At 36.9% G+C, this 68,970-nt stretch overlaps 2 protein-coding genes and 1 pseudogene across 3 annotated transcripts; 2 read left to right on the top strand and 1 right to left on the bottom strand.

The window, feature by feature from the left end:
- Positions 1 to 13,776: 13,776 nt before the first annotated feature.
- On the bottom strand, positions 13,777 to 16,997 carry LOC101714362 (transcriptional protein SWT1 pseudogene; annotated as a pseudogene).
- A 12,936-nt stretch (positions 16,998 to 29,933) lies between these two features.
- Positions 29,934 to 36,548, top strand: LOC101719344 (olfactory receptor 4F3/4F16/4F29). Of its 2 annotated transcripts, XM_087197280.1 has the most exons (2): positions 29,934 to 29,943; positions 35,620 to 36,548. In XM_087197280.1, exons 1-2 carry the CDS (start codon positions 29,934 to 29,936, stop codon positions 36,546 to 36,548), a joined length of 939 nt encoding a protein of 312 aa, XP_087053406.1. The 2 variants fall into 2 exon arrangements, with proteins under 2 accessions (XP_087053406.1, XP_004865077.1); XM_004865020.2 differs by lacking the exon at positions 29,934 to 29,943 and having other exon boundaries at positions 35,443 to 36,548.
- Positions 36,549 to 54,506: 17,958 nt separating this feature from the next.
- On the top strand, positions 54,507 to 55,502 carry LOC101714027 (olfactory receptor 4F3/4F16/4F29-like). Its single transcript, XM_004865131.2, has one exon. It carries the CDS (start codon positions 54,531 to 54,533, stop codon positions 55,500 to 55,502), a length of 972 nt encoding a protein of 323 aa, XP_004865188.2. The 5' UTR covers positions 54,507 to 54,530.
- Positions 55,503 to 68,970: the final 13,468 nt, after the last annotated feature.

Below are 68,970 nucleotides of genomic sequence, written 5' to 3'. Positions count from 1 at the left end.
GTGCAGAAGCTTTTTAATAAGAAGAGATCCCACTTGTTGATTATTTCCCTCATAAGACTGTTTTCATTGTGTCCCATAGATTCTGATATGTTGTATTGGCATTGTCATTTAATTGTAGGAACTGATGATTTCTTCTTTAATTTCCCCTGTGACTCATTGGTTATTCAGAAGCATGTTGTTCAATTTCCATGTGCTTTCAAAATTCTTCCAGTTTCTTTTGCCGTTTGCCTCCAAATTCATTGCAGTATGGTTTGATAATATACAGGGGATAACTTCAATTCCTTTGCACTTACTTAAACATGTTCTATGAGTGAGTATGTGGTCTATTTTGGAGAACGGCCCATGTATAGCTGAAAAAGAATGTGTATTCTGATATTGTGGGGTTGAACACTCTGTTAACATCTGTTAAGTTCATCTGTTCAAGAGTTTGATTGAAATCTAGTATTTCATTGTTTATTTTTTGTCTAGTTGATCTATCTGTTTGTGACAGTGGGGTATTGAGGTTCTCCACTACTACTATATTAGTGTTTGTATGATTTTTCATGTCCATTGCTATTTGTTTTACATAGTTTGGCACACTAGTGTTTGGTGTATATACATTAATGATTGTCATCTCTTCCTCTTGGATTGTTCACTTTACAAGGATGTCATGTCCTTCTTTGTCTCTCTTAATCAGAACCAAGATAGTGTATGTTAAGGTGCAAATTCCTAATGAGCTCCCAGCTCAGAGGAAGGGGCTTCCGGGCCACTGTTCCACCATCCCAGCCCAGAGGTAGGGGCTTCTGGGCTGCTGTTCCACCACTGGTAGCCCAGAGTAAGAGGCTTCTGGGCCACCTTTCCACTGCTCCCAGCCCAGAGGAAGGGGCTTCTGGGCCATGTTCCACGGCTCCCAGCCCAAAGGAAGGGGCTTCCAGACTGCTGTTCTACCACTGCCAGCCAAGAGGAAGGGGCTTCCGGGCCACTATTCCACCATCCCAGGCCAGAGGTAGGGGCTCCCAGGTTGCCTTTCCATCACTGCCAGCCCAGAGGAAGGGGCTTCCAGGATGCTGTTCCTGTGCTCCTAGTTCAGAAATAGGGGCTTCTGGGCTGCTGTTCCACCACTCCCAGAGCAGAAGAGGTGAGCCCTGCCAACAGCACCCACCCTGCCCCGCCCCATCAAAATGAGAAGTCATGTAAACAAGTCTCAAAACTAGACTTCCAGATTGCCTAGAGCAATCCCAAAGGGAAATGAGATGGAACACTCTGATACTGAACCACCAGGACCACCTGAACTGGCAACAAAAGAGGATCTGGAAAAAATGAAATCAGAAATAATTTCTCACATAACAGCAGAGATTGTGTTCATAGTGCAAGACAAGATTAATAAATCTAGAGAGGAGCTGAGGAACATGATGAAATCCCAACATAGGAAACAAATGGAATCCATACAACAGATGCAAACAGATCTCCAGGAGATTAAAAACTCCCTTGAAAGTCTACACAGCAGAATGAGCCAATGTGAGGACAGAATTTCAGATATAGAAGATAAGATTGCAATTAGTGACCAGGAAAAGAAAAATTGCTTCAAAATTATAAGGGAACATGAGAAATCAATCCAGCAGCTGCTAGATGATGCAAAGAAGAATAACATAAGACTGACTGGCATCAATGAAGAAAGATGGCAGAGTGTAGATGACATAAAAAAATGTTCACAGAAGTAATGGCTGAAGACTTCCTAAGCAGGGGAAAAGAGCTTGACATACAGATAAGTGAGGCATATAAGACTCCAAATAGCCTTGATCAAAAAAAAATGCACACATGGGCATATAATTGTTAAGATTCCAGAAACACAACAGAAGAACAAAGTTCTCCAAGCAGTCAGAGAAAAGAAACAAATCAAAAACAAAGGAAATTCCATCAGAATCACAGCAGAATTCTCAAGGCAAACCCTCAAGGCAAGAAGAGCTTGGAATGACATATTCCCAGCCCTAAAGGAAAAAAGTCTCCAACCCAGATTGATACACACTGCAAAAGTATCTTTCAAAACTGATGGAGAAATAAGATACTTTCATGACAAAAAGCACCTTAGGAACTTCATGAATTCCAAACCAGCACTCCAAAAAATTTTAGATAATAACCTAGCAACAGACAATGAGGATCACAACCCCAGGAAGCACAGCAGAATGAATCCCTTGGGCACAACAACAAATTAAATGTAAAGGGGGAGAATCCAACAAAAAGAAAATGTCATGACAATGATAAGTCAATATGTATTAGTTATAACCATCAATGTTAATGGTCTCAATTAAGCAATCAAAAGAAATAGACTGGCAGAGTGGGTCAAGAAGCAAGATCCAACAATATTCTGCATAGAAGAAATACACAATTCAAAATGAAACTCATAGACTGAAAGTTAAAGGGTAGAAAACAATACTCCATGCGACAGGAACCAGAAAGAAAGCAAGAGTAGCTATCCTCTTTGCAGATCAAGTGGATTTCAAACAAACACTGATTAAGAGAGACAAAGAAGGACAATGAATCCTTGTAAAGGGAACAATCCAACAGGAAGAGATGACAGTCATAAATATCTATGCACCAAACACTAGTGCACCCAACTATATAAAACAAATACTAATGGACATTAAAAGTCATATATGTACCAATACAATAGTAGTAGGGGACCTCAATATCCCCTTGTCACAAATAGATAGATCAATTAGACAACAAATAAGTAATGAAATACTCAAACTCAATTGAACTCTTGAAAAAATGAACTTAACTGTTGTTTACAGAGCATTCCACCCCACAAAATCACAATACACCTTCCTTTCAGCTGCACACTGGTCATTCTCCAAAACAGACTACATACTCACTCATAGAACATGTTTAAGTAAGTGCAAAACAATTGAAATCCCCTGTATATTATCAGGCTATAGTACAATGAAATTGGAGATCGTAGCAAAAGAAACCACAAGAATTTCATAAACACATGGAAATTGAACAACACACTACTGAATAACCAATGGGTCACAGAGAAAATTAAAGAAGAAATCAGACAGTTCCTCAATTATATGACAATGACAGTCCAACATATCAGAATCTATGGGACACAATGAAAGCAGTCTTAGAGGGAAATTCTTAGCAGTAAATACACATATTAGGAAAACAGAGTGAGCCCAATTAAACAACGTGATGCTGCTAGAAAAAGGAAGAGCGGGAAAAATCCAAAGCTCATACAAGGGAGGAAGTTACAAAGATCAGAGCAGAAATCAATTCAATGGAGATGAAGAGAATGATACAAAAAATTAATGAAGCCAAGAGTTGGTTCTTCAGAAGAATAAACAAAATTGACAAAGCCTTAGACAATCTTATCAGAAAAAGGAAAGAAAAGGCCCAAATCCATGCAATTAGGAATGAAAAGGGTGAAATTACAACAGACGCGGCAGAAATCCAGAGGATCATCAATATCTACTTCAAGAACCTATACGCCAATAAGATGGAAAATACAGAAGAAATGGACAGATTCCTAGATACATATGAATTACCAAAGTTGAACAAAGAAGACCTAAAAATTCTAAACAAGTCAATATCAACCAATGAAATTGAAAATGTAATTAGAAACTTACCAACTAAGAAAAGCCCAGGTCCTAATGGCTTCACTGCTGAATTCTACAAGACACTTAGAGAGGAACTGCTGCCACTACTGTTTAAACTATTCATTGAAATTGAAAGGGAAGCTATACTCCAAAATTCATTCCTAGAAGCAAGCATCATCTTGATCTCCAAAGCAGAGAAAGACCCAACTGAAAAAGAGAACTATAGGCCAATCTCACTAATGAACACAGATGCAAATATCCTTAATAAGATACTGGCAAATAGAATGCAGAAGATCATCAAGAAGATCATACACCCTAAGTGGGATTCATCCCAGGGATACAGGGATGGTTAAACACATGCAAATCAATCAGTGTAATACATCATATCAATAGAGCCAAGGACAAAAACCATATGATTATCTCCATAGATGCAGAAAAAGCATTTGAAAAAAATCCAACATGCAATTTGATAAAAACCTTACAAAAAATTGGAATAGATAGTATCTACCTCAATCTGATTAAAGCCATCTATGAAAAACCAACAGCCAATATCATTCTAAATAGTCAAAAACTGAAATCCTTCACACTAAATTCAGGAACAAGAAAAAGATGTCCACTATCACCACTCCTGTTCAATATAGTCTTGGAAATATTAGCCACAACAATCAGACAAGAGAAAGAAATAAAAGGAATAAAGACAGGAAACAAAGTCAAATTGTCATTATTTGCAGATGACATGATACTGTATATAGAAGACCCAAAGAATGCCACCAAAAGTCTTCTAGACCTAACCAAATTCAATAGAGTAGCTGGCTACAAGGTCAACAAATAAAAATCAATAGCTTTCCTCTACATAAACAACAGACTTACTGAGACAGAAATAGGGCAAACAATTCCTTTCATAGTAGCATCCAAAAAACTGAAATACAAAAGAAGTCAATGACCTTTTCTCTGAAAACTATAGCACTCTGAAAAGAGAGATTGAAGATGATATCAGAAAATGGAATGACATCCCCTGCTCCTAGGTAGGAAGGATCAATAAAGTGAAAATGGCCATACTTCCAAAACTGCTATATAGATTCAATGCAATCCCAATTGAAATCCCAGGAGCATACTTCATGGAACTTGAGACAAAAATCCAAAAATTCATTTGGAAGAAGAAGGACCCGGAATAGGAAAAGCAATTCTAGGTAACAGAGACATGGCAGGGGGTATCACAATCTCCAAATTGAAATTATACTACAAAGCTACTGTGATAAAAACAGCATGGTACTGGTGAAGAAACAGACCTGAGAACCAGTGGAACAGATTAGAAGATGCAGAGACAACTCCATACCCACTCAGCCATCTCACCTTTGTTGAAGGTGTCAAACACCTTCACTGGAGGAAAGATAGCCTCTTTAATAAATGGTGCTGTTAAAACTGGGTTTCAACTTTTCAAAAATTAAAACTAGACCTATATCTCTCACCATGCATTAAACTAAAATTGAAATGGATTAAATATCTGAACATTAAAATAGAAATGTTCAATGTGCTGGAACAGAGGTCAGGTAGAACTCTTGAAGACATTGGTGTAGGAAAAGATTTTCTGAACAAAACCTCCATTGCTCATGAACTAACATCATCAACAAGTGGGGTCTCTTCTTATTAAAAGGCTTCTGCACAGCAAGAGAAACCACCAGCAGTGTGAAGAGGCAGCTCACAATGTGGGAAAAAATCTTTACCTGCTGTTCCTGAGACAAAGGTCTACTATCTAGAATCTATAAAGAACTTAAAAAGATCAGACCTCCCAAATTTAAAGACCCAAACTGAAAATGGGCATCTGAAATGAACAGACATTTTTCAGACAAAGAAGTAGAAATAGCAAATAAACATATGAAAAAATGTTCAACATCACTGGTCATTCCAGAGAGGAAAATGAAAAAAATGCTGAGATTCCACTTCACTCCAGAAAGAACGGCTGCTATCATGAAATCAACCAATAACAAATGCTGGCGGTGCTGTGGGGATAGAGGAACCCTGCTCCACTGCTGGTGGGAGTGCAGACTGGTGCAAGCACTGTGGAAATCAGTATGGAGATACCTCAAAGAACTAGGACTGGAAGTCCCATTTGACCCCACTATTCCACTGCTGGGTATCTTCCCCAAAGAATTAAAAGAATCATACCACAGTGATATATGTGCACCCATATTCATAGCAGTACAATTTGTAATAGCTAAATGTTGAAGCAGCCCAAATACCCGTCAACCAGATATTGGATAAAGAAAATGTGTTTTTTAAAAAATTAAATGGAGTACTACTCAGACATAAAAAATGGAGAAATTAGAGACATTTATAGCTAAATGGATGCACATTGAGGCGATACTCTTAACTGAAAGAAATAGGACACAAGTGTAAATACCAAATAGTTTCTCTAGTGTGATAATTTGAAAGTGTAAATAAGGACTAAAAGGTATGATAATATGAAATAAGAAGAAAATGGGCAAAAGTGAAGGGGAAATAGGAAGGTTAGGTGAAAAGAAGGAAGGGAATGGAATTAATATGAGAAAATGAAAAAATGGAAACAAAGTCTTTGTAAACAGGGAGGGATGGAGGGGTTGAAATGAGGGCAGGGGAAGGGGGAAAAATAAGAACCAAGAGAGACGATGTAAAGGTGCAAATTTCCAATGATGAATGTCAGTATATTGTATACGTAAAATGTACCAGTGATTAAAATGAATAATTGATAACGTGAAATAGGAAGAAAAGGTCCAAAGGGGTAGGGGAAGTGGGAGTGGTAGCAGAAAGGAAAGAAGGGAGAGGAAAAATTATGAGAAATGTAAAAAATGGAAACAGTCTGTGTAAATAGGGAAGGTTGGAGGGGAGCAAAAACATAAGAGTGTCCAGCCTTGTTTTATTTTTAAATTAAAAAAATTTTTGAGTCAGTGTCTTGTTGCATTTTTGTACTGCCCCAGATGGGCTTGTACTTATGATGTTTCTTCCTCAGCCTCTCAGGGTTCAAGTATTATGGGAGTGAGCCACCATTACCAGCTTATTTTTTAAAAAGGATTATGCTACTCGTAAATAGTAAAAAATGACTGCTTAAGTAGTGTATTCCTTGTTCTCAGTGGGTTCCTGATAAGTAGGAGAAAGTATCCTTTGAATACAGTATTATTCAAGTGAGGATTATACAGTGTTTAGGTAACTGATCTGTCCTCCATGAGCTCCAGGATGACCTGTAGCCCTCAGCCTAATGGCAGAGAAAGACTCTTAGAAAGACTGCGAGAACAATGTTGAAGGCTAAAATTCATATTTTTACAAAACTTTATCCTATCTCTTGTATAAATTTTCCACCTCTGCTAAAATGTTAGATTAGATTCTTTTAAACTTGAAGATAGTTTGGCACTCCTTCTATGTAGTTCTTGCAATTATATATTAAAAATTTAATCTCAGGGTGTTCTATGATAATATAATGTAAAGGAAAAATTCCATGTACAACTTGTCATTTTTCCTTTAGAAAACTAATTTTCTTGTGGTCTCTTTGGTAACATATATTAAAAAAAGAAACCTGGTTTCTTTCTTTCTTTCTTTCTTTCTTTCTTTCTTTCTTTCTTTCTTTCTTTCTTTCTTTCTTTCTTTCTTTCTTCCTGTACTTCTTTCTTGTGATACGGTCTTGCTATGTTGTTCAGGCTGGCCTTGAACTTACTATGAAGCCCACACTGGTGTCAAACTCATGGCAATTCTCCTTCAGCTTCCCAAGTGCTGGGATTATAGGGGTGTGCCACCAGGCCTGGCAGAAACCTGGTTTTCCTTACTTCTTTGCTAGCTTGGTGATGCCATCAGTTCTGGGCAATACCTAGTTTCAGGAAATCCTGTCTTTTAAAAATTTTCTTAATTTTTAAAACAATTTTTGTGATGCTGGGGATCAATCAATCTCATCATCTCACACATGCCTAGCCATAATCTACCACTGAATGAAACTCTCAACTCTCTCTTTGTTCTTTTTAATATTTCATACATATTTATATGTGTCCTTTCCACTCCCTTTTCCTTGTAATTTCCTTAGTTCCCACTCTTTTCCCTTATCTTCTCATTGGTCTGTGGGCATTAAGACTCCCCAGAAGCCATGAGGGAGATGTTCTATAATGCAAATCTGATAAAGTGAATGCTCTGTGATCACCTACTATACAGAGCTGGAATTTATTTTTCTTCTCCATATTTCTCACATAGGAGTGATGAAATCTTACTGTTTGTATTAGGTTGTATATATTGCTATCGTATACTGGTGAACCATATAAACCCTTGAGCACCAAAACCCAGAATCTCTGACATGATGCGAGATCTTTAAGAATTGATGTTTCTGGTACACATAGCACAGCGTGTCCCACAGTAAGTTTGGATCACTGGTTGCCACTCTGGAAGAAAAACATAGGACATTTGCTTAACTGCCTATGATAGGATGCAGTATCAGTGTGGGGATTGGAGTGAGGGGGTTGCTGATCTAGGAAGAGACTAAGAATGCTGAAAACTGAAGAATTTATGAAAATCATTTTCTGAGCTGAGCTAAACTGGCATGATATGTACTCTAATACCATTGATAATAATTTTTAATCCCAAGTCTATGGTTTTTGAGACAAACTTTAAAATCTCTCAATCTCTCTCTCTCTCTCTCTCTCTCTCTCTCTCTCTCTCTCATACTGGAGACTGAACTTAAGGCCTTACTTGTGCTAGGCAAGCACTATCCTCCTGAGCTGTATCTTCAGCCCCTCATTAATTTTTTTACAGACAAAGTTGTAAAATATATATTGGGTGATAACAAAATTTGATGGAGTCCCATCTATTTCTCTTTTTTCTTTTTGCTTAAATTCTTTTATTGGTACATTCTAGGTATGCAATACGTTTACCTTTATCATCGGGCACTTGTACCTGTACATGATGTATCTTGGTTCTTATTTTTTCCCCATTCTTTGTGCTCCCTTCCCTATTTACAAAGACTTTGTTTCCATTTTTTCCTTTTCTCATAATTTTTCCTTTCCCTTCTTTCCTTTCCCCTTCCCCTCTCACTTCCATCTATTTCAATATACATGCTGTGTAAATGGTTTTCAGAGGGATTTTGCCTATTTTTGAAGAATTTCATTTTTATTGCACTTTTCTGTTTACAGAAAAAGTATTAAAGAAAAGTGGAAGATTATGTAGAAATATTTGATCATATCTGAGGAATATTTTTATCAATGTCATTGGCAAAAATGTTTTTGTACATCTCAATTTAGGGACTAATGAAATCAGAAATATGAGTATTTTTTTTAAAGATGGGTGAGAGGTCTGTCTGTCTACCTACAGTTAAGACCAAACAAAAAATTTTAAAGCAAATATAGATTTGTCAATGTTATGATCCAGTAAACAGTGTTATCAGTTGCTAAACTATTCTTAAAGAAAGTGGGATACTCTTCATTCCTATAGATTGAGACTTCTACTTTTCTGTTATTGTTTTAATTGATTGATTATGTCAACTTGAATAATCAACACCTAACTAAATTGGCTCAAGGTAGTTCTGGATGTGGAAGACCCACCCTCATGATGATTGTGACCAGAATGCTATAAAAGGGAAACAAAGAAGGAAGACTTGCTTCTGTCTTCTTTGGAGGAGCTCCAGTCTTCACTTGCACATTGGACATCATCTCCTGGCTTGCAGTGCAGACTCTTTAGCCTTCCAGTGGAGATTGTTCAGCTTTCTGGCACAGACTCTTCAGCCTTCAGGTGCAGATTCTTTGGCCTCCTGATACAGACTCCCATAGGACACTACATGGAGCTCAGGCCTTCAACTGGATCTTCCAGATCTTCAGTGTGCAAATAGCCCTTTCTCATTCTTCCACACCTGACTCTGCGTGTGGCCATAATAAGGCAATCTGTAAATTCTTATACATTTGTGTATCTCATATTATATTTGTTTGTCTAATAAACACTGACTGACATAGTTATAAACACTACATATCATTTCAAATGATTTTCAAAGTTGTTTATTGTATAAATTATAAGACTAATTATGCAAAAATTTAGGATATTGTAAAAAATGAAATGTAGTTTATGAAAATTACTTTGTAATTTAATAGTCTTAAGATAAAGAACTCAAAAATTAATTTCTTACTGTAGAAAAAGAAAATAAATCTTAGGTATTTATTTTCTAACAAATTCAAACATTGCAAATTAATAAGTATCATATCAGAGTGACAAAATTTAAGATATGCTTAGAAAATTATGAACGATGTGAAATTAAAAAAGCATGACAGTAGCAGCACCACCCCCTGGGACTCCTTGGGTCTGTGAGGAGCCAAGCTGCACAGGCTGCCAGCAGCAATGCCCCCGGGTATCCAGCCACTGCCCCCACCCCAGCTCCTCTGGTGGCCGGGCCCCACCAGCACCTGGATCCACAGCACAGGGAGTCATAAATGGCATTGTTCTGAGCTCCAGAAGATAGAGCAGAAGTGAACAACAGAGAGAGGGCCATTCTGAGGCTCCTTGATGAAAATTGAAGGTCATTGGAAAAGTGAAGAAAATCTCTGTAATAAAGGCACATCAGACCACCATATTTGGTAAGTTGGAGGGATCACCACCTCCCATCAGAACCTGGACTATCTTCAGGGGAAGGGCAGCTAGAACCTGTAGTAGAACCTTGCAGAGGTCAGCCCTGCAGGAAGTCAGGGAGCTCAACTTGGGCCTTGCAGCCAGAAATCAGCTTGAATCTCAGGGGACTCCTGCTGGCTTGCTGAGACTAATTGACTTAGATCTGGACATTGCTGCCCACTTTTTCTATTGTGACAGCAGAGACATGTCCTGAATGAGGCCCTCTGTTTTTATTTTTAATTTTTTAAAGTTATTTTTTCTCTTATTTTTAATTTTAATTTTTTATTATTTTAAATTAATTTTTTCTTTTTTCTTCTTTTCCTTTTTTCTTCTCTCTCTCACTCTTTCTCTCTCTCCCACCTTGTTCTTCATCTTTCTCCATTTTTGTTTCTATTCCTGTCCTATTTCAGATTTCTTTTTCTTCTTTTTCTTTTCTTCTCTCTTTTTCCTTCTCTTGATTGTTGGTAGTTTCATAGACAAGGGAATATAGTCTCTAGCTTTCCTAATGCTGTTAGTTTCTTCTGTTCTTGTCTTTTTTTTCATTTTGTATTTTCCTTTTGACTTCAACAGTTTTCCCAAGTTTGGGTGATCTTCCTGTGACCTCTGGCCTCACATCTAACCTTTCCTTGTCCTTGTACCTAACTATCCCTCTCTCTCCAACTCCTTCTAAGTCCTCATCCTGAAGGGCTAAGTTGCTATATTGAAGAGTTTATTCATTATGGACATATTTTGGGCTGGTCCTTGATTTTGATTTAATTCACATGGTTAAAGGTGATAGATTAATAGCTACCACAAATTGTCATTTTCTAAGCTGTGATTGATGCTATTGTTGTTGTTGATTGTATCATTTAGTCTAAGGTGTTATGATTAATCTAATCAGTTGTCCTTCCTTGCATACTGAGAACAAGATTGCCTAAGAGTCATTAGAGACTCAAAACCTAAAGACCAGCTATATCTGGAAGACACCTCTGAGAAGCAATCATTCCATGAGTTCTAAATACAAGCAACAAAGATACTTACAATAAGCAATATTGAAGTATCAACCCAGGAATTAAACCAAAATGAGCACCACCAACAAAAATATAAATGAGAAGACACCTAAGTAAGGTGCAAACCCAGACTTCCAGCTCACCAAAGGCCAATTTGGGGGGAAACAAGGTGGAAAAATCTAATAATCAACCAGTGGGACACCCTAAATGATAGCAAAGGAAGTATCAAAACAGATGAATGAGGCTCTAGAGAAATTCAAAACAAATAATTTTCCAAATAACTCCAGAGATGATGAGCAGAATGAAAGAGATGATTAGACACTGTAGAACAGAAACAGAAAAAAATAGATGAGCTCAGTACCTGATGGAAGCCGTGAATGCCCAGCATAGGAAAGAAATGGAATCCACAACTGCTCAAAATAGGAAGGAAATGGAACTTGAAAGAGATTCAAACTGATACCCAGGAGATTAAAAACTGTATTTAAAATATTCACAGCAGAATGAGCCAATGTGACAATAGAATATCAGATATAGAAGACAGGATTGCATTTAGTGATCATGATAAGAGAGATTTCTTAAAAATAGTAAGGGATCATGAGAAATCAATCCAGCAGCTCCTAGATGATAAAGGCTTAGACAACCTTATCAAACAAAGGAAAGAAAAGGCTCACATTCATGCATTTAGGAAAGAAAAAGATGAAGTCACACCAGAACCAGCAGAAATCTAGAGGATCAATACCTACTTCGAGAACCTATACTCTAATAAAATGGAAAACACAGAAGAAATGGAAAGATACCCACATATATATGAATTACCAAATTTGAACCAAGACTAAACTAAAATAGAGGTGGATTACAGATCTAAATATTAAAACAGAAACACTAAACTTGCTAGAAGATAAGTTCGGTAGAACTCTTGAAGACGTTGGCATAGGAAAGGACTTTATGGACAAATCCTCAGTAGCACAGGAACTAGCAGAAAAAATCAACAACTGGGATCTCATCTTATTAAAAATTTTCTGCAGTGCAAGAGAAACCACCAACAGAGCTAAGAGACAACCTACAATGTGGGAAAAAATTGTTCCCACCTGTTCCTCAGACAAAGGTCTACTTTCTAGAATATATAATGAACTAAAAAAATCAGACCCCCAAATATAAAGACCCAATTCAAAAACTGAATTGAAACTGAAAATGAACAGACATTTCTCAGGCAAAGAAGTAAAAGCAGCAAATAAACATATGAAAAAATGTTCCGCATCACTGGTCATTTCAGAGATGCAGATGAAAACAACACTGAGATTCTACCTAAACCCAGGAAGAATGGTTGCTATCAATAAATCAACTGATAACAAATGCTGGCAGAGTTGTGGGAGAAAGGAACCCTTCTCCCTCGTTGGTGGGAGTGCAGACTGGTGCAACCACTGTGGAAATCAGTATGGAGATACCTCAAAGAACTAGGACTAGAGGTCCCATTTGACCCAGCTATTCCTTTGCTGCGTATCTCCCCAACAGAATTAAAAGAATCATACCGGTGATATATGCTCACCTATGTTTATAACAGCACAGTTTGTAATGGCTAAAGCTTGGAAACAGCCCAATTGCCCATCAACTAGAGACTGGATAAGGAAGTGTTTTTTTTTTTTTAAATAAAATGGAGTACTACTCAGCCAAAAAGAATGAGAAACTAGAGACATTTATAGCTAAGTGGATGAACATTGAGGCCATGCTCTTTTTAAAAATGAAAATAAATTTATTGCTTTTAAAAAACAAATTAACATTTATAACAAAGCCAAATTTGATTTTATCTAAATGTTAACAAAAGCCTAATACATTTCAGTAAACAAGAATTTCCAACTTACTGTATAAGTAAGAAGTCAAATAAACACTTGTCTTTAGTTAGTGGCAAACATCAGTCACTGCCATCTAATTCCAAAAATCCAGGCTGCTTTGCATGTAAGGGCAATTCAGCACACCAGTCACCCTTCTCTTCCCTACTAGAAATGCACTGAAAAGTTACAAGCTCAGAGGAGAGGCTGTACAGGAAGCAGGAGCTGAAGTCAAAATTCTATTACCCTGAGGGAAGTGGGGAAGGTAGTGTTATTATTTCTACCATGTCTACATAAAAAAACTGATCTTTAAAAAACAACTCCAGACAAGATTTCATTTATGGAATGTGGTGAACATGATCAGGTCCCCATTTTTAGTGTTTGACAGTATCTGGTCTCATGCTTATACTCAGTACTGGGAGAGATGCAAATACTATACCTTGGGCCTTCCCCAGTCACAGTGGCTTCTGCCCTATGTGGATTAGAAAGATGGCTCTCTTATCCCTAGAGATACTGGCTTGGAATTAGGACAAATGTAGGCAGGTACTGTCCACTCCAGGAAAGCTGAGTGCACAGTTTATTCTATAATGCATACATTAAGCTTTTTAGAGCTTTAGCAAGACTGTCAGTAACAAGTCACTTTTTTGTACCTAGGAAATATTTCTTAAACTTCTCCTGGGTTTGGTTCAAAAAAGTGACTAGGTCAAAAATCACTCTGTTACTCATGAAGACAAATGCCTCTAAAGTTACAAAGAGGAATGCAATTTCCCTCTAAAGTTACAGCACTTAGGTCCTATAGTTGAACATGTCTTCACACCATACCCTGTTTTTGGCCCCCATGTACACAGATGCATTGCACTGCTGCATGGCACACTCCATTTCAACTAGTTGGTGGCATCCGATGTTTAACTTTTCCTGATACTCAGTCTGAGAAACACAATCATAGAGTTCCTGGGCAGTAAATGTGACATGTTTATTTACCTCATACTTGATTAGAAAGTTATAGAGGGTCTCAACATCTTAATAATTACTGTTAGGGGCCAAAATCCTCTGAATTCCTTCAAGAATATGTTTCACAGCTGCCATTAACTTTTGAAGATATATAAATGCTTCTTCAAATGATGCTATTTTTGAATCAGTGAGAGCTGAATTTGAATTCAATCTTTGAAACACATCCATGCTGTTCTGCTATATTGTAATCCAAACATTCTTTAGGACAGACCAGATTTCTTGATGCCTGTTGGACTGGGAAAGACGAGAACATGAGAAAACAGTGATTTCTTGGCTATGAGACTTCATCAAAGGAGTGTCTTCCTCCATTTTACTCATCGTGTTTTCTGAAGAATTTGGTTTAAGTTTTGTCTTGACCTCTGCAAATGTCTGTAGTAGTCTGCTTATATGAGCAAAGGCCTGTGGAAGAATACCATCATAATTCTACCTTATACTGAAAGCATATAACAAGCTTTTAGAATCTTGAAGCAAGAATTTCACAGTTGTAAAGTACACTGCATTATTAGCTTTACAAAGATTTTCATACAGGCTCTCAACAGTTAAAAGTAAGTTCTTTTCCATAACGAATCCAAATACAGGCAACCAATGTTTTCTAAAGCACTGTAGTAAATGTATTAGATAGAGTCCATGGTGGTTTCAAGTGCAGCATCTCCATCCAAAGGTTCCCAAGAGCAATTTTCATTTCTGTTTCTAATATTGAAGATAAAGCTGTTCCAAGAGATCTTTCAAGATCAGATAGAATGTGTTCAAGTACAATGGACAGTCCAGAATTGGCAGATTTCTCCTCAGAGGCCTCTTCTACAGGTTTTGCTTCTGCTTTCAATTGTTGCTTAGATGTACAAGGCTGATGACACACATCTGTGTTCAGAAATAAGGTTAATAACTCTGCATTTAATTCTTCTTTATTGAGTGACTTCACAACACTTATGAAGCCTTTGCTTCTTAAATGTTTGTCATCCGAGCAGAGAATTACAAGAGAACTGGGGAATAATTCCTGGTACTGAAGGCAGCCTTTTAATACTTAATCATCATTCTCCTCACTCAATCCATAAAGCTTTTGAGAAGCAAGTTGTATTGATTGACCCCATAGCTTTCTGTCTTGGCTTTTAAGTCTGTCATCGATGAAATGAACTGCAGTTATAGCTTTGTGCTGGGCATGTTTTAGTAATTTTCCTGCCTTCATTCAATCTAACTTTTGCACAACAACAAAAGGAATTATTAATACAAGTCTGTCAAAGCCTGATATTTCTGTTGTCTTCAAAATTCTAACAAATTTAACTCTGTCTCAAAATGTAAAGGAAGGACTGGGGATGTTGGTCAGTGCCCATTGGGTTAAGTCCCCCCAACCACAAAATAAAAAGAATTGGGGCCCAGGTTGTAGCTCAGGGGTAAAGTGCTTGGCTAGCATGCATGGGTTCAATCACCAGCATGACAAAATCAAATAAAATAAGTGGTTTTCTTTTGTATTTTTGTTTGAATTAATGTAATAATCCTACAAATGTTGATGAGGGTGAGGGGAAAGGAACACTTCTACATTGTGGGTGGGAATGTAAACTAGCACACCCCTATGGAAATCAGTGTGGAGATTCCTCAAAAGACTAACAATAGAAATTCCATTTGACCCAGCTATTCCCCTTCTAGGTATCTTCCCCAAAGAGTTACAAGTCATCATATTACAGGGTTACATGCATACCCATGTTTATAGCAGCACAATTCATAATAGCTAAATCTTGGAAACAGCTTATATGCCCATCAACAGATGAATAGCTAAAGAAAATGTGATATTTATGAACAATGGAGTACTACTCTGCCATAAAGAAAGATTAACTTGAGGCATTCATCGGCAAATGGATTAAGTGAGATAAATCAGACACAAGTTAAACATTGCATTATTTCTCTTATATGAGAAACTTAAAGTATATATATTTATATATACAAATAAAGAATAAAACAATATAAACAGGAGATCTTTTCCAAATGTTTGGGGAAATAAGAGATGAAGGGGAGGTGGGAGAGAGGGAAGAAAAAAGGAACAGAGTGGTGGTGGTGAGGAATTGAAGGGAAAAGAAAATGCTGATGAAAACAGAGCTTTTGCAACAACTGGAAAGGGGACCAAGCATTGAAGAGAGCAGGGAGGGAAGGGAGGGGTATGGGATGAAAGAAAAATCAAGATGCACTGTGTGTGTGCACCAGCTCCCTGCAGTGAATGTAATCATTATGTACTGTGAATGTGTAGTAATCAATTTTTAATGTAATGTGAAAATTGACATAAAACTCCTCTCTTCTAGTTCTTCATAAAATAAAAATATTTTTCTAAAGTAAAAAAAAAATTCTAACAAATTTGAAATGATTCATGAGGATATTTGTGTCAATAACAATTAGCAGAAGCTTTCTGCCTGAAACAGTATTTGTGGCAGAAGAATGTATATCATCTTCCACCAAGTCAATTTCCATACTCATTAACTCTCCTTAACCACAGTCATTTCCACTCTCATTAACCACAGGTAAATCCACACTTTTTCTCACACATGCAGCATGAAGCTCTTCTACTATCTGCATCTCTTGAGCAGTGTCTTGTATATTTTCAGGTGACACTGAAGAACATGGTGCTTCAAAACTGAGAAAGGTTTTCCTTAGAACTTGAATCATTTCTTGATGCTTATATTTTCTTTTATAATCATGAACAGTCTGCTTATTTGTAGAATCTAAAAGTAAATGTTCAGCTTTATGCCTGGTCAAATTTAATGAAACCCGGGAGCCTTCTGGGAATTCTCTTGCTTCCTGCTTAGTCTTTACCTTACTAGAAACTAAATTGAAGACATTTTCTTCTACAAATTTCTACAGGGTATTACAAGATTTGACTGGACTTTTGAAGCTTTTCTAGAGTCAGCTTCATGAATAATTTTGGAATAATCTTGATCAAATTGATTTTTCTTATGTTTACATTTTTCAGAACTGTCTCTAAATTTGTTTCTTTCTCTCTTGAGTTCTTTCATTGTCTCTGTCTGAGAAAGCAGGTGAGGCCATTTCTTTTCCTTGCCTGGAGGCCATACTCTTAAGTGAAATAAATAGGACACACATGTATAAATACTGAATAGTTTCTCTGGTGTAAAAAACTAAAAGTGTAAATAAGGATCAAAATGCATAATTGATACTGTGTAATAGGAAGAAAAAGTCTAAAGCAGTAGGGGAAGTGGGAGAGGTAGGGGGAAGGAAAGAAGGGAAAAGAAAAAATATGAGAAAGGGAAAAAAATGGGAAGAAAGACCGTAAACAGGGAAGAGTGGAGGGGGTGAAGGGAGGGGAGGGGAATGTGGAAAAAATAAGAACCAAGATACATCATGTAAAGGTAGAAGATCCCAATGATGAATGTAACTGTATTAAAAAAAAATCAGATGTTACCCCCCCCAAAGTTCTAAACACCCCAATTACAATCAGTGAAATTGAAAACATAAATAAAAATTTACCAACACAGAAAAGCTCAGGTCCTGATGGCTTCACTGCTGAATTTTACAAGATATTTACAGAAGAACATTGTCACTACTCTTTAAACCATTCAATGAAATTGAAAGGGAAGCAATACTCCCTAATTTATTCCTGGAAGCAAGTGTTACTTTGATTCCAAAAGCAGTGAAAGACTTAACCAAAAAAGAGAACTATAGGCCAATCTCCCTAATGAACATGGATGCAAAAATCCTCAATAAGATACTGGCAAACAGAATACAGAGGATCATCAAGAAGATCATACACCCTGACCAAGTCATGTTTATCCCAGGGATGCAAGGATGGATCAACATACTTATATCAATAAATGTAATACACTCTATTAAGAGAGCCAAGGCGAAAAACCATATGATCATCTCAATAGATGTAGAAAAAGCATTTGACAAAATCCAACACACATTTATGATAAAAACCCTACAAAAATTGGAATAGTCTTTACCTCAATCAGATAAAAGCCATCTATGAAAAACCAATAACCAATACCATACTAAATGGTCAAAAACTGAAATCCTTCACATTAAAACGAAGAGCAAGACAAGGATGTCCACTATCACTGCTCCTGTTCAATATAGTTTTGGAAACATTAGCCACGGCAATTAGATAAGAGAAAGAAATAAAAAGAATAAAGATAGGATATGAAGAAGTCAAATTGGCATTATTTGCAATGATATGATACTCTATGTAGAAGACACCAAGAACTCTACCAAAAGTCTTCTAGATTTAATAACCAAATTCAGTAGAGTAGTTGAATACAAGGTCAACACACAAAAATCAATTGCAATTCTTTTCACACACAATAGCATCCAAAACATGAAATATCTAGGAATCAACCTAACAAAAGAAATCAAAGACCTCTTCTCTGAAAACTATTTCACTCTGAAAAAAGGGGTCAAAGAGGATATCAGAAAATGGAAAGACATCCCTTTTTCCTGGGCAGGAAAAACCAATATAGTGAAAATGGCCATATTTCCAAAATTGTTCTATAGATTCAATGTGATCTCAATTGAAATTCCAACAGTATATTTCACAGAACTAGAGAAAACAATCCAAAAATTCATTTGGAATCAGAAAAGACCTAGAAGAGTAAAAGCAATTCTAGGTAACAGAGACATGACAGGGGGTATTACAATCTAGAACTTGAAACTATACTACAAAGCCACTGTAATAATAACAGCATGGTACTGGCAAAGAAACAGACCTGAGGACTAGTGGAACAGATTAGAAGATGCAGAAAAAATGCAGACACACTCAGCCACCTCATCTTTGACAAAGGAGTCAACCATCCTCACTGGAGGAAAGGAAAGATAGCCTCTTTAATAAACAGTTCAGGAAAAAATGGGTTTCAACTTGCCAAAGATTAAAACTAGACCTATATCTCTCACCATGCACTAAACTAAAATCAAAATGGATTAAAGATCTAAATATTAAAACAGAAACACTGAACTGGCTGGAGCAGAGGTTAGCTAGAACTCTTGAAGACATTGGTGTAGGAAAAGATTTTATGAACAAAACCTCAGTTGCCCATGAACTAGCAAATCAACAAGTGGGATCTCTTCTTATTAAAAGGCTTCTGCACAGCAAGAGAAACCACCAGCAGTGTGAAGAGCAACCCACAATGTGGGAAAAAATCTTCACCTGCTCTTCCTCAGACAAAGGTCTACCATCTCGAATCTATAAAGAACTTAAAAAGATCAGACCTCTCAAATTTAAAGACCCAACCCAAAAATGGGCATCTGAAATGAACAGACATTTCTCACACAAAGAAGTAGAAATAGCAAATAAATACATGAAGAAAATGTTCAACCTCACTGGTCATTCGAGAGATGCAAATGAAAACAACACTGAGATTCCACCACACCCCAGAAAGAATGGTTGATATCAAGAAATCAACCAATAACAAATGTTGCTGGGGTTGTGGGTAGAAAGAAACACTTCTCCATTGTTCATGGCGGTGCAGACTGGTGCAACCACTGTGGAAATCAGTATGGAGATACCTCAAGGTACTAGAACTAGAGGTCCCATTTGATCCAGCTATTCCTCTGCTGGGTATCTTCCCCAAAGAATTAAAAGAGTCATACCACAGTGATATATGGGCACCCATGTTCATAGCAGCACATTTTGTAATATCTAAAACTTGGAAACAGCCCAAATGCCCATCAACTAGAGACTGGATAAAGAAAATATATATTTTTAAAATATGAATTACTACTCAGCCATAAAAAATGAAAAATTAGAGACATTTATAGTTAAATGGATGCACATTGAAGCAATACTCTTAAGTGAAATATGTACGACACACGTGTAAATACCGAACAGTTTCTCTAGTGTGAGAAACTGAAAGTGTAAATAAGGACTAAAATGTATAATAGATAATGTGAAATAGGAAGAAAGGGGCAAAGGGGAGGGGAATTGGGAGGGGTAGGGGAAAGGAAAGAAGGGAGTGGAATTTTTTTTTATTAAATTCTTTTATTGGTACATTGTAGGTATACAACACAATTACATTTCTCATTGGGAATTGTAACTTTACATAATGCATCTTGGTTCTTATTTTTTCCCCATTCCTAGTCCTCCCTTCACGCCCTCCACCCTTCCCTATTTACAAAGACTTTATTTCCATTTTTTCCATTTCTCATCATTTTTCCTTTCCCCTGCCCCTCCCACTACCCCTACCCCTTTGGACCTTTTCTTCCTACTTTACATTATGGATTATTCATTCTAATCATTGGTACATTTTAGGCATACAATATAATGACATTCATCATTGGAAATTTGCACCTTCACATAGTCTCTTTTGGTTCCTATTTTTCACCCTTGCCCAGCCCTCCCTTCAACCCCTCCAGTCCTCCCTATTTACAAAGATTTTGTTCCTATTTTTCCATTTTCTCATATTAATCCCATTCCCTTCTATTCTTTCCCCTACCCTCCCACTTCCTTCCCCTTTGCCCCTTTTCTCCCTATTTCACATTACCTATTATACATTTAGTCCTTATTTACACTTTCAGTTTCTCACACCAGAGAAACTATTCGGTATTTACACATGTGTGTCCTATTTATTTCACTTAAGAGTATTGCCTCAATGTGCATCCACTTAGCTATAAATGTCTCTAATTTCTCATTTTTTATGGCTGAGTAGTACTCCATTTTATAAAAAACCCACATTTTCTTTATCCAGTCTCCAGTTGATGGGCATTTGGGCTGTTTCCAAGTTTTAGCTATTACAAACTGTGCTGCTATGAACATGGGTGCACATATATCACTGTGGTATGATTCTTTTAATTCTTTGGGGAAGATCCCCAGCAGTGGAATAGTGGGGTCAAATGGGACTTCCAGTCCTAATTCTTTGAGGTATCTCCATACTGATTTCCACAGTGCTTGCACCAGTCTACACTCCCACCAGCAGTGGAGCAGGGTTCCTCTTTCCCCACAGCCCCGCCAGCATTTGTTATTGGTGGATTTCATGATAGCAGCCATTCTTTCTGGAGTGAAGTGGAATCTCAGTGTTGTTTTCATTTGCATCTCTCGAATGACCAGTGAGGTTGAACATTTTTTTCATGTACTTATTTGCTATTTCTACTTCTTTGTGTGAGAAATATCTGTTCATTTCAGATGCCCATTTTTGGATTGGGTCTTTAAATTTGAGAGGTCTGATCTTTTTAAGTTCTTTATAGATTCGAGATGGTAGACCTTTGTCTGAGGAAGAGCAGGTGAAGATTTTTTCCCACATTGTGGGTTGTCTCTTCACACTGCTGGTGGTTTCTCTTGCTGTGCAGAAACCTTTTAATAAGAAGAGATCCCACTTTTTGATTGTTTGTGCTAGTTCATGGGCAACTGAGGTTTTGTTCATAAAATCTTTTCCTACACCGATATCTTCAAGGGTTCTACCTAACCTCTGTTCCAACTGGTTCAGAGTTTCTATTTTAATATTTAGATCTTTAATCCATTTTGATTTTAGTTTAGTGCATGGTGAGAGACATAGGTCTAGTTTTAATCTTTGGCAAGTTGAAGCCCAATTTTTCCAGCACCTTTTATTAAAGAGGCTATCTTTCCTCCAGTGAGGGTGTTTGGCTCCTTTGTCGAAGATGAGATGGCTATGTCTGGCGTTGTTTCTGCATCTTCTAATCTGTTCCACTGGTCCTCAAGTCTATTTCTTTGCCAGTACCATGCTGTTTTTTATCACAGTAGCTTTGTAGTATAGTTGCAGGTTGGGGATTGTGATGCCCCCTGCCATGTCTCTGTTGCATAGAATTGCTTTCGCTATTCTGGGTCTCTTCTTGTTCCAGATGAATTTTTGGATTGTTTTCTCTAGGTCTATGAAGTATGCTGCTGGGATCTCAATTGGAATTGCATTAAATCTATATAGCTGTTTTGGAAGTATGGCCATTTTCACTATATTAATCCTTCCTACCCAGGAGCAGGGGATGTCTGTCCATTTTCTGATATCATCTTCAATCTCTCTTTTCAGAGTGCCATAGTTTTCAGAGAAGAGGTCTTTGATTTTTTTTGTTAGGATGATTCCTAGGTATTTCAGTTTTTTGGATGCTATTGTGAAAGGCATTATTTGCCCTATTTCTCTCTCAGTGAGTCTGTCATTGGTGTAGAGGAAAGCTATTGATTTTTGTGTGTTGACCTTGTAACCAGCTACTTGACTGAATTTGGTTATTAAGTCTAGAAGACTTTTGGTGGAGTTCTTGGGGTCTTCTATATAGAGTATCATGTCATCTGCAAATAATGACAATTTGACTTCTTCATTTCCTATCTTTATTCCTTTTATTTCTTTCTCTTGTCTAATTGCCGTGGCTAATGTTTCCCGAACTATGTTGAACAAGAGTGGTGATAGTGGACATCCTTGTCTTGTTCCTGATTTTAGTGTGAAGGATTTCAGTTTTTGACCATTTAGTATGGCTTCTATCAGTTTGAGGTAGAGACCATCTATTTCAATTTCTTGTAGGGTTTTTATCATAAATGCCCTTTGGATTTTGTGAAATGCTTTTTCTGCATCTATGGAGATAATCATATGGTGTTTGTCCTTGGCTCTATTGATATAGTGTATTACATTGATTGATTTTTGTATATTGAACCATCCCTGCATCCCTGGGATGAATCCCACTTGATCAGGGTGTATGATCTTCTTGATGATCTTCTGAATTCTGTTTGCCATTATCTTATTAAGGATTTTTGCATCTATGTTCATTAGTGAGATTGGTCTATAGTTCTCCTTTTCGGTTGGGTCTTTCTCCGCTTTGGGGATCAAGGTGATGCTTGCTTCCAGGAATGAATTTGGGAATATTGCTTCCCTTTCAATTTCATTGAAGAGTTTGAACAGTAGTGGCAGCAGTTCCTCTCTAAATGTCTTGTAGAATTCAGCAGTGAAGCCATCAGGGCCCAGGCTTTTCTTAGTTGATAAGTTTTTAATTACATTTTCAATTTCATTGGTTGATATTGGGTTGTTCAGAATTTTTAGGTCTTCTTTGTTCAACTTTGGTAATTCATATGTATCCAGGAATCTGTCTATTTCTTCTGCGTTTTCCATCTTATTGGCATGTAGGTTCTTGAAGTAGGTATTGATGATCCTCTGGATTTCTGCTGGGTCTGTTGTCATTTCACCCTTTTCATTCCTAATTGCATGGATTTGGGCCTTTTGTTTCCTTTTTCTGACAAGGTTGGCTAAAGGTTTGTCAATTTTGTCGATTCTTTTGAAGAACCAACTCTTGGCTTCATGGATTTTTTGTATCATTCTCTTAGTCTCCATTGTATTGATTTCTCCTCTGATCTTTAAAATTTCCTCTCTTGTATGAGCTCTGGGGTTGTCCAGTTCTTCTTTTTCTAGAAGCTTGAGGTTCAGCATCAGGTTGTTTAATTAGGCTTGTTCTGTTTTCCTAATATGCATATTCACTGTTATGAATTTCGCTCGTAAGACTGCTTTCATTGTGTCCCATAGATTCCGATATGTTGTATTGTCATTGTCATTTAATTGAAGGAACTGTCTGATTTCTTCTTTAATTTCCTCTGTGACCCATTGGTTATTCAGAAGTGTGTTGTTCAATTTCCATGTGTTTATGAAATTTTTTGAGTTTCTTTTGCTATGGATCTCCAATTTCATCACCCTATGGTCTGATAATATACAGGGGATAACTTCAATTCCTTTGCACTTATTTAAACATGTTCTATTTGTGAGTATGTGGTCTATTTTGGAGAAAGACCCATGTGCAGCTGAGAAGAATGTGTATTCTGATTTTGTTGGATGGAACACTCTGTAAACATCTGTCAAGTTCATTTGTTCAAGAGTTTGATTGAGTTCTAGTACTTCATTACTTATTTTTAGTCTAGTTGATCTATCTATTTGTGACAGTGGGGTGTTGAGGTCCCCCACTACAATTGTATTGGTGCATATATGACTTTTTATTTCCGTTAGTATTTGTTTTATATAGTTGGGTGCACTAGTGTTTGGTGCATAGATATTTATGACTGTCATCTCTTCCTCTTGGATTCTTCCCTTTACAAGGAGGTAGTGTCCTTCTTCGTCTCTCTTAATGAGTGTTGGTTTGAAATCTACTTGATCTGCAAAGAAGATAGCTATTCCTGCTTTTTTTTTGGTTCCTGTCACATGCAGTATTGTTTTCCACCCTTTAACTTTCAGTCTATGAGTATCCTTTTGAATTAAGTGTGTTTCTTGTATGCAGCACATTGTTGGATTTTGCTTCTTGACCCATTCTGCCAGTCTATTTCTTTTGATTGGTGAATTGAGACCATTAACGTTGATGGTTATAACTGAAACATATTGACTTGTCATTTCCATGACCTTTTCTTTTTGTTGGGTTCTCCCCCTTTACATTTAATTTCTTGTCATGCCAGATGGGTTCATTCTGCTTTGCTTCCTGGGGTTGTGATCCTCAATGTCTGTTCCTAGGATATTGTGTAAAATTCTTTGGAGTGCTGGTTTGGCATTCACGAAGTTCCTAAGGTGCTCTTTATCATGAAAGTATCTTATTTCTCTATCCATTTTGAAAGATAGTTTTGCAGGGTACATCAATCTGGGTTGGAGGCTGTTTTCTCTTAGTGCTTGGAATATGTCACTCCAAGCTCTCCTTGCCTTGATGGCTTGTGTTGAGAAGTCTGCTGTGATTCTGATGGGCTTTCCTTTGTATGTGATTTATTTCTTTTCTCTGACTGCTTGTAGAACTTTGTTCTTCTGTTGTGTTTCTGGAATCTTAACAATTATATGCCTATGTGTAGATTTTTTTTGATCAAGGCTATTTGGAGTCCTATATGCCTTATTTATCTGTATGTCAAGCTCTTTTCTCCTTCCTGGGAAGTTTTCTGCCATTATTTCTGTGAAGAGTTTTTTTTTTTAATGTCATCAGCACTCTCTCCTGTTTGTTCATTGAGCCCAATCAGTCTTATGTTATTCTTCTCTGCATCATCTAGCAGCTGCTGGATTGATTTCTCATGTTCCCTTATAATTTTGAAGCAAGTTTTCTTTTCCTGGTCACTAATTGCAATCTTATCTTCTATATCTGAAATTCTGTCCTCACCTTGGCTCATTCTGCTGTGTACACTTTCAGTGGAGTTTTTCATGTCTTGGACGTCTATTTGCATGTGTTTTATGGATTCCATTTGTTTCTTACGTTGGGATTCCACCATGTTCCTGAGCTCCTCTCTAGATTTATTAATCATGTCTTGCACTAGGGGCACAATTTCTCCTGTTATCTGAGAAATTATTTCTGATTTCCTTTTTTCCAGATCCCCTTTTGTTGCCAGTTCAGTGGGTCCATGTGGTTGAGTATCAGAGTGTTCCATCTCATTTCCCTTTGGGGTTGGTGTAGGTGATCTGCAAGTCTGGTTTTGAGACTTATTTACTTGTTTTCTCATTTTGACTGGGGCTGGGTGCTGTTAGTGCCTGCATGGATTACCTCCTCTGAGCTGCGAGAGGTGGGACAGGGGCCGGGAGCAGCGGTAGGGATGGTGACCCAAAAGCCCTTTCCCTTGGGCTGGGAGCAGTGGGAGGGATGGTGGCTGGGAAGCCCCTTCCTCTGGACCAGGAGCAGTGGGATGGTGGCTCAGAAGCCCCTACTTCTGGGCCGGGAGCAGTGGGATGGATGGTGGCCCAGAAGCCCCTTCCTCTGGTCCAGGAGCAGCAGGACAGAAGGTGGCCCAAAAGCCCTTTCCTCTGGGCTGGGAGCAACGGAGGGATGGTGACTGGGAAGCCCCTTCCTCTGGACCAGGAGCAGTGGGACGACAGCTCAGAAGCCCCTACCTCTGGGCTGGGAGCAGCGGGACTCAGTACCTTGGTCTGGTGGTCTGGTGTCCTCTGCATCTTTGTAGTGTGGAACCAGCTGTCTGTCTGTCTGCAGCGGGGTGATTAGGCATCTTCTCTGTGACTCAGGACCTCTGTAGGGCATGGGCAGACCTGCCTGTCTGCAGTGGCATGATTCGGCGTCTTTCGGGAATGGAATTAATATGAGAAAATGAAACATGGAAACAAAGTCTTTGTAAATAGGGATGGATGGAGGGGTTGAAGGGAGTACAGGGAAAGGGGAAAAAATAAGTAGCAAAAGAGATTATGTAAAAATACAATTTTGCAATGATTAATGCCATTATATTGTATATTTAAAATGTACCAATAAAATAAAAATTAAAAAAAAATACATGTCCTACACATGGCTAAATGAGGATGGTTCCTAATTCATGTCCCAACTTGCCCTCTTTTTTTGAGCTTGTCCTATGGCTCAAATAACTGGGTTCTGGATGCTATACCCTTACCTCATGTTCACCATGCCTGGAACTGAATGCATTATCTGAGTTCTGGATGGTTCCATCCAGCTGTCTTATTTTTGTCCATGATATTTCTACTTTTCCAGTCCCCTGGTGTAAAAGGTGACTACAAAAAATAATGGTGCTGGCAAAACTGGATTTCAACCTGCTAAAGATTAAAACTAGACCTGTATCTTTTCCCATGAACTAAATTAAAATAGAAGTGGATTACAGATCTTAATATTAAAACAGAAACACTAAATTTGCTGGAATATAAGTTAGGTAGAACTCTTGAGGACAATGGTAGAAAAAGACATCATGAACAAAACCTCAGTCACTTGTGAACTAGCACAAAAAATCAACAACTGGGATCTCAGTTTTAAAAAAAGCTTCTGCACTGCAAGAGAAACCACCAACAGAGCTAAGAGACAACCTACAATGTGGAAAAAATTTTTATCAGCTGTTCCTCAGACAAAGGACTACTATCTAGAATATATAAAGAACTTAAAAAAGTCAGACCCCCAAATATAAAGACCCAATTCAAAAATGGGCATCCAAAATGAACAGACATTTCTCAGACAAAGAAGTAAGAGCAGTAAATAAACATATGAAAAAATGTTCAACATCACTGGTCATTTGAGAGATGCAGATGAAAACAACACTGAGATTCCACCTCACCCCAGAAAGAATGGCTTCTACCCAGAAATCAACCAATAACAAATATTGGTGGGGTTGTGGGGAGATAGGAACCCTTCTCCATTGTTCGTGGGAGTGCAGACTGGTGCAACCACTGTGGAAATCAATATGGAGATTCCAAAAAAAACACTAGGATTAGAGATCCCATTTCACGCAGCTATTCCTCTGCTGGGTATCTTCCCAAAAGAATGAAAAGAATCATACCACAGAGATATATGCCCACCCATGTCTATAGCAGCACAGTTTGTAATATCTAAAATTTGGAAACAGCCCCGGTGCCCATCAACTGGTGACAGGGTAAAGAAAATGTGTTTTTTTTTTTTTTTTTAAAAAAAGGATTACTACTCAGCCATAAAGAACGATAAAATAGAGACCGTTATAGCTAAGTGGATGCACATCGAGGCCATATTCTTAAGTGACATAAACAGGACATATGTGTAAATACCAAATAGTTTCTTTCGTGTGAGAAACCAAATGTGTAAATATGGATCAAAGTGTATAATTGATATTGTGAAATCGAAGAAAACTTCTAAAGGGGTAGGGGAAAGGAAAGAAGGGAAAGGAAAAAAATATGAGAAAAGCGCAAAATGGAAACAAAGTCTTTGTAAATAGGGAGGGGTGGAGTGGTTGAAGGGAAGGCAGGGGAGTGGGGAAAAAATAAGAACCAAAATACATCATGTATAGGTTCAAGTTCCCAATGAGAATGTAACTGTAATATATACCTAAAACATGCCAATAAACTTAATGAAAAAAATAGGATTACAGTACAATGTTATCTATATAAGCACTCTAATGGATGTGTCAACTAAAAATCATGCATGTGAAATACATGGAATTCTATATTGTCATCTAAAATTTTTTTTCAGGAGTATAGAATAAATCTGGCTTTTCTAATAGTTCATTAAAATATATAAAAGTATTTTATTTGACTACAAACCAAGTATTTGTCAACAATATCTTATCTTCAAGCAAAGCTAACAACATTTTATCTATTATCTTTGTTAATGCATGTAAGTATACCATTCAGAACAAATGATCTAGAATCCCATTGTCTTGAGAACTGGCCAGACTACAGCTATAGCATTGTGTCAAATGACGGACACCATCCCTTAATAAATATTTAAAAGCTGTTTAAAAATTTATGTGCTCATTATCTTATATATTTTGCGTATGTAATATATATTAAACATTTTGATATATTTATATTAGCTAACATGATCATTACAACTCAGAACAATATAAAAATAAAGTTCACCAGTAATTCTAATATAAGGTGATCGTTGCTAAAATTTCCAAACTAAAAAAAAGTATGCAGTTATATATAGCTAAGGGTTTTTGTACATATAAATATGCATTACAAAAGAGAATCATATCTTAAAATAGGTTGGTATTCTGCTTTTTGTATATACCAATATGATATAGATATATTTTATTATTAAATTTTTAGTCACATATTTTTATCATCATTATTTTTATGGTACAAAGGGATTGAACCTAAGTCTTCATGCTTGCTAGACAAACGCTCTAACACTGAGTTGCATCCTCAGCCCTTTCTCTTTTTCTCTTTATTTTTGAGATGAGGTCTCTATAATTCAGGCTGACATGGAACTCATTTTGTAGCCCCTGCTGGCCTTGAATTTATGGTGATCTTCCTGCTTCAGCCTCCTGAGTGCTAGGATTACAGGTGTGTGTCACTGTACTTGGCTTCTATTTTATTTTTTACTTTCAGATGACAGTCTCTAAATTGGTCAAGCTGGTCTCAAACTTGTGATCTTTTTGCCTCAGTCATCCAAACAGCTGGGATTACAGGCATGCACAACTGCATTGGGGTCACATATTAGTAACTCATTTATAAATATACTATAGTGTTAAAACTTGATTTAATTTGGTGGATATATGTTTAGTCACCCAAATTTACTAATAGGAAGTAAGCTATAATATATTATTGCACAATTTTTGGATTATTTTCTTAATAAAATCTTTTATGGACAAAGATTTGTTGCTACATAAAGAGTAGTTACATTCTTAAGGTCCCTCTTAGTACTGTCATGATGGCAATTAAATACATTCTGTGGATTTCAACAAATGTCCAATAAGATTTATTTATGTGCAAAAGTGTGTAATAGCATATGATCTAATATAGCATCATACAGTAGTTTTACTTCACTTAAGTTCTCTATGCTCTGTCTGTTTATTCCTTCCTCCCCTTAACCTTTGGGAAGCACAGATGGTTTTGTTCACTCCAGTTTTGCCACTTACAGTGTCATGTAGTTGGAATCATGAAGTATGTTGACGTTTGAGATTAGCTCCCTACTTTTTTTCTTTTTGTACCAGGGATTGAACTTGGGTCCTTACGCTTGCAAGGCAGGCGGCGGAACCACTGAGCTGAATCCCCGGCCCTGAGCTCCCTTTACTTTGATATACTACACATTGTCTGGATATAACACAGTATATTCACTCACCTATTGATTCATCTATCTTTCTTGCTTCTAAGTTTGGTAATTATGAATAAGGTTGCATCCGTGTGCAGATTTTTGTGCAATTTGTTTTCAACTCCTTTGGGTAAATACCATGAAGAGATTGCTTAATTGTATAATAAAAGTATAATAAGTTTTGTAAGAAATTGTTAAACTGTCTTTCAAAGTGGCCATATCATTTTGCATTCTTAACTATAATGAATAAGAGTTTCTGCTGCTACAATCTCTACAGGATTTGTTTTTTTAGCATTTTGGGTTTTGAACATTTCAGTACTGTGTAGTTCTTTTTCTTTTAATTTTTTTTGAGGAAACTCCGTACTGATTTTCTTAGTGGCTTTATTAACTTACACTCCTGCTAGCACTTTGGAAGAATTTCTTTTCCTTCTCATCCTTGACAGCAATTTTTCTTTTCTTTTCTTTTTTAATATTATTAATGATAGCCATCCTGACTGGGGTAAGATGGAATCTCAATGTAATTTTGACTTACATTTCTCTTTTGGCTAAAGATGTTGAAAAGTTTTTCATTTACTTATTGGTTATTTATACTTCTTTTGATAAGTGTCTGTTAAATTCGTTTGCCTACTTATTGGCTGGGGTATTTGATGTTTTTTGTGTTAATTTTTAAATATATTCTATATGTAATGCTCTGTCAGAGAGTAGCTGGCAGATATTTTTCCATTATGTAGTCTGTCTCCTCATTCTATTAGGTGCTTCCCTTGACATGAAGAAACTTTTTAGTGTGATGTGCTTCCATTTGTTGATTCTTGCTATTAATTCCTGTGCTATTATACTCCTTCATGAATTCTTTGCTTTAACGATTTCTCCTATCTTTTTCTACCATTGCTATGGTTTATATCTAAATGGGCCCCAAAGTCTGATGTGTGTGGAGGATGATTGAATAAGGGGGTGCTGTACTCAGCAAGAGATTAATTTATTAATCAGTTCATAGCTGAATGTGCTGTTAGGTAGTGGGGCCTCATTGGAGGTGGGTCATTTGAGGCATGACTTAGAAGATTGTGTTCTTGTTCCTGGCTTCTACTTTCACTCTGCTTCCTTGCTTCCATGGATTGAACATCTGTCCCTCTATCAAGCCCCACTGCCACCCTGTTTTGGCCTTGGAGGCAGCTGAAACCTTGAGCCAAAATGCACTGAAACTGTGAGTCAAAATGCATCTCCATTGAAGTGGTCTGGAAGTCATCTTTCAAGAATCCTTTTTTTTTTTTTTGAACGATGGGAAAAATGTGTTTGACATGAGGCCAAGGTTGTTTCTGGGGAGTTGATGGCAATGTGTCTTTTAAAAACAAATTAGATTTCAAATTAAAGAATAAATTACTTATTATATTCTTGTCAGGTAATAGGTTCTTAATAAACATTGGATAATGTCATATGTTTGATGAAGTAAAAAAAACAAAATAAATCTCTCCATAAAAGTTGTAGGTATCATGTATTGCATCCCAGAAATAAGATAGCAACGAAGACAGGCAGTTTCACAGTTTCAGGTCTTGTAAGTAAATTTTTGATCTATTTTGAATTGATTTTTGTACAGGGCAAGAGTTAGGCATCTTGTTTCAGTCTTCTACATATGGATATCTAGTTTTCCCAGCACCATTTGTTGAAGGGCCTGTCTTTTCCCAAACATATATTTTTTATTCTTTCTTCCAGAATGTTTCTGTGTCCTGTATTCTGTTCCATTGATCTATATGTCTATTTTTGTGCCAGTATAATGCTGTTATGGGTACTATGGCTTTGTAGTATATTTTAAAATCAGGTTTTGTAATATTATACCTTCAGCTTTGCTCTCTTTATGAATAATTTCTTTGGCTATTCTGGGTTTTTTGTGTTGCCATACGAATTTTAAGACATTCTTTTAGTTCTATGAAGAATACCATTCAAATTTTGATGGGGATTGCATTGAATCTGTAGGTCACTTTTGGTAATATGAACATTTTAACACTATTAGTTTTGTCAATCCATGAACATGGGAAATCTTTCCATCTTCTAGTATTTTCTTCAATTTCTTCCTTCATTGTCTGTGATTTTTCCATATTTTCCCTTATTTTGTGAGGTCAATCTTTCTGTATTTATTAGTTTTGAAGCCATTGTGAGTGGAATTGTTTTCTGATTTGTTTCTCATTATTGGTGCATAGAAAAACTATTGATTTTTTAATATTCATTTTATTTCTTGTGTTATTGTGTTTTTAATTCCAAATTCCATTTACTCACTGCCTGTACATAGAAAAATGATTGAGTTTTCTATATTAACTTTGTATATTAACTTTATTAACTTTTCACCCAGGATAGTCAAATAAATTTCAAGTAAAAAGAGTAAGGCTGAAGGTATTATAATACCTGATAGCCTTGCTATCGGTGCCTATATGTCCCACCCTTTTCTTAAATTGAGAGTTTCCTGTTATAATAAATTTTCAGACTTTTGTGCATAGATTATCATGTTTTTCTTTCATTTCTATGAAGAAAACAGTTTTATGCCACAATCTCTATGCATTTTCCTTATCTTATAGATTTATCCAGGACTTTCAATATAATACTGAACACATTGAATTGATGTTCCATAGTATTTTTGTTATGCTTTACTGTGAATATTTCCACAATATTGTGCATTTATAAATATTTAAAAATCATTATTTTGTTTAACAAAACACATATCAAATCATTCATGCTACCTAATACACATTCCACTTGAAAGTTTTCTCAATTTTAACAAAAATAGATTTGTAGCATACTTTGCAACTTGTGTGTTATGTCTAGGAGTTTAGTTTTATTTAATATTTATTTTATTTTTTGATATAATTCTTAAACTGGTTTCCTTAGATTGTGTGTGAATCTGTATCATATTCATTCTTTTGTTTTTAAAATTAGTACATGTTTGTAGTAGGAGGGAGGGAAGCGGAAGGTTATGAAAAAAACAATTTGCATTTTTGAAGTTTATTGTGGTATCATATATGGTCACATAGAGGTCTCTGTGGGCACTCTGAAAACAAGGAAATAGTCTGTTCTTTGTGTTTTAGAGTATAATACTATTTAGATTGACTACTATTTATATATTTTGGGTTTTTAATGTCTTTGCATTTTTGATCTCTCTTCTTCCCTCCTACTTCTCTTATGAGACTCATTTCAGCTTCTAGGATTCTGAGTGACAACTCCCTTGGATAAAAGAGCTCATATTAGCCATCCTAAGTGTCTGTAGTATCATTTGGTCAGTTCTCCCCTGTGTGCCAATTAGCTGTATCTCCCTAAATAGTAGCATTTTTACAAATGCTTATGTAGAGAGTAGTGCTAGTTGTAACCAGAAGATGGTTGAATATGATTAAGTCTGGAAATAGTTACATCCTTGGTCTTTAAATGAGCACATTGGTGACAACTATAGAAAGAGAGTAGATATTGGAGTGTAGTGTTGAAGTCCCAAAGGGCTAGTGTTAAACAGATGTTTCTAGTGAGATGGCCATTTTGTATAGAAATCAATTAAATGCTACCTTTAACCATGCAGCTGAAACTAGGATGGAAGCAGCTTCAGCTGAGCTTAATGAGTGCGAATCAATGCAATGAGAAGAAATACAACATGAAGTTAGAAACTGAAATTACTTTCCTTTCAAACTTTCTTTCTATTGCAGTGTGAGATCCAAAAAAAGGGAAATAGACTGTTTGGGAGCCAATGTCTTAAGTGTGTATAGAATGCACTTGGATTAGTTCTGGGCTTCATTGCATTATTTTGACATGAAGACAGTGCCTTTGCTTTATTCATTAGACAGCAGTAAGAACAAAGTCTTTTTAATGAGAAGCTGAAAGCCTCCATGTGGATCAAGATGATAGCTGTCTGAGAACTCAACCAAGGTGCTTTGAATGCAGATGGTGCATGGATTTGTGTTCTACTATTTTTATTTAAAAAAGTAGAAGTAATTATGGTTGAATTTGACATTGACTATGAAACCCAGGTGCTTGTGACCCTTGACAAATGTGCCTTCTCTCACATTAAGATCTGCCTGATGTGCTGAGAATAGAATAGAGGGACCCAGAAAGGAACTAAAGCACATCATACAATTGGAAAGTAACGAGAAAAAAACAAGGTATTCTCTGTATATTGGATAAGAGGCAGACCAGAGCATCGATATGAGTTCTTCAACATACTGTTGGTTGCATTACTTCTATCTTGTTTTAAACTTCTCTAGCAATTAAAAGCAGTTAATAATACCAACTTTCATGGGTTTTTACAAATATCAAACAAGCTAGGGTATGTAAAGGAGCAGTTGTGTTCTGTCGCACACGGTAATTACTGTTTTGTTTCTGGTTGTTATCATTATTTCCATAGACAACTTATCAACCACTTCACCAAGTTGCTTCCAGTTATTCCCCGTTTCAATAATTCTTTAAGCTCAAATGTGAATCTGTATATCTACATAAATTAGATCTAAGTCTTAGTCTGCAGTACAGATTTTGATTATTCTCTGAAGACAGCCCTGACCAAGATGATTCATGGATATCATTTGTTTCAGAAATAATATGATCTAACTAGTTATTTGTATTTTTAAATACAGTACATTTTTATTATTTACATTTTATGTGTGTGTACAAATGTAGAAGCCTTGCAGTAATTAATATATTAAAGCTTCAATAAGTTTTCAGTGTCCATTGGGCATGGCAAAGATTTGTTGATCGATTACAGGTGATTATGATAAATAACAAAATAAATGATACAGCAAATGTACAACAATATGCTAAATGAATCACAGAAGCAATTAGAGAAGAGAGAAATTAATGTGACGATAAAGACTTCTATGGGATACAAAACATAATTATCTGCTAAGAAAGGACAAGACAATAAATACAGTAACAGTCCAGTGAGAAGAATGTCATTAGGGTGAACTTCATTACGTACTGGAATAGTTTTGCATTATAAAAGAATAAAAATGTTATTTTTGAAAGGATTAGTTAACATCACTGGCCTCAGTCCCTTTATTTTACAAATAATGAAAATTAAAGGAGTGATTTGAGTGTGGAGGGGGTACAAGAAGGAACTTACTGAAGTTCCCACAGGCATAGGGCTAGGACTCGATTCTGCTGTTCCGATTCCAAGTGCAATGGTTTCTCTACCTTCTCATGAACTGTGAAATGTTAACACGGCTTGGACAATTTTCTATAAATTTCAGTAATATAAAATTTTGTTTGCTACATTGTATTTATTGAATTCACATTTAAATTCTCTGACATAAATCTCTTTTCTGATTTTGTCTTTACTAAGTGATCATAGATCAAACTTTGTAACATCTTCTCTGACCTGGACTGCTACAGTGGGATATTTGTAGGGCTTCCACATTATTTTCTCTCTTTTCTTGTCCTCTCTTTGTAAGTACTTATATGCCATATTCCATCAAAGGCCTCTCTTTACATTAATCTCCCTTTCTTTAATTTCTTTTGTGATTCAATTAGCATATTATTATATAGTTACTGTATCATTTATTTTCCATTTATCATAATCATCTTGAATCAATATACAGGCTGGATGCAGTGGTTCAAGCCTCTAACCCCACAACTTGGTAGCCTGAGACAGGTGGATCATTGCGAGTTCAAGGACAGCATGGGCTACATAGTATGTTCAAGACCAGCCTGAAGTACATAGCAAGACCTTGTCTCAAAAAGCCCCCCCAAAATTAATCAACATTTACCAGATATCTACCATGCCCAGTGTGCACTATACAGTTATTGAAGTATTAAAAGTGAATATCATTTGAAAAATTGGGATAGAACGAAACTTAATGAGAGTAACAACATGCAATATAGAAGCAAGGGGTTAAAAAAGTAGTGAGAAATTTTCTGAGGTTTCGGGAACTACATGGGTTCAGCAACAAACCATGAGAGAAAAATCAAGATTATTTCTGTTTCTACTCATAACCTTTCTTCAGAATCATGCCCTAGTTTCACCTACTCTTTGTCTCCAAATCTAAAGCATTCTAGCAAGTTTTAGAAATTAGAAGAAATGGCTTGTAACAAGTTACTGTGTATTTTCTGATTCTAGAATTTAAAGTGTTATGAAAAAGTATTTTGGCTCTGTGAGGTATTTTTTCTTTACAATTTTACTCTTGTGTAGTTGTTAATGACTCCCCACAAAGTGTGATTATCATTATTGTCTCTTTCAGGTAATATGAGACACAGCTCTGCCCTCTGGGGCAATGGATGGAGCCAACCACTCTGTGGTGTCTGAGTTTGTGTTCCTGGGACTCTCCAATTTGTGGATAATCCAGCTTCTTCTTTTCCTCTTTTCTTCTGTGTTCTACATGGCAAGTCTGACGGGAAACCTCCTCATTGTGTTCTCTGTGACTTCTGACTCTAACCTACACTCACCCATGTACTTCCTGCTGGCCAATCTCTCATTTCTTGATCTGGGCATTTGCTCTATTGCAGCTCCCAAAATGATTTATGACCTTTTCAGAAAACACAAAACCATCTCTTTCGGTGGCTGCATAGCTCAGATCTTCTTCATTCATGCTATTGGGGGCACAGAAATGGTGCTGCTCATAGCCATGGCCTTTGATAGATATGTGGCAATATGTAAGCCACTGCGCTACTTGACCATCATGAGCTCACGAATGTGCTTTTCAATTTTGGCGACAGCCTGGATCCTTGGCCTCATCCACTCAGTGGCCCAGTTGGCTTTTGTTGTAGACTTGCCCTTCTGTGGCCCAAATGTACTGGACAGCTTTTACTGTGATCTTCCTCAGCTCATTAAACTCGCTTGCACAGAGACTAATCAACTGGAGTTCTTGGTCACAGCCAACAGTGGACTAATTTCTGTAGGGTCCTTCTTCATTCTGATCATTTCTTACGTCTTCATTCTGGTCACTGTTCGGAAACACTCTTCAGGTGGTTTATCCAAGGCTCTATCTACTTTGTCAGCTCATGTCACTGTGGTGGTTTTATTCTTTGGGCCATTAATATTCTTCTATACCTGGCCCTTCCCTTCATCACACTTGGACAAATTTCTTGCTATCTTTGATGCAGTTCTCACTCCTTTTCTGAATCCTGTTATCTATACCTTCAGGAACAAGGAGATGAAGGCAGCGATGAGGAAACTTTGCTATCATCTTGTGAGTTACAGAAAGTTGTCATAAATACTTAAAGATAATCAAAATGCAGGTCTATGTGCATTGGCAATGGAAAAATAAAGTGATGGAAATTTTAGACCTCTATTGACTTTGTGGACTGAGTACATTTAAGTATTTACTATGTTGTCAAGTATCTCTAGTACCCTAATTAGTGTAGATAAAGGAAGCTACCATTGGAGCCTTCTATGTTTCAGGCCCTGTGCTGGATGCTTAATATAAAGTATTTAATATTCATGCTAACTCTGAGAAGTGAGTGTATTTTTCAAAACAGAAATTAAGAAATGCTTTCTGCTCATTCTCTTCATAATGGCTATATAAAATATTTGAAATGAAAGCATATTTTACCTTAATATGCTAATTCCAATATCTTTTTTTGGTACTGGGGATTGAACTTGGGACCTTGCACTTGCGAGGCAAGCAGAGGCACTACTGAGCTAAATCCCCAGCCCTACTTCCAATATTCTTAATCCCTCAAAAGCTGCCAAATAGAGAACATGTTTAGCAATTTAGTGTTGGAGATTAGTGCTTTATTCCTTTTCACTCTTATACTTCCTTTTTTTGAATTGGTTAATGTTATTTTCTCTAACTATCTGCCAAAGGGCGGTAACAAACACTTCATTTGATCCCACTCACTCTGGCTTGAGAAGTATACAGTGTCATGTTGCATCCTTTGTCTTTTGGCTATTAGAAAATTGTTGATTGTACAATAGAATTGGGGAGTTATAGAATTGAAATGCAAAACATCTTTGTTCTAAGCTGTGTATCTTGTAGATGATAATGGGAACAGAAATATTTAATTATATATCTAACAGGGAGAACCAGGTTTCTTTATTTTTCAATTAAAAAATCAAAAATAAAATCTATGATTTCTTGTTCATTTGGGTTCTTGAGCCTTCTGCTAATAGATGACCCCTATGGCTTTCAAATGCCTTTATATTTCTGACTGGAATGATAGCAGAGGTGATAGAAGTTAGCTCATTACTCTTTTCATTGGCATCACTTTCACATGACTATTTGTTACTTCCAAATTGTTTCTTTATTTTCAGCCCAATAATAAATTTCTTGGATCAGGTTTTAGTTATTTTATAACTATGATTTATCCTCACAAATACCCGTCTCATCTAAGGTTGTTATTTATGTCACTTACCAAAAAAGAATACACAATTAAGCAGTATTTCTGTCTGCTTTATTATTTAAGTGGACTCTAAGTGGCTTCACCATCACACTTTTAGGGCTACTAAATTTGGACACTTCCTTATAAATGTTTCAAAAATTTCAGGCATGAATATTGCCTTTATGTGTTTGTGTGCATGTGTTTTGTTAGTGGATGATGATTTCCTTGGCTGAACAGTTGGGGCATGTTAGAAGATTTGAGACTTTGAGATAATATAAGCCAGAAAGAAAATTTTTCTGATTAATAAACAAACTATTAATGTATAAACTGATAACTATAATAACATTAGACTGTTATATCCCTGCAGGTTTGAGATTTTTAAATAGATATTTATAATAAATAAATAATATTTATAATAAATATATAATAATATTTATAATAAATAAAATTCTTAAAGAATTGATAATTTTCAGACTTCTTTTAGGAAACTATTTAAATCTTTTATTTTAACTCTTTAGTTCATTTTGGGATTCTTTATATTTTTAAAATTCACTTATAAAATATATATTTATTAGGACAAACGTAGGATGACTTTAACTTAGCCAATGAGAGATACTTCTTTTTAGTAACATTAGCTATTGGCTGATGTTTTTATGTGTAGAAAATTCTTCCTTTTTTCTCTTGATAAGCTTTGTTTATACTTGCTTTTGATAATTCCATGAAATGCATTTTTGGTTATTAGCCTCACAAAATTATGTTATTCTCTGACTTTTTTGGCAAACAGAAACTTGGCCATGTAATCAGTCCAAATAAAATTCAGGTCAGATTTGTCATTATTCTGCTTGCTCTTAAATGTTTCATTTACAAGCTTAGTTTTAACTGTCATAACTCCTTTCTCACTTATCAGATATGTCAAATTCTCACAGGACATTTAAAGCCCATTCATTGATTTGTCCAATTACTATCACCTCTACTTTCCCTGCCATCTTTACCACCTTTATCACCACCACCACCACCAAGAGCAACAACAAGAAAAACATTTATTGGACACTTACGATGTGACATTTAACATCCCAAGATCTTTACATGCATTAACTAATTTTGACAGCAATCAGGTAGATAATATTCTCATTCTTATTTTACACATCAGGTGAGTAACGTAATAAATTGCCCAGGGACACCCAGTTGGTAAGCAATAGAGCTGGGATATAAATCTAAGCAACTTCTTTTTCAGCGTCCCTGCTTTCTATCATCATACCTCACTACGTCGCAAATCGTGAGTCACTTCACCTACATTTCTAAATTGTAAGCACATTTTTCTTCTCTTTAAACATCATAAATGATAACATATGGCAACTCAATAAAATTTGCTATTCAAGGTTTATGTTCTGTTATTTTAAATTAAAATATTCATTTATTTACCATTTGAGATGGTAAGGTTCAGAAGTAATTTTTTAAATTTTAGCTTAAAGGCTTTTTAAACTTGATTTTATTGGCATATTTTAGGTATGCAATATAACAGGATTCATTGTTGGAGAGTTGTACCTTTACGTAATATATCTTGATTCTTAATTTTTCCTTATCCACCTGCCCTCCCTTCAACCCCTCCACCTTTCTCTATTTATCTTCCCAAGAGAATTAAAGGGATCAGAAATAATTTTTATAAGAAAGTAATTTTATAATTTTCCTAACAAAACATAATTATGCAGTGCACTATCTACTCCTTGGAAGTATATTTGGTAGTCTGTGATCTCTCCATGTGTTTTCAGGAAAAGAGTGATGCCTGATGAAATACTTCAGGGGGTTCTTTCATTCTCATTGAACCAGACTTTGTATAAGTCCAGTCAGAGGATTAACGAATTTTAATGAGTACTTGATTGACAGATAGAAATGACTGTGTTAGGGTAGACTATGTTTGAGGCCTTTGGTTAGCTCATTCTCCCTCTCCAGGGAAAGTGATGCAGAAGGTTGGATTAGAGTCAGAAGGTTACAACTAGGTCAATAATCAATGTCTATAGGCATTAAGCTGTGTTCAGAATATCTAATATGCCATTTAGGATGGAAATAATTAAATCAATAATTTATAATTATTAATCTCTAGGATATTACTGCCTAGTAGAGGAGAGAAATATGGAAATAGAATACTACAATACAGCATATAAATGCCATAAGTAATGTGCATTCTTTTTTAAAAATTAATTTTATTGGTATACTATTTACATACATAATTTCATTCATCATAGGGAATTTATACCAGTACATATTATATCTTAATTATTTTTTCTCATTCCCCTCCCATCCCTTCAATCCTTCTTTCCTTCTACCTTTACAAAAGTGTTTCCATTGTTTTACTTCCATTCTTGTTTTTAACATCCCAATACCCTCTGAACCCTTTTCCTCCCCCCTCCCTTGTTCCCCTTGAACATTTTACTCTACTTCCCAATATCTATCATCCATTTTGGTTCTTATGTACCCTTTTAGCTCTCACACCAGAGAAACAATGTAATATTTAAATCATGCATGTCCAATTTATTTTATTTGAGTATGGTCTGAAGGTGCACCCATTTACCTAGAAATGTCTCAGGTTTATCCTACTTTGTGGCAGAGTAGTACTCCATTGTATAAAAAAACCACATCTTCTTTATCCATTCCTCTGTTGATCAGCATCTGGGCTATTTCCAGGATTTAGTTACTATAAACTGTGCTGCTATAAACATGGATGTGCATGTATCACTGTGGTATGATACTTTTAACTCAGGAAGATACCAAGAAGGGGAATAGGTGGGTCAAATGGAACCTCTAGTTTTAGTTTATTGAGGAATCTCCATAATGTTTTCCATATTGATTCTACCAATTCACACTCCCACCAACAGTGGAGATGGGTTCTTTTATGGCCACAGCTTCACTAACATTTGCTGTTGGCTGATTTCTTGATAATAGTCATTGTTTCTGGAGTGAGATGGATCTCAGTGATGTTTTAATTTGCATTTCTTGAATGACCAGTAATGTTGAACATTTTTTCATATATTTATTTGCTATTTGTACTTCGTCATCTGAGATGTTTCAAATGCATTTCAAATGCCCATTTTTGGATTGGGTCTTTAAAATTGGGGGGTCTGATTTTCTTGAGGTATTTATATATTCTAGGTATTAGTCCTTGGTTTGAGGAACAGCTGGTAATTTTTTTCCATTTTGTGGGTTGTCTCTTCACTCTGCTGGTGGTTTATTTTTTGTTATGCAAACGCTTTTTAATTTTTTTGTTCATTAAGTTTATTGGTACATTATAGGAATACAATATGATGACATTTATCATTGGGAATTTGTACCTTTACATGGTATATCTTGCTTCTTCTTCTTTTTTTTTTTGGTACCAGGGATCGAACTCGGGTCCTTGTGCTTGTGCAGCGGGCAGCGAAACCACTGAGCTAAATCCCCAGCCCATTGCTTCTTATTTTTTTCACCATTTCCCTGCCCTCCCTTCAACCACACCAGCCTCCTATTTAAAAAGACTTTGTTTCCAGTTTTTCCTTTTCTCATATTTATTCCTTTCCCTTCTTCCCTTTCTCCTATGCCTCCCATTTCTCCTTCCTCTTTGGACCTTTTTTTCCCATTTCACATTATCTATTGTATATTTTGAACCTTATTTACACTTTCAGTTTCTCACACCAGAGAAACTATTCAGTATTTACACGTCTGTCCTATTTATTTCACTTAAGAGTATGGTGTCAATGTGCATCCATTTATCTATAAATTTCTCCAGTTTCTCATTCTTTATGGCTGAGTAATACTCCATTTTATAAAAAAAACTTTATCGAGCCTCCAATTGATGGGCAATTGGGCTGTTTCCAAGTTTTAGCTATTACAAACTGTGCCACTGTAAACATGGGTACACATATATCACTTTTAATTATTTTGGCAAGATACTCAGCAGGGGAAGAGTTGGGTCAAATGGGACCTGTAATCCTAGTTCTCTGAGGTGTCTCCATACTTCCACAGTGGTTGCACCAGTCTACACTCCCACCAACAGTGGAGAAAGGCTTCTTTTCCCCCACAACACGGCTAGCATTTGGTATTGGTTGATTTCTTGATAGCAGTAATTCTTTCTAGAGTGAGGTGGACTCTCAGCATCGTTTTCATTTGCCTCTCTCAAATGACCAATGATGTTGAACAGTTTTTCATGTATTTATTTGCTGTTTCTATTTCTTCATCTGAGAAGTATCTATTCATTTCAGATGCTTACTTTTGGATTGGGTCTTTCAAGTTGGAAGTCTGAATTTTTTAATTTCTTTATATATTCTAGATAGTAGACCTTTATCTGATAAAACAATTATTAAAAATTTTAAAGCTTGGGATGTCTCTTCACCCTCTTGGTGGTTTCTCTTGCTGTGCAGAAGCTTTAAAAAAATCTTTATCTGTTTTAATGAACAGATACAACCTTAAAACCATGCTTGGCCCACAGTAGGTGAGCAACAAATACTTCTTGAATCAAATGGAAAGGAATGAATTAGAGAAAGTGGCAGTATCACACATAGGAGTTTTTCTTGTTCTGACACCAAATCATTGTTTGACCAGGATGCATACCTTCAGTTTTCTGTGCCTCAGTCTCCCCGTTTCCAAGGGCACCCTCAGCTTCAATTCTATGGCTCTGTGTTAGTCATCTTGGGAGACTGCTCTCAGGAGGCGGTGAAGAGAGCCCAACAGAGAAAATGAACAGACCAAGGTGGGAGTTCTTGCTCTGACACTTCTTAAGTATTGAGACTTTTGATGAGGCATTTGACTTCCATTCCATACATGACACTCCTAGCACAGGACCTGGTACATCTTAGCAGCTGACTAAAAGTTAACTTCTCCCTCTTTTTGCCATCTGAGCTTGTACGTTTTGTGACAAATGAGTCTTAGCTCACACATTCGCACAGCAATGGCCTGGAAAAGCTTTGTGAACCTGAAAATGTTCCCTAAAATCTAAAAGGTTATTGTGATTACAAGTAGACCAGTCCATGGCTTACCTACACACAGATGAAATTGAGACCACAGTTGTTATTTATACCAAAACCATCTTGTGATTCACCAGCCTCAGTGCTCATCAGAAATGTTGCACCTGACAAGACCAAATTCACACTAGGTTTATCAAAGTCTAATTAAAATGTGATCATTGTGTCTAACATGTTGCTTTATTATTTTGGCCTAATTAGGTTGATGAGAGGGGGCTGAAAGCAGTAATTCCAGCAGTGCAATGATGCAACATCTGAGAGGCATGAGGCTTAACCAGGTGAGCAATTATGCTGAACTACACATGTAGCAAAGAGCTTTGCATCTGAAAACTGTCTGGCAAGCCCCTGCCCAATCCGGGGCATAGTGAAAGCCACAATGATAAGCTTCCTTCCCACCTTCTGAAGTAGCAGGAATTAGTCACACTTTTCAGGGAAATAGGTAGCAAAGTCACCACTGTATAGAAGGTGCTTCAGTCATAGTTTTCAGTCCTTGAAGAGAAGAGGAAGCGTCCAATGGCAAAAGGATATAAATTCTTCCTTTGGTTTTAGAGTTGGTTAGCTGTGGTCATGATGCTGATATGGCTGGAAAAACTCGTTTCTTCTTAGAAATGTCACCACCCATCTCTTCAGTTATGAATAACCTGAAACTGGGCATTTCAGGCTCTACTCCTAGGAATGGGCAAGGAATACATGGAGCTAGTGTTCAAATACCTTAAAAAATACTGACCAATGCCAAAGCTAAAAAGTGCTCCATTTGGCTTTTTTTTTCCTCAGAAGCTTGTCAATAAGATGAGATCCCAGGTGTTGATTCTTCGTGCTAGTTCATGTGTGGCTGAGTTTTTTTCTCCATGAAATCTTTCCCTAAGCCAATGTCTTCAAGAGTTCTACCTAACCACCCTTCCAGCCAGTTTAGTTTTCTATTTTAATATTGAGATCTTTGATCTTTTTCAACTTTAGTTTAGTGCATGGTGAGAGACATAGGTCTAGTTTTAATCTTTGGCAAGTTGAAACCCAATTTTTCCAGCACCATTTATTAAAGAGGCCATCTTTCCTCCAGTGAGGATGTTTGGTTGGCTCCTTTGTTGAAGATGAGGTGGCTGAGTGTGTCTGGAGTTATTTCTGAATCTTCTAATTGGTTCCACTTATCTTTCAGTCTGTTTCTTTGCCAGTACCATGCTGTTTTTTCTTTTTTATCAAGTAGCTTTGTAGTATAGTTTCAACTTGGAGGTTGTAATACCACCTGTCATGTCCCTGTTACTTAGAATTGCTTTTGCTATTCTGGGTCTTTTCTTGTTCCAAATGAATTTTTGGATTGTTTTCTCAAGGTCTGTGAAGTATGCTGCTGGAATTTCAATTGAGATTGCATTGAGTCTATATAGCAGTTTTGGAAGTATGGCCATTTTCACTATGTTGGTTCTTCCTACCCAGGAGCAAGTGATGTCTTCTCATTTTCTTATATCCTCTTCAATCTCTTTTTTCAGAGTCCTGCAGTTTTCAGAGTAGAGGTCTTTGATTTTTTTCATTAGAGTGATTCCTAGGTACTTCATTTTTTGGATGCTATTATGAAAGGAGTTGTTTCTCCAGTTCCTCTCTCAGTGAGTCTCTTGTTTGTGTACAGGAAGGCTATTGATTTTTGTGTGTTGACCTTGTATCCAGCTACTTTACTGAATTTGGTTATTAAGTCTAGAAGACTTTTGGTGGAGTTATTGGGGTCTTCTATATAGAGTATCATGTCATCTGCAATTAATGAAAATTTAACTTCTTTGTTTCATAACTTTATTCTTTTTATTCCTTTCTCTTGTCTAATTGCTGTGGCTAATGTTTCAAGAACTATTTTGAATATGAGTGGTGATATTGGACATCCTTGTCTTGTTTCTGATTTTAATGTGAAGGAACTTAGTTTTGATCATTTTGGTATGATATTTGTTGTTGGTTTTTCATCGATGGCTTTTATCAGGTTGAGATAGAGACCATCTATTCCAATTTTCTGTAAAGTTTATTTTTTTGCAGTTCATCATTAAGTTTTTTGGCCTTGCTGTTTTTTTTCCTGATATGATCACTCACAGCCAAAAACTTCCCTCGTAGAACTCCTTTCATTTTGCTTGTTGTTTCAGGTGGAGGATCTTGGGAAACACAGGGGCTAACAGTCACTTGTACTGACCCTTCCACCTCTCTTTGGATCCTTGTCCTCATTCTAGTGAAGAATGAAGAATTGTGGCTCTTAGCAGAAAATAGGAGAGTCAAAACAGGTATATTGTGAAGCTGAAGTTTATTTAAAGCATGGCAAATGCAAAGAAAGAAAAGAAGAACTATATTGTTCACAGAATGGTGTTGCAAGATAGGGGTCATCCCATTCTGGATGACCTGGTGAGTAGGTGAATATGAGATGTGTCCATACTTATAGGGGCAAACTTTTGTTGATTGGTATGGGCTAGCCCAATTAGGGTCTTAGGATTTGTTTCTAGGAAAAGGGCAAGGTCAGCATACTGTATGTATGAGTAAAACTTTCATAAAGGATATAGTAGTGTACATTTTATAAAGCATGTGGTACATGATAATCATGTCTTACAATCATCAGCCACAGACAAGCATGTGATGATTTTTCAGTGTTGGTCATCTGTATTTTGTTCTGTGTTTTTCATGTCTCTCTAATCTGCCCCTACAGACTCATGTCTTTTTGTGTGTTACAGTGACATTATTTGATTTTCAAAATGTGTAATTTTTTCCTTAGTCTCTTCTGTGACCCACTGATTATTCAAGAGTGCATTGCTTAATATCCATGTGTCTGCATAATTTCTGTGGCTTTCTTTTGACATCAATTTTTAGTTTTATTACATTATGATCTGATCACGTGCATGGGATAAAATTGATTCTTTTGTATCTACTTAAGCATCCTTTATGGGCTAATATATGGCCTATTTTGTGAAAATTCCATATGCAGCTGAGAATATTTGTGCTGTTGTTTTGGGATGGAATTTGCTATGATTTCTTTAAAGAAATTTTTATTCCATTGAGCCATCTTGTAATTTTCCTATAATTCCCATTATACTTAAATTATTATTTTTTTTGTGTCATTTAGCAGCTGTTGGATCCATTTCCCATAATCACTTGTTTTGTATTTTTAAATTTTTATTATAACATGTTTGTAGTGCCTTATGTTTACATTCATCATGGGGAGTTGGCATATGTACATTACATTTCTAAATTCATTTTTGAAACCCCCTCCCCCTCCACATACCTCTTGATTAAATGGTGTATCTATTCTTAGTTTTTTGAAAAATCTCCATATTGTTTACCAATAACATGCAATAAGGAAATAAATAGGACACACATGTGTAAATACCAAATAGTTTCTCAGTGTGAGAAACTGAAAGTGTAAATAAGGATTAAAATGATTAAAATGAATAATTGATAATTTGAAATATTAAAAGGTCCAAAGGTGTAGGGATGGTGGGAGGGGAAGGGGAAAGGAAGAAGGGAAAGGAAAAATTATGAGAAAAGAAAAAAAATGGAAACAAAATCTATGTAAATAGAGAAGGGTGGAGGGGGTGAAGGGCTCACAGGTAATGGGGAAAAAAATGGGAAACAAGATACATCATGTACAGGTATAAGCACCCAATGATAAATGTAAACATATTGTATACCTAAAATGTACCAATAAAAGAATAAAAAAATTCATAAAGTTAATATATTAGTATACTGAACAGGGAAAAACTAAAATCATTTTTTCTAAAACTTGGAAAGATAAAAGGTTAACCATTCTCATCAGTCTTTTTCAATATACTACTTGAAACTTTAGCTAGGTTAAACAAGCAAGAGAAAGAAATGGGATACAAACAGAAAATGGAGAAATGAAATTATCTTTATTTGAAGATCCTTTACACAGAAGACCAAGAAGACTCGACTAGAACACTTTCAGATCTGATAAACAAATCCAACAAAGGGGTAGGATAATAAAAATTAAGTGTTCCTATATACCAATAAATGAAGCTACTAAGAAAAAATCAGGAAAGCAATTCCATTCAGGGTAGTTTAATAAAATTAAATACTTATGTATCAACCTAACCAAGAAAGCAAATGCTTCTCTATTGAAAATTATAGAACCACAGAGAAAGAAATTGAAGACACTAAAAACTGGAAAAATTTCCCTTTTTTCACAGATCAGTACAAGTAATATTTTTTAAATGGCCACATTTATCAAAAGTGATCTAGAGATTAAATGCAATCCCCATCAAAATTCCAATGACATTCTTCACAGAAGTAGAAAAAATCCTAAAATTCATATGGAAACAAAAAAGATCCAGAATAGCCAAAAGAGTCCTGAGCAAGAAAGAGCAATAATGGAAGCATAACAATACTCATTTCAAATTATACTACAAAGCCATAATAACAAAAACAACATATCAGCACAAAAACAAATATGTAGACCAATGGACTAGAAGAGAAGACACTGAAAAATGCCCCGTACAACTACAACCATCCGATTTTTGATAAAGATGCCAAAACATATAGTGGAAAAAAGAAAGCCTCTTTAACAAATGTTGCTGGGAAAACTGGATATCCTCATACAGAAGATTAAAACTAGAATTCCTATGTCTCACAATGTACTAAAATTAAATCGAAATGGGCCAGTGACCTAGATATAAGCCTGGAAACTATCAAGCTGCTGGAAGAAAACGTGATTTGAAGTCATAGGCACAGAAAGACTTCCTAAATAGGATTCCTGTTGTGCAAGAAATAAGTAGCAAGAACCAACTAGTGAGACTACATAAAAATAAAAAGCTTCTGTGGAGCAAAAGAAACAAGAGAGTGAAGACAAGAATGGAATCTCAGTGGCCATCTGTATTTTTAACTCCACCAAGTAGGGAAAATCTAGGACACTTGTCTGAGCCTGGCTTATGACACTTAACACGATGATCTCTAGGTCCATCTAGTTAATGTAAATGATGTAATCTCATAGTGAAAATGGCCATACTTCTAAAACTGCTGTATAGATTCAATACAATCCTGATTAAAATCCCAACAGCATATTTCACTTGAGAAAACAATACAAAAGTTTATTTGGAACCAGAAGAGACCTAGAATAGCAAAATAGGCAACAGAGACATTGCAGGGTGAATTACAATTCCCAACTTGAAACTATACTACAAAGCTACTGTGATAAAAACAGCATGGTACTGGCAAAGAAACAGACCCAAAGATCAGTGGAATAGATTAGAAGATGCACAAACAACTCCAGACATACTCAGCTACCTCATCTTTGACAAAGGAGTCAACCATCTTCAATGGAGGAAAGATAGCCTCTTTAATAAATGGTGCTAGGAAAACTGGATTTCAACCTGCCAAACATTGAAAACTAGACCCCTATCTTTCACCATGCACTAAAATAAAATTGAAGTGGATTAAAGATCTAAATATTAAAACAGAAACACTAAACTTGCTGGAAGATAAGTTAGGAAGAACTCTCAAAGATATTGGCATAGGAAAAGCCTTTATGAACAAATCCTCAGTAGCATGGGAACTAGCACCAAGAATCGACAACTGGGATCTCATCTTATTAAAAAGCTTCTGCCCTGCAAGAGAAACCACAAACAGAGCTAAGAGACAACTTACAATGTGGGAAAAATATTTTACCACCTGTTCCTCAGACATAGGTCTACTATTTAGAATATATAAAGAACCCCAAAAAATCAGACCCCGAAATATAAAGACCCAATTCAAAAATGGGTATCTGAAATGAACAGAAATTTCTCAGACAAAGAAGTAAAAGCAGCATATAAACCTATGAAAAGATGTTCAATGTCATTGGTTATTTGAGAGATGCAAATGAAAACAATGCTGAGATTCCACCTCACTCCAGAAGAATGGGTGCTATTGAGAAATCAACCAATAACAAATGCTGGTGGGGTTGTGTGGAGAAAGGAACCCTTCTCCATTGTTGGTGGGAGTGTGGACTAGTGCAACTGCTGTGAAAATCTGTATGGAGATACCTCAAAGTACTAGGATTGGAAGTCCCGTTTGACCCAGCTATTCCTCTACTGGGTATCTTCCCAAAAGAATTAAAAGAATCACACCACAGTGATATATGCCCACCCATGTTTATAGTGGCACAGTTTGTAATAGCTAAAGCTTGGAAACAGCCCAATTACCCATCAACTGGAGACTGAATAAAGAAAATTGTGTGTGTGTGTGTTTAAATAAAATGGAGTACTACTCAGCCATACAGAATGAGAAACTAGGCCGGGGATTTAGCCCAGTGGTTCCACAGCCTGACTCGCAAGCACAAGTTCCTGAGTTGGATCCCCGGTACCAAAAAAAAAAGAATGAAAAACTAGAGACATTTTAGCTAAATGGATCCACATTGAGGCCATACTTTTAAGTGAAATAAATAGGATATATATGTAAATAGTGAATAGTTTCTCTGGTATGAAAAGCTAAAAGTGTAAATAAGAATCAAAATGTATATTTGATATTGTGAAATAGGAAGAAAACATCTAAAGGAGTAGGGGAAGTGTGAGTGGGAGGGGAAAGGAAAGAAAGGAAAAGAAGAAATATGAGAAAAGAAAAAAATGGAAACAAAGTTTTTGTAAATAGGGAAGAGTGGAGGGGGTGAAGGGAGGGCAGGGGAATACAGAAAAATTAAGAACTAAGATACATCATGTAAACGTAGAATATCCCAATGATGAATGTAACTGTATTGTATACCTAAAATGTACCAATAAACTTAATGGAACAAACCGAGATCCTCCTGCCTCGGCCTTCCATAGTTCTGGGATTATAGACATGCCTCACCATGTACAGCTTGTTTTTTGCATCCTTAATGATAGTCATGCTTACTGGAGCAAGATGGAATTTCAATCTAGGTTTGATTTTATTTCTCTAAACACATTGACCATTTTTCCAGATACTTAGTGGCCATTTGCAATTTTAAGAAGTGTCTGCTCAATTCATTTGCCCATTTAGTGATTGGCTTACTAGATTTTTTTTTGTGTTAAACTTTTTGGGTTCTAGATAATAATTCTCTATCAGAAGAGTAGCTGGCAAAGATTTTCTCCAATTCTGATGTTCTCTTCACTCTCTTCTTTCTTTTGCTCCACAGAAGCTTTTTATTTTAGGGTACTCCCATTTGTTGCTTCTTTATACTTATGAAGTACAGTAGGGTATTTTGCTATGTATATGCAATATGCACAGATGAAATCAAGCAATTAATGCTTCCATCTTCTTATTCAAGTTCCTCTCTTATAGCTACCCATAAAATATATAATAGGATATTGTGAACTATTATTTCTCCACTGTGCTACAGAACAAAATAACTTATAAATTCTGCACTTTGTGTTTGTTATACAACCCCCTCCATCACCCTACCTCCTTGTACTTAAGAGTTTATTCTTCATTCAAATGTACATTTAAAAATATCCACATAGAAAAATGAAGGTGAAGTATTTATGTTTTTGTGTGATTTATTTCACTTAACGTAATTGTCCTCCAGTCTCATCCATTTTGCTGGAAATTACAGAATTTCATCCTTCTTTTTGGTTGAAGAATATTCCATTGTGCAAGCATAACATATTTTCTTATATTTTCATCTACTGATGGGCAATTAGGTTTATTCCATATCTTAGCCACTGTAGCAATAAGCAATAGAGGGCCAATAGAGAGCAGCAATACACATGAGCCTAAAAGTATCTCTTTGACATGCCAACACAATTTCCTTGATAACTGGATAACTGGATTATATGGCAGATCTATTTTTAGTTTTATGAGGAACACCTCTGTTGTTCTGCATAGGGACTGTATTGAGTTACACTTCCACCAATGCTGTATACAAAGTTCCTTTCCTCTACATCCTCACCTGCATTTGTTATTTTTGTCCCTTTGATAATAACCATTCTAATTGAGCCACATATATATCTAAATTGTATATTAAGTTCTGACTATGCGTTCTGCATTGTGTTTCACTGGTTGTTCACCTTTCCTGATCGGGTTATGGGAGTATATGTGGTGGTGCTGGAATTGATTCATTTTAATTCTTCGTAAGAGTTACCATGAGGCAATGATATTTGAAGAATGATGGTCATAATAAAAACACAAAAAGATCATAGCACTGTGAAAGAAAGTGTAAGACTCTTGTTAAATATAGTCTAGGAAGTTTTTTCTGGATATGGTATATTTACTTGAAAACCTCATGGCAGAACAATTCCTTCTCTGGTCCAGTAATGATCACTTTATAATTTGATGTCTGTAGTCTAAGGTACTACATTTGGTTCCTTGTGGGACAGGAAAACATCTAGAAAATTGTCAAAGTGAAAGAAAGCTCTGTTTTTTGTGGTTTCTCATTTACATTGTCCTCACTGAGGAGCTATTTTCCCATGAAATCTCTTGTTTTAGAATAGGCAGTTATTTCTCCTTCTAGCATAGTTTCCCAAATATTCTAAAATGTTGGATTTCTCATCAATTATTTGTTTTGATTCATTTTGAAGAAAATATAGTACTAATAATCCACCTGGGCACTATTATATTTGTTACACAGAAGCTGTTTTTTTCTGTTCTTTTGTCCTTTTTTTTCTTGGGTGATAATCATTGTGGACTCTAAGGTATAATTCCCAAGAAAATCCAATCAAGGAAGGACTAGTTATTCCCCAGACTCAGAACTATCACTTGGTCATCAATATTAAACATTGCTAATTAGAATGTTTTTCATTTTAAGAAAAACAACATAAGGCTCTTTGTTTTGGAAAAGGTTATGATCTCATTCAGAGTGTCAAGTTATCCTTCATAATCTAGAAAAATGTTCCTTCCACAAGGACCATCACATAAAGCACATGTAAAGTGAATATTTCAGTTTAGCAGAGTAGATATTAATCCAGCCTATCTTTGAACAGTGGATCTGTGGGTCCAGCTATCACTCAAAATTATTTTTCATTTTATTATAATCCACAATTTGATTCTTACTTGAGGTATTTGTTAGCTATGTATTCAGAGAGAGAGGTATGAAGAAGAGTATGAAATAAGCAGCTATGAGTTTTCCTAATGGAATCTGGGAAGACTCTTTTGGAGAAGATAGTAAGCTAGATCATAAAAGTTTTGACCAGAAGATGATGTTCCAGAGAGGGAACAGTATATTTTCATTCTTTCTATTCCATATTTTTTCTATTATTCTGTATTTTCTTTTACTTTTATATGGTAGGTAAATGCCTAAGGTATAATTTCATTTTCTGTGTCTCACAAGCTCTGAATTTCTATCATTTATTTCTTAGCATCACTCAAAGTAATTCCTATGTTTCTTTTAGAGAAATTATAGCCCCTATGTAATTGGAGCTTTTTTTCTCTCTAAAACTATCAATGGAATTATTGTATCATCAGAGGACAACATGTTAACTTCTTGTTCAAAGTCAGGGAAGAGAAAGCTCTTGTTCTTTGCAAATTTTATAGGTATTTTCATTCTTGAGTCTAAATCATTTTTAGGGGTCAGAGATTAATTTGTTTTTTTGTTTTCTCATTTTGATGCAACCCAGATGAAGCAGACTGTGGATTACTGCAATTTTCTGCTCTCTTGAGAAACTGTCACAGGAACTAAGACCTGGAATAGGCAATGTTTCAGAAATGAAGGGCTAAGTTGATAATGTCCCTTTCTGTGGTGGGCAGGGTGTAGGGTGAGAATTGAAAAGAAGCAGTGGCCTAGACCAGTCAGGAAACAGCACATTAGGAGCATATATAACCAAAATAAAAATATGATGCAAGTTGAATTCATATAAACTCAAGTAATTGCATTAGCCAATGTGTAAATGGTTTATTTTAGAGGGGTCTGGGAAGGGTAATAATGGGGTCTATGAACTTGAGACTAGATCAGTGAGAGAATGAATACTAGTAGAGGCTGTTGGCAGCTAAAGGGATATATGAAGGCAGTGGATACTTAAGTAGGAGTAGGTAGTACCATGATGAGAGGTAGCAGGGGAGGTGGCAATGAGGGTTCTGATACCAAGACCCACTTCATTCTGTGAAATTCAAATGAATACCCTTATAGCAAAAGATACTTCCTTACACCCATGAAAATTATCTTTGACTTTAGGTTGTCAGTGCCTTAAAAGTGGTATTGCAGAAAATACCTGGAAAATGGAACCTACTTTTTTTTTTTTTTTAACTTTTTCTTCTTCTTCTTGCTCTCCTCCTTCTTCTTCTTTCCCTTTCCTTTTTCTTCTTTTTCTCCTTCTTATTTTTGTGGTACTAAGGATCAAACCAAGAGCCTTTGAATTGAGCTACATTCCTAGTTCTTTTGTATTTTTGCAAAAGGCTCTTGCTAAGTGGCTAAGTTGCTCAAACTTATGATCCTCCTGCCTCAGTCTTCCAGAGTGGTGGCATTACAGGTGTACACCACCATACCCAGGCTTGACTATTTTGTTTTTAAAAGAATGATGTACAAATCAGAAAATTGATAGAATAAAAGTAGAAAGAGGAGAATAGCTATAAATATTCCCTTCACAGAAAATAGCTCCTGTTAAAATTTTGAGATTTCTTTCAGATATTAAAATTCATTCACATTTATTAAGGAATTGCAATAATTTGGCTTCAATTTAATGCTTAGCTGTGCAGAATTAGGAATTTATCAAATCTCTTTGAGTCTTTATTTTCTAGTCTATAAATTACAGATTATTCTAAACAGGTTATTTGGCAAAAAAAGTATGAAAGTTTTAGAGGCTGAAAGCTTTTAGGAGAAAATCAAATTAATTTTTATCAATTTTGTTATTTATATCTTAAAGGATGATTAATAAAAAAATAAGAGCAGAATTTATGGTAGTGCAAAACTTGAATCAATTGTCCTATTTGCAATTATGTGAGAGAATAGGAACAGTATCAATTCAGGTAAGTGTATAATGCAGAGGGCTGATTATGACAACCTGGACAATCTAGGAGCTGAATTTAAAGAGAAGATGATTATCCTTGAAATTGAAATCTGAGGCTGGAAGTCTAGGTTTATTGGACTATCTTAATGTGCACAAAAAATCGTAATGAGTTGGAAATCATGAAAGTAAACAAAATAAGAAAAATAGACTCAGGAGGCATAATAAATAAAAGCATATGGTACCTACAGAAGGATAAAAAAGAACTAACTTAAAGTGAGATTAAAAGAGCAGAAGGTAGAGAAAAGTATTCTAAAAAGCTCATCTTAATCAGTGTTGGGAAAATGAAAAAAGCAAAATGATAGACACTAGTCAGGGAAATGGTAGGCATCTTATTTTAAAAAAAGAATAGAGCAACATGTAACTGGAAAAAAGTACAGTAAACATGAAAAGAATATTACAGTAGCCCTTCTGTTTTCATAAAAGAATAATAATATAAATAGTATCTGAAACCAGCAAAACTTTAAAATGAATATTATCTTTTTGTTGATGAGATAATTATAAATTTAAAGAACTTCAGTCATGCCAGTAAAAAAAACTCCAGAAAGTAGGAAGGTGGCTGTATAAAACTGACAATTTTAGCATTTTTCATTTCAGTATTTTACTATTCTCTTACAATTTTGTTTGATGTAAAAATTAGAAAGTATAAGTCACTGTACTTCCTGATATACCTTTCCTTAAATTCTTAGGTATCTTGGTTTATATTTCTTTCTTCTTGGTTATATACTAGAGCTCAAACTAAATTTGAAGTGATCAAGTGATCTCAAAGATCTAGGCATGCAAAAAATTCTAGGGCTAATCTGTTGTGACTCTTGGACTGTGTAAACTCTATCTGTAAGAAAGTGCAAGGTGATCTTTAGTTTTTGAAATTTGTGCCATTACTCTATAAACAAGACATCTCATTCAACATAAATGTTACATTTTTCTGCCTCCTGTGTTCTTGAAGGAACACTAGCTTTTGGATGAACCTTCTCAAGGAAAGTTGATGGATACAGGAAATCATTCGGTGGTGTCTGAATTTTTGTTGCTGGGACTCACCAGTTCTTGGGAAATTCAGATTCTCCTTTTCCTGTTTTTCACAATATTTTATGTAGCAAGCATGCTGGGAAACCTTCTCATTGTGCTCACAATCATCTCAGATCATCACTTACATTCCCCAATGTACTTCTTGCTGGCAAATCTCTCCTTTATTGATACAGGTGTGTCCAGCATTGCAACTCCAAAGATGATTTATGACCTCTTCAGAAAACGTAAAATCATCTCTTTGAAAGGGTGCATCACTCAGATGTTCTTTATCCACACTGTTGGAGGTACAGAGATGGTGCTGCTGATAGTCATGGCCTATGACAGATACACTGCCATCTGCAAGCCCCTCCACTACCTGACCATCATGAGTCCGAGGATGTGCATTTGTCTCCTGGCTGTTGCTTGGACCATTGGACTCATTCACTCTCTAGGCCAGCTGGCTTTTGTTGTAAACTTACCCTTCTGTGGAGCCAACAAGATGGATAGCTTCTATTGTGATTTTCCTCGGTTCATCAAACTTGCATGTGTAGACTCCTATAGACTGGAGTTCCTGGTCACGGCCAACAGTGGTTTCATCTCCATGGGCACCTTCTTCATCTTGATTGTGTCCTACATCTTCATTTTGGTCATGGTTTGGAAGCATTCTTCAGGTGGTTTATCCAAGGCACTCTCCACTCTCTCAGCTCACATCACTGTGGTAGTTTTCTTCTTTGGTCCTTGCATTATCGTCTATGGGTGGCCGTTCCCTACTTTACCTATAGATAAATTTTTAGCTATCTTTGATGCCATTATCACACCTTTTATGAATCCTGTCATCTATACATTTAGAAATAAGGAGATGAAGGTGGCAATGAGGAGACTCCTTGTTAAGACTTTACATTTCAGAAAGAGTCCTATCATGTGCAGTCAAAGAAATTCAGATAAATATTGACTATTATTGGAAACTAATCTCTTTAAATATTTCACAAATCTTTTCATTTTAGTTTCTCAAAATCCACTGTGGAATCTCCCCTATCTCTCTTCAAAAGCTCTTTTTATAAATTCTTTTATTGGTAGATTTTATATATACAATACCTTTATATTTATCATTTGGAACTTGTAACTTTACATGATCTATCTTGGTTCTTATTTTTTCCCCATTCCCCTGCCCTCCCTTCAACTCCTCCATCCCTCCCTTATTTACAAAGGCTTTGTTTCCATTTTTTCCTTTCCCTTCTTTCCTTTCTCCTACCCCTCCCACTTCCCCTACCCCTTTGGACCTTTTCCTCCTATTTTACATTATCAATTATTCATTTTAATCCTTATATACCCTTTCAGTTTCTCACACCAGAGAAACTATTCGGTATTTACACGTTTGTCCTATTTAGTTCACTTAAGTGTATGGCCTCAGTGTGCATCCATTTAGCTATAAATGTCTTTAGTTTGTCATTCTTTATTGCTCAGTAGTACTCCATTTTATAAAAAAATCACGTGCTCTTTATCCAGTCTCCAGTTGATAGGCACCTGGGCTATTTCCAAGATTTAGCTATTACAAACTGTGCTGCTATGAACATGGGTGCACATATATCACTGTGGTATGATTCCTTTAATTCTTTTGGGAAGATACCCAGCAGAGGAATAGCTGGGTCAAGTGGGACTTCCAGTCCTAGTTCTTTGAGGTATCTCCATGCTGATTTCCACAGTTGCACCAGTCTACACTCCCACCAAAAATGGAGAATGGCTCCTTTTTTCCCACCATGCTGCCAACATTTGTTATTGGTTGATTTTTTGATAGCAGCTATTCTTTCTGGGGTGATGTGGAATCTCAATGTTGTTTTCATGTGCATTTCTTGAATGACGAATGATAATGAACATTTTTTTCATATGTTTATTTGCTGCTTTTACTTCTTTGTCTGAAAAATGTCTGTTGATTTCAGATGCCCATTTTTGAATTGGGTCTTTAAATTTCGGGGGATCTGATTTTTTAAAAGTGCTTTATATATTCTAGATAGTAGTCCTTTGTCTGAGGTAAAAAAGATTTTTTCCCACATTGTAGGTTGTCTCTTAGCTCTGTTTTTGGTTTCTCTTGCAGTTCAGAAGCTTTTTAATAAGATGAGATCCCAGGTGTTGATTCTTTGTGCTAATTCCCATGCTACTGAGGATTTGTTTTAAAGGCTTTTCCTATGCCAATGTCTTCAAGAGTTCTACCTAACTTATCTTCCAGCAAGTTTAGTGTTTCTGTTTTAATATTTAGATCTGTAACCCACTTCAATCTTAGTTTAGTGCATGGTGATAGATATGGGTCTAGTTTTAACCTTTGGCAGGGTGTAATCCAGTTTTTCCAACACTATTTGTTAAAGAAGATATCTTTCCTCCATTGAGGATGGTTGGCTCCTTTGTCAAATATGAGGTGGTTGAGTATGTCTGGAGTTGTTTCTGTATCTTCCAATCTATGCCACTGATCCTCGGGTATGTTTCTTTGCCAGTACCATGCTGTTTTTATCATAGTAGCTTTGCAGTATAGTTTCAAGTTGGGGATTGTGGTGCCCCCTGTCATGTCTCTGTTGCCTAGAATTGCTTTTGTTATTCTAGGTCCCTTCTAGTTTCAAATTAATTTTTTGGTTGCAAAAACTCTTTTTTGATGCAGTGAAATTTTCCTGAGGAACTCTTGCTCTGAAGATTCTGAATATATCGAGGAGTTAGTTCAGCCTTAGAATGTTATGTTTATTATTGGAGGCCATGTCTGTTACAGAAGACTTCAGTGATGGTGATTTCTGAAACTTCACATAATAGACACATTTTCCATACTAGACTTTGTTTATGCTGCCTGATTGTCTCAGTGTCTATATACCTGGAGATAATTGATTATCCATAAAAATGCTAAAAGTTGCATTTTATTTGAATTAGGTTTTTACCTAAATAAATCACAATGTGTGAAAATGAAAGAAGACAATGCATTGGAAAACTCTGTGAATGAAAAGACATAAAGATATATTGAAGAAATACATTATTTTCATGTGTTAAATTATATTGTAAATAATTATTTAAAATGAATTATAGTATTCATAAATGGCAAAACTAATAGTATTTAAAGAGAGCGTCTCACCTGATTAGTATTAGCAGGTGTCATGTGATTAAACTAGTATTTGAATGTTGATTACACAGATGTTATGAAATTAGCCTGCTTTCTATTACCTCACAAATGCTCTGTAGCCATCATTTTAATGGCAATGAATGTACTAGTAAAAAACTGAGAGAAGAATGTTGAAGGATGAAATTAATATTTCTGGAAATTTTGTAATTGTATCTCTTGTACAAATTTTCCATTGAACCTCAGCTAACATATGGATGTTCTTAGTAGTCACCTACCTTACAGGACTAGAATTCTTTTTCACTTCTAGATTTCTTTTATAGGAATGATACAATCTTTGTGTTTGCATCAACTTGTGTATATTGATATAATATTTTGGTAAACCATGTAAAATAAACTCTTGAACACCAAAAACTTGGAATATCCAGTGTGGATACTTTTAGAATTCTGGTACACTCAGTCTGTCCCACAATAAATTTGGATCACTGGATGTGACTCAGTCAGATAAACAGAACACCAGCTTTACTGCTGTAATTGTATGTAGCACCAGGGGTACTGGAGTGAAGAAGCTACTGATTGAGGTGGGTACTAGAATGAAGAAAACTGGAGAAGAGTTTGTGAAAACCTTTCCTTTGGACTCAGGTTGAGATGACAAACAATGTACTGTGATACTACTGATATACTACATGAAATCAATAATATTATCTAAGAATATCAAATGGAATCATCAATAATTTTATCTAATAATCTGTGAATCTTTGTTTTTTGTACAGTGTTTTGTGGCTTGAATAAAGCCATGATCTTGGAACAAAATGGAAACCAAGACAACTAATATATCTGGGTTCATATTCTCAATGGTTTTATGAGAAATTTTCTGTTTTTTTCTGTGTAACTTTGATGTTTGAACTGATGACTTTGTCCATTCTAGAGAAGTGCTCTACTATTGAGTCTCATCCATAGCCCCTTTGTGATTATTTTTAGAGAGAAATTTGTAAAATACATATTGAATGATAAAAAAATTTGGTGGAACCTTATCTGCTTTTGTAATCATGTTCAAAATGTGTATGTCAAGAGGATTTTGCCTATTTTTGAGGATTTCTATTTTTATAGCAATTTTATGATTACAGAAAAATGAAAGTATATTAAAGAAAATTCAAAAAATACACAGAAATATTTCACCATGTCTGAGTAATAATTTTACCAGTTACCAGTGGCAAAATGGACACAAAGATCTCAACATATGGTTGAAGAAAATGAACAATATGAATCTCTCTTCTAAAAATGATTAATACCTCTAGCAAGTTTGGAAGGTAAACAAAATTTCAAAGCAAATATAAATTCATGAACATTATTATGCAGTAAAATTTTATTAGTATCTACTTTCTTGAAGAAAGGGGAATACTCCTGTTTCTATTTGATTTAGAATTTTGCTTTTATAGAGCAAAGATGGCACCTATGATATAGGAGAAATAGATGTAACTCCCAAACCTGCTGGATATCCAAAATGTGAGTTCATGTTCTCTAAAATCAAAGAATGAGTTCTAGGAACAATGGAGGTTAAGAGTAAGAAAATTCATTGGAAGAAAGAAAGCTTCTCTCTAAGAGAGACAGAAGGGATACCAGAAAGTGGGTTTCCTAGGTCTCTATTTCCCATGGGATATTTATGGAGCAAAGCCATGAGATGTGGAGGGTTCAAAGTGGGGCAAAACTATAAGAACCGATGGAAAACTACAAGGTAGGCATGATGTGGGGCTAAACCATGACCAACCAATAAGATTACAAGGTACAGTCACCCAGGTAATATTGATTAAATGGGTGACAAATGGGAGAGCAAGTCATGTAGTAAGCATACAAGGATTTTCAGTAAGCATAGGTCAGGGATATTTCCTAGAAACACTGGGTTATGACCTTGGACCCCATTCAGGTGATTGATGCCTATTTAGAATATCAATTACTGCTACTCAGCCCAAGGGGAAGCAAGAGGGTGTAGTACTTTCTCTTCTTTTATAATGTTGGTCTTCTGTGGATGTGTCTTGATTGTTCTGTATATTGGCTCCTTGATTGTCCTCCATGTTTGCTATTTGACTGTCCTCCATGTTGGCTTCTCAAGGGCCAGCCCTGTTTAACTGCCTACAAGATAATCTAATTAACTTACCTATCTATAATACCTACACACAGTCTATACTTACAAATTGCTCTGAAATATTAATCCAAAGCAACAGGTATGCTCCCATGTGAGGAGATGGGGTACACTGAAAATTATGGAAATATATTTTGTATTTACCAATCAGGTAAAACTCTGAAATATTGGCAACTAGAAATATAAGTAAATTAACTGAAACAACATACTCTACAGGTGAATGAGCAGGGGCTCTGTAGGGAAGATGGTCTCCCTTCCTATGCAGTGGTAAAAGGAAATACTCAACATTCTTCTGTGAGCCCTGACTGTAAGACCGAGGGCCTTACCAAACGCTCCGAGGAGCTGACTATAGTGAAGCACACCCAGGGATCCCAGCGGTGCCTCCAGAATGTAAGGCCAAGGGCCTTACCAAATGCTCCAAGGAGCTGAAGTGGAGCACACCCAGGAATCCCAGCGGTGCCTTCAGAATGTAAGACCGAGGGCCTTACCAAACACTCCAAGGAGCTGGCTACAGCGAAGACCACCCGGGAAGGAACACACCAGCCAAGTTGGGAAACAGACCTTTATTAGCCTGGCCAGACGGCACCCTCAAAGCAAAATAGCTTAGAGAGGCAACTGGCTCAGAATCCGAGGCTGTTTTTATAGGGGGTTGAGGGGGAAGTTAACATATCAAAGAAAAGGGGACAAAGGTTAGTGGTCGACTGTCACGTATTGAGGGTTAGCAGACATCTGCAGCTTGTTCTAACAATTGTGGTGCCTGGAATATCAGTTCTGGATAAACAAAGAGTTGAGTAGTTTACTCTGGGACCCTAGGTCGGTTACAGATCCCTATCTAGCATCTCTAGACTAACAAACATCTCCATCCATTAACTCACATTTTAATTACAATGGGGCTGGAGAAAAAGGGGCAAAGGTTATGCAGTCCCACACTGACTCAGGTTCTGGACAGAGATACAGCCTGTGCAGACAGAAGTTCTGACTACAGTTAAATGAACTGAGACAGAAGTACTAATTCCCATTTTATCCCTCCATATATAGAACAGGATCAGGTTGGAAAGCCATCTTAGAATCCTTCCCTCCTGCTACCCTGGTAGAAGAAGCAGAAAATGGACTTAGGCCAATATATATTCTAGATAGTAGTCCTTTGTCTGAGGTACAGCTGCTAAAATTTTTTCCCCACATTGTAGGTTGTCTGTTAGCTCTGGTGGTTGTTTCTCTTGCAATGCAGAAGCTTTTTAATAAGACCAAATTGGGACAGAAACTATCTTGAGGAACTTCCTTTGTCTAGGAGTAGAAAATCTCCACACTTTCTGTAACTCCATGATGTAACTATCACCATGCTACAGGGAGAAGTGGGTATCATTCTCAATAATTTCAGTGCTTGATCCAGTGACGCACATTTCAGACCAATAGTTCATTTTCTTGTAATGCTAATGTAAATGGTATTGTGCCCTAAGTTCCAAATTTCACTTAGACATTGCCATTATCTAGAAAAAGATTGACTTTTATATATTAACCTTGTACTTTACAACCTAACTGTACTTATTTATTTTTTCCAGTTATTAAAAAACACTTAGTTGAAGTATAAGATATACAAAAGTGTGCACATATTCTCAGCACACTGTTCAGTGATGGTTTACAAATTGAACTCATCTATTGCACTATAATGCAGATGAATAAACATGATATCATAGGTCTCCAAGATGACACCAGCATGTTCCAGTCATTTTTCTCTGCAGTGGTAACTGCTACTTTCTCTTCTGTTTTCTGTTTTTTAAATTGAAAGTCTTTCAAAAAACCATTAATTTTGAGATTTTTCTGAATTAATGATCATGTTTTTGTTTCATTTTTTTGAGCAAAGATAGTTTTATTCCCCAATAACAATACATTTTATTTTTTTTAGCTTATTGCAGTAGCCAGGCCCTTGAGTACAAGGTTGAGCACATTTTATTGATATTCCATATTTTATTTGATTATTCTTTTATTGTGAATATTTACTTCACTATTGTGCAATTATAAATATGTCAGAAGAATCATTATTCATTTAACAAAACACATTTCAAACCACTAATGTCATTTAATACACAAGTCATTTTAAAGTTTTCTCAATTTTCACAAAAATGACTGGACACCCCCCTTGTTTGTTATATCTATAAGGAGTTTAACTATTGTTAGATTTTATTTTATTTTTGCCATTATTACTAAATCCACATTTGCTTAGATTATGATTAGTGTGTTTTAGAATGAGTACTATTTCATTTTTTGAAGTTCATTGCCATATGATATATGTCTACATATATGTTTTCCATGAATATATATATATATATTTGATTAAATTCTTTTATTGGTACATTTTAGGTATACAATACATTTATATTTATCTTTGCATGCTTGTACCTGTACATGATGTATCTTGGTTCTTATTTTTTCCCCATAACCTGTGCACCCTTCACTCCTCAACCCTTCCCTATTTACATAGACTTTGTTTCCATTTTTTTTTCTTTTCTCATAATTTTTCCTTTCCCCACCCCTACTCCTTTGGACATTTCCCTCTTTCAAAGTATCAATTACTAGTTATTAATCCTTTTAATTCTTATTTACACTCTCAGTTTCTCACACTAGAGAAACTATTCGGTATTTACACGTGTGTCTTACTTATTTCACTTAATAGTATGGTCTCAATATGCATCCATTTAGCTATAAATGTCTCTAGTTTCTCATTCTTTATGGCTGAGTAGTACTCCATTTTATAAAAGAACCACATCTTCTTTATCCAGTTTCCAGTTGATGGGCACTTGGGCTGTTTCCAAGCATTAGCTATTACAAACTGTGCTTCAATAAACATGGCCACACATATATCTCTGGGGTATGATTCTTTTAGTTCTTTTGGGAAAATACCTAGCAGGGGAATAGCTGGGTCAAATGGGACCTCTAGCCCTAGTTCTTTGAGGCATCTCCACACTGATTTCCACAGTGGTTGCACCAGTCTGCACTCCCACCAACAATGCAGAAGGGTTCCTTTCTCTCCACACCCCCCACCAGCATTTGTTATTAGTTGATTTCTTGATAGCAGCCATCCTTTCTGGGGTGAGATGGAATCTCAGTGTGGTTTTCATTGCTTCTCTCGAATGACCAGTGATGTTGAACATTTTTTCATATGTTTATTTGTTGCTTTTACTTCTTTAAGAAATGTCTGATCGTTTCAGATGCCCATTTTTGAATTGGGTCTTTGAATTTGGGGGGTCTGATTTTTTTTAGTTCTTTATATGTTCTAGATAGTAGTCCTTTGTCTGAGGTACAGCTGCTAAAATGTTTTTCCCACATTGTAGGTTGTCTGTTAGCTCTGGTGGTGGCTTCTCTTGCAATGCAGAAGCTTTTTACTGAGAGGAAATCCTAGTTGTTGATTCTTTCTGCTAGTTCCTGTGCTACTGAGGTTTTGTTCATAAAGTCTTTTCCTATGCCAATATCTTCAAGAGTTCTACCTAACTTATCTTTCAGCAAGTTTAATGTTTCTGTCTTAATATTTAGATCTTTAATCCACGTTGATCTTAGTTTAGTGCATGGTGAGAGATATGGGTCTAGTTTTAATCTCTGACAGGTTGAAATCTAGCTTTTCCAACACCATATATTAAATAGGTTATCTTTCCTCCAATGAGGATGGTTGGCTCCTTTGTCAAAGATGAGGTGGCTGAGTATGTCTGAAGTTGTTTCTGCATCTTCTAATCTATTCCACTGATCCTCAGGTCTGTTTCTTTGGCAGTACCATGCTGTTTTTATCACAGAGGCTTTATAGTATAGCTTCAAGTTGGGTATTGTGATACCCCCAGTCATGCCTCTGTTGCCCCGAGTTGCTTTTGCTATTCTGGGTCTCTTCTGGTTCCAAATGTAATTTTAGATTGTTTTCTCTAGTTCTGTGAAGTATGTTGTTGGAATTTCAATTGGCATTGCATTAAATCTATATAGTAGTTTCGGAAGTATGGCCATTTTCACTATATTGATTCTTCCTACCTAGGAACAAGGGATGTCTTTCCATTTTCTTATATCCTCCTCCATCTCCTTTTTCAGTGTGCTGTAGTTTTCAGTGGAGGTCTTTTGCTTCCTTTGTTAGATTGATTCCTAGATATTTCATGTTTCTGGATGCTATTGTAAAAGGAATTGTTTCCCTAATTTCTCTCTCAATGAGTCTGTTATTTGTGTATAAGAAGGCTATTGTTTTTTGAGTGTTAACCTTATATCCAGCTACTCTACTGAATCTGTCAATTAAATGTAGAAGTCTTTTGGTAGAGTTTTTTGGGTCTTTTATGTTAAGTATCGCATCATCAGCAAATAATGACAGTTTAACTACTTTCCTATCATTATTCCTTTTATTTTTTTTCTCTTTTCTAATTGCGGTGGCTAATGTTTCCAGAACTATATTGAACAGGAGTGGTGATAGTGGACATCCTTGTCTTGTTCCTGATTTTAGCATGAAAGTTTTCAGTTTTTGACCATTTAGTGTTGTGCCCAGATCGCGATGTCCCAAAGACCACCAGGAGACCGTTTCCGATGTAAGCACACGAGGGTCGTTTATTCAAGCTTAAGCAGGGACTCTCAATTGTCACCGACGCAGCGGATCGAGATTGAGAGCCCCGAGCCTCGAAACTAGCAGGGTTTTTATTGAGTATACAACAAGCTTTGGTTGTTAGTAGCCAGGTGATTGGTTAATACTAAATACATATGAAGTGTAGGGTTTTGATTGGTTAGGCTTAGGGGGGGTTAAGGGGGTTACGTATAGATTTTTGCAAGGGAGAAGGGGGCAAAGGTTAGTGGTCGACTGTCATAAGCTGATGGTTAGCAGATCCACTGACTAATGGTCACATCTATCTTTTGTGGGCAGTTAGCCATTAACTGTTTACCTTATAGGTAGTGTGTCCGGAATGTCCTTCCTGAGTACACAGATGGCTGGGTAATAAACTTAGGAATTTTGAGTGGATAAGCACAAATTTGAGAGAACAAAGGAGACAGCTCCAAAATGGAGTCACTCTGGCTCCACATTCCCCCCTTCTCATGGTGCTATAGAGGGCCAATCATGGGCCTCTGGGGGTTAATTCTGTCAAATCAATAGGTATTGGCTGGTATTGGGACCTGAGTACCATTAACTGAACAGCGTTAATTCGCTTTTTAATGAACGAAACTAGTCTATTAAGTATGCAAGGTCCAAAGGTTAATAGTAGCAACACGATAAGCAAGGGGCCCAACAGGGTAGAAATTAGGGTAGTGAGCCAAGGGGAAGAATTAAACCAAGATTCGAACCAGGTTTGAGATTGTTCTCTTTCTTGTTTACGTTTGGCGATGCCTTCTCTAACTTTAGCCATGGATTCTTTGACTACTCCTGAATGATCTATATAGAAACAGCATTCTTCACCTAGTGCAACACAGAGTCCTCCTTGTTGAAGGAAAATTAAGTCCAGCCCCCTTCGGTTTTGGAGGACTACCTCTGCTAGTGAAGTTAAAGACTCTTGGAGGTGGGAGATGGAGCTTTCTAGCCTTTCAATATCTATATCTATGGCTGTCCTTAAGTCATTATAATATTTATTGTGTATTAGTAGCGATGAAACTCCCGTTCCTGTCCCAGCTAGTCCTAATCCTAAGAGAACGGTCAAAGTAATGGCCGTTACAGGTTCTCGCTTAACTCTGACCTGGGTTTCAGCCAGGCGGCTGGGGATGTCTTTTTCTGAGTGATATAACAACCGGGGGACTAATTGTACAAGTACACAGAAATCTCCTGTTTGTTTTAACACTAGCCCATGTACACAAGGGGTAAGTCCAGAGGAACAGGCCCACCACCCGTCATAAGGGGGAATGAGATATTTAGGCCTAGGTCTAAGGATGGTTTTGTTACAAAGGTGTTGGTGGGAGGCCGGGACACTGCCGACACAAGTTCCTTGCCCAGTTACCGATTGTAGGGTCAGCCTAGCTGTCCCTTTTTGTTGCCATCTACATTGAGTCGGGCTGTCTGACTTAGTGAAATTGTCTAGATAAGCTACTGCTTCATAGTATGGGGGCTTAGTATCATAACATAGCCAGCAGGACTGAGTGAGGTCTGGCCTAGATGCATTTAGGGCTTTAAAGGTGTGAACCATCAGTTCCCAAAGGGGGTCCTGGTCCCGGTTATGATCGACTTTATCAATCTGGGTGATCATTTGAATCAAGGGCGGGGATGTGGAAGCGGAGGTTAAGTCTGATGGCCGTACGGAGGCTTTTGGTTTTGGTGACATAGGCGAGCTTTTTGGGGGAGGGGGCTTAATAGGTCTGAAAGGGGCTATTGGAGCTAGCGCCAAGTTTGGCCCTATCAATTGGGGAGACCCTATGGTGAGCGGCTCTGCCTTCAGTTTTATAGTGAATAACAACCCGGTATCATAACCATCTTGATATAGACGGAGTCCCCAAGTCTGGCCTGTTTCCCATTTAGTGTACCTTTTACCTGAATCCGTGAATGAAAGTCTGACCGGGTTACAGAGGAACCCGGTACAGGGGCCACTAAGAACTAAGAAATTACCACCCTTTTGATTTGTCTGCAGGCCAGGGGGCCCAGGGACTCTTTTTAGAGAAATAAAATCGTCCTTGACAGGCGGGGCCCAGGAGACGGTGCCCGTGGACTCACATCCCCATTTGGCACAATAGAACTGGTCAGGTCCCCCGCACTTGTTTATCTGAGACTGTGTGCGCCTTTCTCCCGGACAAACATAAAAGGGGGTGCTTTGTAGGATGTTTCTATCAAGAGAATGGCTACACCCAGGGTCAAGTCTAGGAGGGGCCATGGGTACTGGAGCCATGGGCAGGGATGTTCTATTAGTATTACATTGGCCTATGCCTTTTTTACATATTGGCTCTCCTCTAGGCCCGATTTTCCAGTTTCCAGTGTTCCAAGTCCCTGTGGCGAGCGAACACAGGTCAAAGTCTAGGTCTGGCCACCAGGTAAGTGGTGGAGCCACTTCGGATGAACTATTAACAATGTTGCCCGTAGACGTACTAATGATCATCCAGGTTAAATTTAAGGGAGCATATGGGTTTTGTCCTCCTAGTGTCGGTGTCAAAAGTACAGTTACCATAATCACGATCGTCGACGACGTAGCTTGAGTTTGAGGGGATTGTCTTGGTCTCTGGACACCTGCCATGATGGAACGAAGTCTTCTAGGACAGTGTGAGGATCTGCAGGGCGAACGTGGGTGTAGTGTACCCACGAAGCAATCCCGTCGACCTTGAGAGCAGTGGGCGTGGTCAGGACTGTGACGTAGGGTCCTTTCCAACGGGGCTCAAGGTCTTTCTGCCGGTGTCTCCGAACGAAGACCCAGTCTCCAGGTCGGTAGCGATGGGGCTCAGGAGGTGGTCCGGTCTGGTATAAGGCTTCTAACTTAGGCCAGATGTCTTCGTGTACACTTTGGAGGCTTTTTAAAGAAAGTAACAACTTTTGGTCATCAAATTCAACAAGTACATTTGAGTGAAGGTTGGGGATAATGGGAGGGGGAATTCCAAACATGATTTCAAAGGGGGTCAACCCCATTTTATAGGGTGAATTGCGCACCCTATAAAGGGCGAAGGGAAGGAGAGTCACCCAGTCACCGCCAGTCTCTAAGGTTAATTTAGTTAAGGTCTCTTTTAAGGTTCTATTCATCCTTTCTACCTGTCCTGAGCTTTGGGGTCTGTATGCACAATGTAATTTCCAATCTGTCCCCAACACCTGTGCTAGGGTTTGACTCACCTTGGAAATGAAGGCGGGTCCATTATCTGATCCTAGCATTACTGGAAAACCGTACCTTGGCAGGATGTCTTCTAGCAGCTTTTTAGTCACACTTTGCGCTGTCTCGTGTTTGGTAGGAAACGCTTCTATCCATCCTGAAAAAGTATCTATGAAAACTAACAAGTATTTATAACCGTACTTTCCAGGTTTTACCTCGGTGAAGTCCAATTCCCAATAGGCTCCAGGTCGGTTTCCCCTCAGCCTATTTCCTGGGTTGGCCCTATTGTGGGTGGCATTTGTCAATTGACAGGCTTTGCAGGTAGCAACAATATGTTCAATTGTAGAATTAGCATCACGGATCTTAATTTCAGCATGTCTCAGGAGATCTTGCATTTTCCGAGTGCCCATGTGGGTGGTCCGGTGTATCTTGGAGAGAACTTGTTCTCCCAGTGTCTTAGGCAGGATGACTTTACAATCAGAAGATTTCCACCACCCGTTGAGGCACTGGGGCGTAGGTAATTGTTTTATCCAATTTAAGTCCTTTTCAGTGTACTGGGGTTTTTCTGGTAGGGCTGCACTTCCCGGATCGGGCAGCTGAGTGGCCAGTGTCAGATCAACCTTTAAAGCTATTTTTCGGGCCGTCTGGTCAGCTAGATTATTTCCTCTGGCAATTGGAGTGTCGCCCTTCTGGTGTCCTGGGCAATGGATAATGGCTAATTTTTTCGGTAGCCAGAGGGCTGTTAAGAGGGCAAGGATCTCTTCTTTGTTTTTAATAGTCTTTCCTTCAGCTGTCAAGAGTCCCCTTTCTTTGTAGATGGCCCCATGGACGTGCGCAGTGGCAAAGGCATACCGGCTATCTGTGTATACATTTAACTTTAGGCCCCGTCCTAAAGTCAATGCCTTGGTCAGGGCTACGAGTTCTGCCCGTTGTGCTGAGGTCCCGGTGGGCAATGGTTCTGCCCAAATGACCTCAGTTTCTGTCACCACAGCTGCCCCAGCATACCTGTGGCCCTCACGAACAAAGCTGCTTCCATCAGTGTACCAGGTGTTGCCTGCGTCTGGCCATGGTTGGTCACTCAGATCTGCTCGAATTCCGTGTACCTGGGCCAGGATATCTGTGCAGTCGTGAAGCGGAGCCTCTAAGTTCGGGTCTGGCAACAGTGTGGCTGGGTTTAAAGCAGCCGGGGCCTGAAAGACAACTCGGGTTGGATTTAGGAGTAAGCTCTGGTAGTGGGTCAGGCGAGCATTACTGAGCCATCGATCCGGAGGCTGTTTTAGGACTCCCTCAATGGCGTGAGGGGTGGTCACGCATAGTTCTTGGCCTAATGTCAACTTGTCAGCGTCTTTGACCATTAGAGCTACTGCTGCAATCATTCTTAGGCACGGGGGCCATCCTGACGCAACTGGATCAAGTCTTTTTGATAAGTACGCCACTGGGCGGCGCCATGGCCCTAGATACTGGATCAGGA

This window comes from Heterocephalus glaber, unplaced genomic scaffold (assembly GCF_053883595.1).
Source record: "Heterocephalus glaber isolate CG9 unplaced genomic scaffold, H.glaber_assembly_v1.0 deba00001662, whole genome shotgun sequence".
In the NCBI taxonomy this organism is placed as follows: domain Eukaryota; kingdom Metazoa; phylum Chordata; class Mammalia; order Rodentia; family Bathyergidae; genus Heterocephalus; species Heterocephalus glaber.
The sequence above is the reverse complement of the archived record's forward strand: the minus strand, read 5'-3'. Positions and strand labels throughout refer to the sequence as shown.

Excerpts from the sequence above, each read along its gene's own strand:
- LOC101714027 (XM_004865131.2), top strand. The coding sequence starts at position 54,531 with ATGGATACAGGAAATCATTCGGTGGTGTCTGAATTTTTGTTGCTGGGA.